The sequence below is a fragment of the Manis pentadactyla genome, chromosome 8 (genome assembly GCF_030020395.1).
Source record: "Manis pentadactyla isolate mManPen7 chromosome 8, mManPen7.hap1, whole genome shotgun sequence".
Classification (NCBI taxonomy): domain Eukaryota; kingdom Metazoa; phylum Chordata; class Mammalia; order Pholidota; family Manidae; genus Manis; species Manis pentadactyla.
Genome location: NC_080026.1, coordinates 60,606,132 through 60,663,988, shown reverse-complemented (window position 1 = coordinate 60,663,988; position 57,857 = coordinate 60,606,132). Strand labels below are relative to the sequence as shown.

At 44.9% G+C, this 57,857-nt stretch overlaps 2 protein-coding genes and 1 non-coding gene across 5 annotated transcripts; 2 read left to right on the top strand and 1 right to left on the bottom strand.

The window, feature by feature from the left end:
* Window positions 1-19,908: 19,908 nt before the first annotated feature.
* LOC118929372 (U6 spliceosomal RNA) lies at window positions 19,909-20,015 on the top strand. Its single transcript, XR_005031562.1, has one exon. It is a non-coding gene; the product is annotated as a U6 spliceosomal RNA (small nuclear RNA).
* A 1,546-nt stretch (window positions 20,016-21,561) lies between these two features.
* On the top strand, window positions 21,562-29,853 carry ZNF488 (zinc finger protein 488). Of its 3 annotated transcripts, none has more exons than XM_057505788.1 (2): window positions 21,562-21,678; window positions 27,573-29,853. In XM_057505788.1, the coding sequence occupies exon 2, from the start codon at window positions 28,431-28,433 to the stop codon at window positions 29,391-29,393; it is 963 nt and encodes a 320-aa protein (XP_057361771.1). In that variant the 5' UTR covers window positions 21,562-21,678; window positions 27,573-28,430; the 3' UTR covers window positions 29,394-29,853. The 3 variants fall into 3 exon arrangements, with proteins under 3 accessions (XP_057361771.1, XP_036775285.2, XP_057361770.1); XM_036919390.2 differs by lacking the exon at window positions 21,562-21,678 and having other exon boundaries at window positions 27,021-27,652; window positions 28,279-29,853; XM_057505787.1 differs by lacking the exon at window positions 21,562-21,678 and having other exon boundaries at window positions 27,021-27,711; window positions 28,279-29,853.
* Window positions 29,854-36,689: 6,836 nt separating this feature from the next.
* RBP3 (retinol binding protein 3) lies at window positions 36,690-48,169 on the bottom strand. Its single transcript, XM_036919394.2, has 4 exons — window positions 44,820-48,169; window positions 42,424-42,614; window positions 40,558-40,700; window positions 36,690-38,962 (listed from the first exon to the last, which is right to left on the bottom strand). Exons 1-4 carry the CDS (start codon window positions 47,931-47,933, stop codon window positions 38,526-38,528), a joined length of 3,885 nt encoding a protein of 1,294 aa, XP_036775289.2. The 5' UTR covers window positions 47,934-48,169; the 3' UTR covers window positions 36,690-38,525.
* Window positions 48,170-57,857: the final 9,688 nt, after the last annotated feature.

The following is a 57,857-nucleotide window of genomic DNA, read 5'->3' as shown; positions in this document are numbered from 1 at the left end:
ATGAAACAATATTAAGAGAACTGTGTAACCAACCCAAAAGGAACAATATCCACATTAAAGGGGTACCAGAAGAAGAGACAGAAAAAGGGATAGAAAGTGTATTTGAAGAAATAATTGCTGAAAACTTCCCCAAACTTGAGGAGGAAATAGTTGCTCAGACCACAGAAGCACTCAGAATTCCCAACAGAAGGGACCCAAGGAGGACAACACCAAGACACATAATAATTAAAATGGCAAAGATCAAGGAAAAGGAAAGAATTTTAAAGGCAGCTAGAGAGAAGAAAAAGGTTACCTACAAAGGAAAACCCATCAGGCTATCATCAGACTTCTCAACAGAAATCTTCCAGGCCAGAAGAGAATGGTGTGATATATTTAATGCAATGAAACAGAAGGGCCTTGAACCAAGAATACTGTATCCAGCATGATTATCATTTAAATATGAAGGAGGGATTAAACAATTCCCAGACAAGCAAAAGTTGAAGGAATTTGCCTCCCACAAACCACCTCTACAGGGTATGTTAGAGGGACTGCTCTAGATGGGAGCACTCTTAAGGCTAAATAGATGTCACCCAAGAAAATAAAATCACAGCAAAGAAAGTAGACCAACCAAATACTAACTAAAGGCAAACAATAAAATCAACTACTCACAAAAGCAGTCAAAGAAAACACAAAGGAGCACAGAATAAAACACCCAACATATAAAGAATGGAGGAGGAGGAATAAGAAGGGAGAGATATAAAGAATCATCAGACAGTGTTTATAATAGCTCAATAAGTGAGTTAAGTTAGACAGGAAGATATTAAAGAAGCTAACCTTGAACACTTGGAAACCACAAATCTAAAGCCTGTAATGGCAATAAGTACATATCTTTCAATAATCACCCTAAATCTAAATGGACTAGAGTAATAGAATGGATAAAAAAGCAAGACCCATCCATATACTGCCTACAAGAGACTCACCTCAAACCCAAAGACATGCACAGACTAAAAGTCAAGGGATAGAAAAAGATATTTCATGCAAACAACAAGGAGAAAAAAGCAGATGTTGCAGTACTAGTATCAGACAAAATAGACTTCAAAACAAAGAAAGTAACAAGAGATAAAGAAGGACATTACATAATGATAAGGGGATCAGTCCAACAAGAGGATATAACCATTATAAATATATATGCACCCAACACAGGAGCACCAGCATATGTGAAATAAATACTAATAGAATGAAAGGAGGAAATAGAATACAATGCACTCGTTTTAGGAGACTTCAACACGCCACTCACTCCAAAGCATAGATTCACCTAACAGAGAATAAGTAAGCACACAGAGGCACTGAACAACACACTAGAACACATGGACCTAATAGACATCTATAGAACTCTGCATCCCAAAGCAACAGGATCCACATTCTTCTCAAGTGCACATGGAACATTCTCCAGAATAGACCATATACTGGGCCACAAAAAGAGCCTCAGTAAATTCAAGAAGATTGAAATTCTACCAACCAACTTCTCAGACCACAAAGGTATAAAACTAGAAATAAATTGTACAAAGAAAGCAAAAAGGCTCACAAATGCATGGAGGCTTAACAACATGCTCCTAAATAATCAATGGATCAATGACCAAATTAAAATGGAGATCCAGCAATATATGGAAAGAAATGACAACAATAACACAAAGCCTCAACTTCTGTGGGATGCAGCAAAAGCAGTCTTAAGAGGAAAGTATATAGCAATCCAGGCATATTTAAAGAAGGAAGAACAATCCCAAATGAATAGTCTAATGTCACAATTATTGAAATTGGAAAAAGAAGAACAAATGAGGCCTAAGGTCAGCAGACGGAGGGACATAATAAAGATCAGAGAAGAAATAAATAAAATTGAGAAGAATAAAACAATAGAAAAAATCAATGAAACCAAGAGCTGGTTCTTTGAGAAAATAAACAAAATAGGTAAGCCTCTAGCCAGACTTATTAAGAGAAAAAGAGAATCAACACACATCAACAGAATCAGAAACGAGAAAGGACAAATCAAGATGAACCCCACAGAAATACAAAGAATTATTAGAGAATACTATGAAAACCTATATACTAAGAAGCTGGAAAACCTTGAAGAAATGGACAACTTCCTAGAAAAATACAACCTTTCAAGACTGACCAAGGAAGAAACAGAAATTCTTAACAGACCAATCACCAGCAATGACATTGAAGTGATAATCAAAAAACTACCCAAGACCAAAAACCCTGGGCCACATGGATTTACCTCAGAATTTTATCAGACATACAGAGAAGATATAATACCCATTATACTTAAAGTTTTCCAAAAAATAGGAGAGGAAGGAATACTCCCAAACTCATTCAATGAAGCCAATATTCACCCTAATACCAAAACCAGGCAAAGACCCCACCAAAAAAGAAAATTACAGACCAATATCCCTGATGAACATAGATGAAAAAATGCTCAACAAAATATTAGAAACTGAATTCAAAAATACATAAAAAGGATCATATACCATGACCAAGTGGGATTCATCCCAGTGATGCAAGGAGGGTACAACAGTCGAAAATCCATCAACATCATCCACCACATAAACAAAAAGAAGGACAAAAAACACAAGATCATCTCCATAGATGCTGAAAAAGCATTTGAAAATTCTACATCCATTCATGATAGAAACTTTTAACAAAATGTGTATAGAGGGCAAGTACCTCAACATAATAAAGGCCATATAAGATAAACCCACAGTTAACATCATACTGAACAGTGAGAGGCTGAAAACTTTTCCTCTGAGATCAGGAACAAGATAGGGATGCCCACTCTCCCTACTGTTATTCAACATAGTACTGGAGGTCCTAGCCACAGCAATTTGACAAAACAAAGATATACAAGGAATCCAGATTGGTAAAGAAGAAGTTAAAGTGTCACTATTTGCAGATAACATGATACTGTACATAAAAAACCCTAAAGACTCCACTCCAAAACTACTAGAACTAATATCAGAATTAAGCAAAGTTGTGGGATACAAAATTAATACAGAGAAATCTGTTGCAATCCTACACACTAACAATGAACTAGCAGAAAAAGAAATCAGGAAAACAATTCCATTCACAATGGCATCAAAAATAATAAAATACATAGGAATAAACCTAACCAAGGAAGTGAAAGACCTATACCCTGAAAACCACAGGACACTCTTAAGAGAAATAAAAGAGGACACTAACAAATGGTAACTCATCCCATGCTCTTGGCTAGGAAGAATTAATATTGTCAAAATGGCCATCCTGCCTAAAGCAGTATACAGATTCAATGCAATCCCTATCAAATTACAAAGAGCATTCTTCAACTAACTGGAACAAATAGTTCAAAAAGTCATATGGAACCACCAAAGACCCTGAATAGCCAAAGCAATTCTGAGAAGGAAGAACAAAGTGGGGGGGAATCTCACTCTCCAACTTCAAACTCTACTGCTAAAGCCACAGTAATCAAGACAATTTGGTACTGGCACAAGAACAGAGCCACAGACCAGTGGAATAGAATAGAGACTCCAGACATTAACCCAAACATATATGGTCAATTAATATACGATAAAGGAGCCATGGACATACAATGGGGAAATGACAGTCTCTTCAACAGTTGGTGCTGGCAAAACTGGACAGCTACATGTAAGAGAATGAAACTGGATCATTGTCTAACCCCATACACAAAAGTAAATTTGAAATGGATCAAAGACCTGAATGTAAGTCATGAAACCATAAAACTCTTAGGAAGAAGACACATAGGCAAACATCTCTTGGACATAAACATGAGTGACTTCTTCATGAGCATATCTCCCTGGGCAAGGGAAACAAAAGCAAAAATGAACAAGTGGGACTATATCAAGCTGAAAAGCTTCTGTACAGCAAAGGACACAATCAGTAGAACAAAAAGGCATCCTTCAGTATGGGAGAATATATTCATAAATGACAGATCCGATAAAGGGTTGACATCCAAAATATATAAAGAGCTCATGCACCTCGAGAAACAAAAAGCAAATAATCCAATTAAAAAATGGACAGAGGAGCTGAACAGACAGTTCTCCAAAGAATAAATTCAGATGGCCAACAGACACATGAAAAGATGCTCCACATCGCTTGTCATCAGAGAAATGCAAATTAAAACCACAATGAGATATCACCTCACCCCAGTAAGGATCGCCACCATTCAAAAGACAAACAAGAAATGTTGGTGAGGTTGTGGAGAAAGGGGAACCCTCCTGCACTACTGGTGGGAATGTAAATTAGTTCAACCATTGTTGAAAACAATATGGAGGTTCCTCAAAGAGCTCAAAATAGAAATACCATTTGACCCAGAAATTCCACTTGTAGGAATTTACCCTAAGAATACAGCAGCCCAGTTTGAAAAAGACAGATGCACCCCTATGTTTATCACAGTACTATTTACAATAGCCAAGAAATGGAAGCAACCTAAGTGTCCAAAAGTAGATGAATGGATAAAGAAGATGTGGTATATATACACAATGGAATATTATTCAGCCATAAGAAGAAAACAAAGCCTACCATTTGCAACAACACGGATGGAGCTAGAAGGTAGTATGCTCAGTGAAATAAGCCAGGTGGAGAAAGTCAAGTACCAAATGATTTCACCCATATGTGGAGTATAAGAACAAAAAAAAAAACTGAAGGAACAAAACAGCAGCAGAATCACAGAACCCAAGAATGGACTAACAAGTTACCAAAGGGAAAGGGACTGGGGAGGATGGGTGGGAAGGGAGGAATAAGGGTGGGCAAAAAGCAAGGGGGCCTTATGATTAGCATGTATAATGTGGGGGGGGCGCACAGGGAGGGCTGTGCAACACAGAGAAGACAAGTAAGTGATTCTATAGCATCTTACTATGCTGATGGACAGTGACTGTAATGGGGTTTGTGGAGAGGACTTGGTGAAGGAGGGAGCCTAGTAAACATAATGTTCTTCATGTAATTGTAGATTAATGATACCAAAAAAAAAATTGTGAGTTCTTGAATATTTTTCTGTACCTCCATAAGCATGTTTATAATTTTTATTTTTAATTCTCTTTCAGGAAGATTGGTGAGTTCAGTTTCATTCAGCCCTTTTTCTCAGGTTTGTTAGATTTTGGTCTGAGCCATGTTCTTTTGATGTTTCATATTTGTATGTGGTGTCCACTAGTGCCCAGAAGCTCCAGTCTCTGTAGCTGCTCAGCCCCTAGAGTGAGGTTGGGGGTCATAGTCGAGCAGAGCTGGTGCCGTTTCATGAGTTCTGCGCTGTTCATGAGGTCTGTATGTAGTCTGGTTCAGCCTTATTTCTTGTTGCTGTTTTAGGATTAGTTGTATTAATTAACTAAATTTTCATACTATTTATGGTTTTGGGAGGAGTTCTCCATCTCACCTCTCAGGCTGCCATCTTGAATCCTCTGTCTAAATTATTTTTATGCAGTCTGGAGAGTGGAAGGTCAACGTTTCTGTGTCTTTTGGGCCTTGATTGTTCTCAACTCTGAAATAATCTACATGTTACAGTGGCCCATCTTGGGGCAGCCTGCCCTTGATCCCTACAGTTCCCTTCTCTGAAACTTGCCTTGAAGTTCACATTAAAAATTGAGGTAATAAATGTCCTATGACATTGAATCAGTCTAGGCCAGTTCAGTTGAGTGCTGTTGCAGGTGTGTTCCCAAACTAAGGCCTATGGCTCAAGTTAATCAGGTATTAAATGAGATATTTCTATGGACACAAAAGAAAAATAAGGTTAATGGTTGTAGCAAATTATAAACCAACTGTCTGAGTTCTGGTTGCTGCCAATGGGAAGATTTCTAGATGTCAGTCTTAGAATACTCTCATCACCATCAGGCAGAGTGAGTGCAGGCTGTAGCAACCTTAGATTTTCCTGGTTTGTGGTTCAAATGTTTCTGGTGATCCTTGGGTGGCCCATACAGCTACTGGCAGAAGATTGTCTAAACATGGTCTGTTGTGGTGATTTTGTCAGACACATAGACAGAAATGAATGGGATGAAAAGGAGAGGGGGCCCCCCAAAAATGACTCAGTGAGTGGATCAGATAGATCCAGAGAGCCAGAAATGACTCAGAAAGTTAATCAGATGGAGCCACAGGGTCCAAGAGTGACTCAGGAAATGTCCAGGGTCTCCCCAGATCAGAAACATCAGAGGCACAGGCACAGCACAGTCCCTGTCCTCATTTCACCAATGAGAACAAGCCTAGAGGGCTAAGAGCTGTCAATCAAGGACCTCTCTGCTCTGCCAAACCCCATAAAAGAAGCCTCAGAATGCTCATTTGGGCCTGTCTCATCTTAGGCCGGCCCGCTCTGTTACTCTATGCAGAGTGCATTAAAACTTAGTTTGCTTTCTTGACTTTGGTTTCTCATCTCACTATATCTGAAATTCCCAGTGACACTGAGCCGAGTTCCTTCCTAACAATTTCTCATATGTTTATATCAAAACGTTACCTTCTGTTTGAACAGTTTCAGGAAAAAGGGCAGTTTTAGTTCTCAGTGATTTCAAGTCACAAGGTTGGGAGAAAAACCGAAAACACTAGTTTGGAGGGAAGTAGCCAGACACTGGAGGAAACTAGAAAAATTACAACAAACAGAATTAGAATCTAATGTCCTTAAAGATGCACTACTACAATAATTTTTCTTTTTAAAATCACCCTCATTTTTAATTAGAAGTAACCACATTAAGACCTGTTTGTTTGTAAAATAAAGTTTATCTTCAAAATACTTGGCCTGATTATTTACATGAGTTCATTAAGAATAGCAGTTGATCACACAGGCTCTTTTAAATGCTTTGCTGGAACTTTCATAAGGAATTTCAGATTAAACTTTTAAAGGCCTCTTGAGGCCAGGAAAGCCAGCCAAGGACTTGCCATCAGATTTCTCCTGAAAATGCCTGTAGATTTGGGTGAATTCCTCTCTCTGATGTCCCCAAGATATTCTGAGGTTTTTGTGCCTGCTGTAAAGTGACCTTCCTTACTCATCTTGTAAGGCTGCTGGGAACCTGTAAGCAAGGTACGAAGCCAATTTTTCCAAAGGGATTTATTGGTTCCATAAAGGCAACCTTAGTTCCTGAAAGCTGTCTGGTCATATCTGAGTTTATGCACATCTCTTTCAAATATGACATTCCAGTTAAAGCCTTGGTAATATAACCATTTCCAATTGTGTCCTATTTTAAGGAAAACAGATTCTTATTGAATGTATGTAAATAAATATATTGCCATAAAATATAAAAATACTGGGAGTTTGCAAATTCTGGAGGGAACAGGTAGAGAGAAGAAAAAAAAATGTTTCAGTTCTGTTTACAAAGGCAAAATTTGCCAAATTGCTGTAAATCACAAAGTCTTAACAAAAAGCTTCCTTAAGCCTGGAAAAATAAAACATTTCAAACAAATCATTAAAATTAAAATCGTCTCATTCACTTTGATTAGTTCCATGTTATTAAATCTTGTTTTGCTTGAATCCAGTTTTTCCACTAGTTCAGGAGTAAAATAACAACTGTCTATAAATGACAAAATACTTAGAAATGGCAATAATTAAAGATCTGATGAGAGTTTATAATCAATTCACAAGGAAATTTGGTTATTTCTGTAATATAAAACATTTCAATAATTATAAGTGATAATAAACGGCATATTAGATTTCTAGGAGTTCCATATAATTCCTAGAACATATTTTAATAACCTTTTTCCACACCAATAAAATCTAAGGTTTAGCATCACTTATCTGACAGTGCTTCCCATACAATTAAAGATGTCAAGTAGATAAGCCAAATTTTGTTAAATATCTCTTTTTTGTAAGAAAATATTCTGACGTGTTTGAGGGGCCCACAGGGAAATCTCAGAGTTAAGGAGAGGAAATCTCAGAAGTAACGAGAACTTCCAGAATTTGATTTGGGGAAGTTGTCAAAAATATCAAAAGTTTTGAACAAAACAGGATCATAGATCATGAAATCAATACTTATTCCTTTAATTAAAGTGACATTAAAAGATTTTAAAGGCAAATACACAAGGTTACATAGTTGTCACTAAAACCTAGCTCTTTTGATATTGATTTTGTTTTCTCAAGACGTGAAGCACAAGAAATCCTGACAAAACAATTATAAAAGTCTTTTATAGTCTTAATATTTTAAGAATAGACCAATAATTCAGGGAGACTTTGCCCTTTTAAGAAACAGAAAACGAGATTCTAATCTTGTGTGCTTCATACTAAAACTTGGTTTAATCTTAGACATCATGACCATACGTTAAGTTCCTTTTCTGAGATTCCTTTCACAGAAATCTACAATTTTCCACTCTACTTTTAGATTTTCTCCTGTTTTCCTTCTTTATCAAACTCCTTAGGGCAGATATTTTCTCTTTTCTTAACAAAACCACATTTCCATTTCTCCTACCTTTTACCTAAAGCACACATCCTAACTTTTCATGCATATTTCCCTTATTATTCCAAGTAGTCTTAATTAGAATTTAAAACCCTTAGGAACCTTAATTTTCAGTGAAAACTTAGAATTAAGCAACTGTGACCTGTACACGAGCATTCTTTAGATTGGCAGATTTATGAATACATTTCATAATTCCTAGAAACATGCTTCTTCATAGTACAATCTTTCAATAAGCACAAAATGTTTACTAACAGACACAAGTTATCTTTAATTTCTCTTTAATAAGGAATCCAAAGTAAATAAACCCATACATTGGTAATTAATGTTTCAGTATTTTGTCTTATTTGGAAATGATCTAGATATTCAAAGAATTTTACTTAACTCATTAGCATACCAAAACTTTAAGGTTTCAGGTTACCAAAAAGATTTTTGAGCTGTTTTTAGGTACACATATGTTAAGACATAAGTATTGCTAAAAAGTCCACCTAGTACATGTACTTAGTTTATGTGTTTAGAGTATTCATAAAAAGGCTTCATTAGACATCAAAGTCAGCCACTCTCACAATTTTTTCTGAAAGATTTAACAGGTAAGAAATGTATATGACTTTTAAGTAAACCTAGCCAGAATAAAAGTTTTAATTCTAATGCTTTTAATTCCAAAGACAGTCTATCTTAATTAAACCAAACTTAAATTAGCTTTAATTTACCAAAGATTATAATAACTCCTATGCCTCCATGCCAAAAAACCAAAAACCCAATTAAAAAGTGGGCAGGGACCTGAATAGACATTTTTTCAAAGAAGACATACAATTGGGCAACAAACATGAAAAGATGCTCTGCATCACTAATAATCAGGGAAATGCAAATCAAAACCACAGTGAGATGCCAAAAGAAAAACCAAAGTAAAATAAAATGAAATTTGTCAAATAACAAGTATTCAAGAAAATGTAGAGAAATTGGAACAGTTGCAATATTACTTGTGGGAATGTAGAATGGTGCAGTCAGTGCGGAAAACAGCATGGCATAGTTAAAATAGTTAAACATAGAATTTAACATGAAGCAGCAAATCCCCTCCTAGGGATATGCCCTAAAGAAGTGAAAGCAGGGACTCAAACAAATACGTGTATTCCAATGTCCATAGTAGCATCAAGCACAACAGCCCCCAAGAGGAAACAGCCCAAGTGCTCATCAACACATGAACAGAAAATGTACCATATACGTACAATGGAATATTATTCAGCCATAAAAAGGATTGAAATTCTGATACATGCTACAACATGGGTGGACCTCACAAAAGAAGCCAGACATGAAAGGCCAACTGTTGTGTGATTCCATTTATATGAAGTGTCAAGAACAGGCAAATTCATAGATACAGAAAATAGAATAGAGGTTGCCAGGAGTTGGGGAGGGATGTATGTGAAGTTATTGTTTATACAAGTTTTAGTAAACTCTGCCCTTGACAAAGTACATAAGCCATGGCTAGCTCCATGAAGAACAGTTGTGAGGGGCCCTGAGAAGGAGAAAACAAAAGACATGGAATGGCCCATCAAAAGGGGAGCATAGATCAACAGCAAGGCCTGCATAGCTCTATTCTTCTGTTCACCTGGACCAGGTGGAGGCTGTGAAGGACACAAACATGCTGCATCCAGATGGTCCTTTGAGGATGCCCCTCAGCTATCATCCTGAGAACCTCTCACCCTGCCTTTCCCAAGTTAGAGACATGCAGTGACAGATGGCCCTATCATTTGGTCCAACTTGGGACAACATTGAGGGTCAGTTGAGGCTGTCAGACCTGCATAGAAGCTCCACTTAATCCTACTTCTTCCCATTTCATTACACAGGGGTTGATGCCAAGGTGCTGGTCAATGAGCATTGTGCACAGGCTCCATGTCTGGAGTGGATGGATCTTGAAGCTCTGCTCTCTCCCCTAGGCCATCCCCTCTTCCTCCGCCTTTGTCACACATGTGGGTGCTCCCCTGGATTCTGACTCTCCATTATCTTTTCACTGGGCACACCCACTGGGACCTTACTTGACTTGCCCCAGCCTAGAATGAATGAGCAAGACTACTCATCACATGGGTGACAGATCCCGGAGAACCTCAGGAGTGCTACCAGCAGAGACATTAGACTCACATATCCCTCACCCCAAAGGGCACATGGGAAGAAAGCTGAGTCAGGAAGGCAAAGCTAGGTCAGGGGCCCCTGCGGGGCAGGGAGATCCCAGAATGTGTGATTTTGATTTTGGCTTTCCTGACGGTTCATTTTATACTCATCTTCCATGACTGCATCTGATGTACAGAGAAACTACCTACAAGCTCTCCTTCATCTTCATTGCAACTTGATGTGATAGGTATGAAGACCTGGGTTGTACAGATTGGGACACTGAGGCACAGAGAGATGAAGCAACTGGCCCAAGGCTCCCTGACTGGTGATAAGAGTTTGCCGGACTGTAGGGCTGGGGCTGTCTCCTACTCCCTTTTCCCCAAGAAGAGCAGGGAGCAGCCACAAGAGGGAGAATGTTCTCACTCTCCAAGCACTTCTCATCAAGCCGGCTCTATCTGGGTGTGTGCAGCTCCTGGCCCTGGGGCTGTGGTTGGCATGGTTTCAAGTCTTGCCTGGCCCTCCGCAGCAACACTCCAGGCACATCCCTCACTAACGGACCAGGGCTAGGAAGTGGGTGTGTAAAGGCTTTCTTAGACACCCTCAGCTTCTCCTCCCATTTGCAGAATCCAGCAGGATTTAGTCCTTCCAGCCAAAATAGCAAGTGTCAAGACTGATGGCAGTGGTGGGGGGCGGGGAGCAGAGTGCTGTGGCACAGCCTGTCCTGGAGCCTGAGTGGGATACAAGGGACTTAAGTTGCTCCCCTTCCTCTCCTTCCTTCTCCACTTTGAGAGCAAGGCCTATACTCTTCACCCTGAGCTGCTGCGAGAGCCAGCTGTGGTCCGGACGAGTGCCACCTGCCAGCATTTAAGAAGTCGAAGGAGGCGGGGGAAGAGAGGGGCAGGAGTGGGGATGGCCTGGTTCCCCACTTAAGCTGTTTCTCTGGTGCCTTTCTCATACCCCCATCTCACACTTCCTTGGGGGAGAGAGAGGGGAGTATCTTCCCACTGTCCAACATCTGGAAGCAAACTAGCTTGATTGACATTGAATAACACTTAAATAACACTTGATTGACACTTGCACCTCAGCCTCTGTTCCATCATCCTAAAATGAGGACAGAGACCCATTCCCTTAAGCTTTGGAAGGCCTAAATGGGTGGGCAAATTTCCTGGCACATAGTGCCCAATTAATATCATTACACATGCCCCGCCTGCACCCCGAGCCCTTCCCCATCCATCCCAGGGCCTCGATGTGCCTGAGCAGGCCTGACAGCAGAGACTGGGGTGTGGGCAGGGGCACTATAACATGGCAGCTGAGGGGACCCTTTGGACTCACTAGCCCTCTCTGCAAAGACTGACCAAGGAGGCTCTCAGTCCCCCACAGGACCCATTCATACCCCAACCCAAGCCCAAGGTGGGAATCACTAGACTCCTGGGCTGTGCTGAGGATCAGTGAGGCAAGAGCTGCCCAGGGCAACTCAGAGTCCCTCCCCGAGACAGTGAGGAGATACTTTTCTTCCTTGGCAGGGGAGGCTCCCAGCTCTGCTGGGTCAGCTTAGAAGCTGGTGGGCTGGGCTTGCATCCCCCAACTGGCAGTCTCCATGGAGACCAGGGGGAGTCAGGGGCAGTCCCACCTGGGATGGCATGAGGCAGCTCAGTGAGCCTGCGTCCTGTGGCCCCTCCAGCCTCTGGGCTGCTTCCTCCAGCCTCTACAAGCCGCCCCCTTTCAGGAGACTGCATATCACAGGCCTTCCCTGCTCTCCATGCAGGGATGATTTTGAGGATGACAGAAGTGGAGAGAAAGGGCTTTGGGAACCAAAGAGTCCTTCAAATACAGGGACAGTCATACCACTGTTGCCATTGAATAAGTAGTATTTATTCTCAGCCCAACACAGGAAGTGAAAATGGAAGCAAGATCATCTCTCTGGACCTGAGACCCCACCCCACTTCCTTCTGTGAGAGCCAGAAGGTGCCTAACCAACAGCCCAGCTCCCCAGGGCTCCAGACAAACAGACCAAAGTGTCCTGGAAGTGCACATAAATGCAACAGCCTCTAGAACTGTGAGAAAATAAATCTGTTTTTTCACAGCCATTTGTTTGGCCATTTATTCACATATATTGGTATACATTTCTTCAGAGTATGTTTGACTTTTGTATTTCTGCTCTATCTGTAGTTATACCTTCTTTTAAAATGTTGGGTAGTAAATCTTTGATACTAAAATTTCATGGAGTGGCTATAAGGAAAACTGTGTTTAGAAAAGCTCCTAGGGGAGATTATAATTTTTTAAAAATGAAGCACTGTTGTACTTTACAGTCAATTTCATTAGACCACTATCTAAATCAGTAGTTTCACTTTGCTTTTGATGTTATTACTATCTTTTGCTTCATTTTTCACATATTTTCCATTTATAAAATCTCCTCCACTTCATTTTCTTGGGTTTACCCATCTTACTCTTTTTCTATTGTTTTAGGTCAATTATTAGCTCATGTATTTTCACTCTTTCTTTTCTGTAAATAACCCTTTTGGGCCACAAATTTTCCTCTTGGTGTCTCACTGTACATCCTCAATTTTCACATATTGTATTGCCATTTGATTTTAAGAATATTTTAATTTTGATTTGTTTTGGTCCATAATTATTAACAGGTGTGATTTAAATTTTTTAACTATGTGCTTTTTCAAAAATTATTTTTGTCATTGATGTGAAAACTAATTGCACTGTGACCTGAGAACATGATCTTTCTGATATTATTTCTTTGAATTTTATTGAGACTTGTTTTAATATGTGACTGGATAGAGGATTCTTACAAGCCCATTAGACCAAATTTATTGAGTTGGTGAAATCTCCTATGTTTTAGGTAATACTTTTCTTTTTGACAGACGTGTAAATTTCTCAGTGTAACAGTGAATTTGACAACTTTTTCCTTATCATTTATCATTTTTACTTTCTTAGGTACATGTCAGTTTGTAATTTCTATGGTTTTCTGGAAAATGAAATCTTTCATTAGGAACTTACCCTATTTAACCCTCATATGGTTTTTCTGTGTTGAAGATTCCAGCCTTTTAGTTTGCCCAGAATCTCTGACATATCTTTCTTATTCTTTTACAGTTAACTTTTTCATATCCTATGTATTAGGTGTTTCTCCTTCATAAAGTATATATTATTAAGATGAAAAAAAAAGCAACAATGTGCCAAGTACTGTCTTTGGTAAGTCAAGTCCATTTATGTTGTGGAGGTTATGAAAATGCACCACTCAGATTTCTGATGGCAGGAAGTATAACTGTGGGGAGGATGCTCTGGGGGCCCACCACCTACCACCACCATCCATCCCATATTCACACAGAGGCAACACCCCTGCTGCCAGCCAGGAACTGAGCCCACAGGGGCACTGATGCAGGCCCAGGCCTAGAAGAGCCTAGGCTCCTCTGATGGCTCCCCATGCACATGGTTAAAATCTTCTTGGGAGATTAAAAAGATGGCGGCATGAGAGGAGAGACGGAGGCTTCCTCCTAAAACTGGATACAATTAGAAAATTTAATTGGTGCAACTAATCCTGAGAGAGCAACAGGAAAGAGGACGGCGTCAGACTGCACACACCTGGAGAAAAGAGCAGACCTCAGCGAATGGGGTATCGTACCAGAGCTGTGGCTCCGCGGGACCCGAGCCCCTCCCCCGCCCCAGCTCGCCAGCAGTTAGGAAGACAAACGGAGCAGGAAGGGAGTGGAAGGCTTGGGACTGCTGAATACCTAGCTCTGGAGATCTGTTCTGGGAGCACAAACCTACATTTCATGGTGCTTTCATGAGACTTGCATGACTACTGGGTTGGAAAGTTAATACAGGCAGAGTTCCTGGGGAGACTGGGATTCCAGCTGCTTGTGGAAAGCAGGGATCCATTTCTGGCTGCTCTGGGACAAAAACTTATACCTGTGTGCCCGGCCCACTGGCTCAGGCAGTGGAGACAGGCACAGGAGCCAGGAGGCGGGGAACAGCTCTTTCCTCCCCCCAGTACCACTCCCCTGTGACCCCTGACATTGCTTCAGGGGCTCAGCAGCTCCAGTATAGAGCTTCTGGACACTAGAGGGCGCCATATACAAACATGAAACGCCAAAGGAACCTTGTCCAGATATTAATACAACTCCCGAGAAAGATTTAAATGATATGGACCTCATGACTCTTCCTGAAAGGGAGTTCAAAATAAAAATCATCAGCATCCTAATGGAGGTACGGAAAGACATCCAAGAACTCAGGAATGAATTCAGGTCAGAGATCCAATCGTTAAAGAAAACAATGGAGGGTATTAAAAGCAGTTTGGATATGGTGGAGGAGACAATAAATGAAATAGAAACTAGAGAAGAGGAATACAAAGAATCTGAGGCACAGAGAGAAAAAAGGATCTCTAAAAATGAAAGAATATTGAGAGAACTGTGTGACCAATCCAAGCAGAACAATATTCATATTATAGGGATACCAGAAGAAGAAGAGAGAGAAAAAGGGATAGAAAGTGTCTTTGAGGAGGTAGTTGCTGAAAACTTCCCCAATCTGAGGAAGGAGATAGTATCTCAGGCCATGGAGATCCACAGATCCCCCAACACAAGGGACCCAAGGAAGACAACACCAAGACATATAGTAATTAAAATGGGAAAGATCAAGGAAAAGGACAGACTGTTAAAAGCAGCCAGAGGCAGAAATAAGATCACATACAAAGGAAAGCCCATTAGGCTAACATCAGACTTCTCAACAGAAACCTTACAGGCCAGAAGGGAGTGGCATGATGTATTTAATGCCATGAAGCAGAAGGGCCTGGAACCAAGATTACTTTATCCAGTGAGATTATCATTTAAATTTAAAGGAGGGATTAAACAATTTCCAGATAAGCAAAAGCTGAGACAGTTTACCTCCCACAAACCATCTCTGCAGTCTATTTTGGAGGGACTGCTATAGATGGAAGTGTTCCTAGGGGTGGATAGCTGTCACCAGAGGTAGGAAAATTATGGTAGGGAGGGTGGAGCAGCTGACTGCGAGGCAAACGCAAAATTAAATTGACTATCCCCAAAGCCAATCAAGGGATAGAGAAAAAGTATAGAATCTGATACCTAATATATAAAGAATAAAGGAGGAAGAAAAATGAGGAGAAATAGAAAAGAACCTTTAGATTGTGTTTGTAACAGCATACTAAGTTGAGTTAAGTTAGACTCTTAGATAGTAAGAAAAGTAACTTGGAACCTTTGGTAACCACGAAAATAAAGCCTGAAATGGCAATAAGTACATACCTATCGATAATCACCCTAAATATAAATGGACTGAATGCACCAATCAAAAGACATAGAGTCACTGAACGGATGAAAAAACAAGACCCATCTATATGCTGCTTACAAGAGACTCACCTCAAACCCAAAGACATGCACAGACTAAAAGTCAAGGGATGGAAAAAGATATTTCATGCAAACAATAGGGAGAAAAAAGCAGGTGTTGCAGTATTAGTATCAGACAAAATAGACTTCAAAACAAAGAAAGTAACAAGAGATAAAGAAGGACATTATATAATGATAAAGGGCTCAGTCCAACAAGAGGATATAACCATTCTAAATATATATGCACCCAACACAGGAGCACCAGCATATGTGAACAAATACTAACAGAACTAAAGGAGGAAATAGAATGCAATGCATTCATTTTAGGAGACTTCAACACACCATTCACTACTAAGGACAGATTGACCAGACAGAAAATAAGTAAGGACACAGAGGCACTGAACAACACATTAGAACAGATGGGCCTAATAGACATCTATAGAACTCTACACGCAAAAGCAACAGGATACACATTCTTCTCAAGTGCACATGGAACATTCTCCAGAATAGATCACATACAAGGTCACAAAAAGAGCCTCAGTAAATTCAGAAAGATTGAAATCCTACCAACCAACTTTTCAGACCAAAAAGGCATAAAACTAGAAATAAATTGTACCAAGAAAGCAAAAATGCTCACAAACACATGGAGGCTTAACAACATGCTTCTAAATAGTCAACGACCAAATTAAAATGGAGATCCAGCAATATATGGAAATAAATGACAACAACAACACAAGGCCCCAACTTCTGTGGGACGCAACGAAAGCAGTCTTAAGAAGAAAGTATATAGCAATCCAGGTATATTTAAAGAAGGAAGAACAAACCCAAATGAATAGTCTAACGTCACAGTTATCAAAATTGGAAAAAGAAGAACAAATGAGGCCTAAAGTCAGCAGAAGGAGGGACATAATAAAGATCAGAGAAGAAATAAACAAAATTGAGAAGAATAATATAATAGAAAAAATCAATGAAACCAAGAGCTGGTCCTTTGAGAAAATAAACAAAATACATAAGCCTCTAGCCAGACTTATTAAGAGAAAAAGAGAATCAACACACATCAACAGAATCAGAAATGAGAAAGGAAACATCACGATGGACCCAACAGAAATACAAAGAATTATTAGAGACTACTATGAAAACCTACATGCTAAGAAGCTGGAAAACCTTGAAGAAATGGACAACTTCCTAGAAAAATACAACCTTCCAAGACTCACTAAGGAAGAAACACAAAATCTAAACAAACCATTTACCAGCAAACAAATTGAAGTGGTAATCAAAAAACTACCCAAGAAAAAAACCCCTGGGTCAGATGGATTTACCTCAGAATTTTATCAGACATACAGAGAAGATCTAATACCCATTCTCCTTAAAGTTTTCTAAAAAATGGAAGAGGAGGGAATACAGAAAATTACAGACCAATATCCCTGATGAACGTAGATGCAAAAATAATCAATAAAATATTAGCAAACCGAATTCAAAAATATATCAAAAGGATCATACACCACGACCAAGTGGGATTCATCCCAGGGATTCAAGGATGGTACAACATTCAAAAAGCTATCAACATCATCCACCACATCAACAAAAAGAAAGACAAAAACCACATGATAATCTCCATAGATGCTGAAAAAGCATTTGACAAAATTCAACATCCATTCATGATAAAAACACTCAGCAAAATGGGTATAGAAGGCAAGTTCCTCAACATAATAAAGACTATATATGATAAACCCACAGCCAACATCATACTGAACAGCGAGAAGCTGAAAGCTTTTTCTCTGAGATCAGGGACAAGACAGGGATGCCCACTCTCCCCACTGTTATTTAACATAGTACTGGAGGTCCTAGCCACGGCAATCAGACAAAACAGAGAAATACAAGGAATCCAGATAGGTAAACAAGAAGTTAAACGGTCACTATTATCTGATGACATGATATTGTACATAAAAAAACCCTAAAGACTCCACTCCAAAACTACTAGAACTGATATCAGAATACAGCAAAGTTGCAGGATACAAAATTAACACACAGAAATCTGTGGCTTTCCTATGCACTTACAATGAGCCAATAGAAAGAGAAATCAGGAAAATAATTCCATTCACAATAGCATCAAAAAGAATAAAATACCTAGGAATAAACCTAACCAAAGAAGTGAAAGACCTATACCCTGAAAACTATAAGACACTCTTAAGAGAAGTTAAAGAGGACACTAACAAATGGAAACTCATCCCATGCTCTTGGCTAGGAAGAATTAATATTGTCAAAATGGCCATCCTGCCCAAAGCAATATACAGATTTGATGCAATCCCTATCAAATTACCATCAACATTCTTCAACGAACTGGAACAAATAGTTCAAAAATTCATATGGAAAAACCAAAGACCCCGAATAGCCAAAGCAATCCTGAGAAAGAATAATAAAGTGGCGGGAATCTCACTCCCCAACTTCAAGCTCTGCTACAAAGCCATGGTAATCAAGACAATTTGGTACTGGCACAAGAACAGAGCCACAGACCAGTGGAACAGATTAGAGACTCCAGACATTAACCCAAACATATATGGTCAATTAATATTCGATAAAGGAGCCATGGACATACAATGGGGAAATGACAGTCTCTTCAACAGATGGTGCTGGCAAAACTGGACAGCTACATGTAAGAGAATGAAACTGGATCACTGTCTAACCCCATACACAAAAGTAAATTCAAAATGGATCAAAGACCTGAATGTAAGTCATGAAACCATAAAACTCTTAGGAAAAAACATAGGCAAAAATCTCTTGGATGTGAACATTAGCGACTTCTTCATGAAAAAATCTCCCCGGGCAAGGAAAACAAAAGCAAAAATGAACAAGTAGGACTATATCAAGCTGAAAAGCTTCTGTACAGCAAAGGAGACCATCAATAGAACAAAAAGGAACCCTACACTATGGGAGAATATATTCGTCAATGACAGATCCGATAAAGGCTTGACATCCAAAATATATAAAGAGCTCACACACCTCAACAAACAAAAAGCAAATAATCCAATTAAAAAATGGGCAGAGGAGCTGAACAGACAGTTCTCCAAAGAAGAAATTCAGATGGCCAACAGACACATGAAAAGATGCTCCACATCGCTAGTTATCAGAGAAATGCAAATTAAAACCACAATGAGATATCACCTCACACCAGTAAGGATGGCCACCATCCAAAAGACAAACAACAACAAATGTTGGCGAGTTTGTGGAGAAAGGGGAACCCTCCTACACTGCTGGTGGGAATGTAAATTAGTTCAACCATTGTGGAAAGCAATATGGAGGTTCCTCAAAATGCTCAAAATAGAAATACCATTTGACCCAGGAATTCCACTTCTAGGAATTTACCCTAAGAAGGCAGCACTCCAGTTTGAAAAAGACAGATGCACCCCTATGTTTATCGCAGCACTATTTACAATAGCCAAGAAATGGAAGCAACCTAAGTGTCCATCATCAGATGAATGGATAAAGAAGATGTGGTACATATACACAATGGAATATTATTCAGCCATAAGAAGAAAACAAATCCTACCATTTGCAGCAACATGGATGGAGCTAGAGGGTATTATGCTCACTGAAATAAGCCAAGTGGAGAAAGACAAATACCAAATGATTTCACTCATCTGTGGAGTATAAGAACAGAAGAAAAACTGAAGGAACAAAACAGCAGCAGAATCACAGAACCCAAGAATGGACTAATGGTTACCAAAGGGAAAGAGACTGGGGAGAATGGGAGGGTAGCGAGGGATAAGGGCGGGGAAGAAGAAAGGGGGTATTATGATTAGCATGTATAATTTTGGGGGTGGGGGAAAGGGGAGGGCTTTGCAACACAGAAGACAAGTAGTGATTCTACAGTGTCTCGCTATACTGATGGACAGTAACTGTAATGGGGTTTGTGGGGGGGACTTGGGGTAGGGGGGAGCCTAGTAAACATAATGTTCTTAAAAAAAATAAAAATAAATAAATTAAAAAAAAATCTTCTTGGAACTCTCTACCGTGAGATGCCTCACACCCAACCCTACTTCATTCTCTCCAACCTTTAAAATAATTATCTCGTGCTCGCTTCAGCAGCACATATACTAAAATTGGAATGATACAGAGAAGATTAGCATGGCTTCTGCGCAAGGATGACAGGCAAATTCATGAAGCATATCAGGGCTTTTAGCAATAAAAAAAAATTCTCTGTATTGGTGATTGTCCCTGTGATTATCAGTATATATCTATATTGTTAAAGGTATTTACAATACTCGGTGGGTTTTTTCAACTCCTCTGCGCACCCTTGTTCTTGGAACTCCACTCCTGTCATCTTAGTTTCCTTCATCCTGAAGTACATTCTTAAGTATTTCTTTCACCAACATTGTGTGAGTGATAAACTTATTAAGCTTTGTACATCAGAATATACCTCTGCTTTGTGCTCACTGTGAGTAACAAGGCAGTGAGAAATAGGATTCTAAGTGGACAGTTCATTTCCAAGTTCATCCTGGAAGTTCTGTGATTTTACTATGGCTGTGTGTGGGCTCATGTTTGGGATATGATGTCTCATTTCCATCTTCATTAACGATCTCTCCACAGAAGTTTTGCTTTTGGAACCATTCCACAAAGCTTTAATGTATGTTCTAAATTAGCTTCCCAGAGTGTTACCATAATTTTATTCCTTTACAATCTTATCTCTGTAACAGACATTCCAAAGCCTTGAAGAAAAGCAAAGAGCCTTGTCACCTTATATCTCCATGCTCACTACCCACAAGAGCATCCAGAACGTGGAAGGAAGGAAAGGACGGAAGGGCTGGTTTCCCTTTCTTCCTCAGTGTAACTTGCTCTGCACCCTCAACTGAATTCAAGCAATGTCACCCACACACCTGGCTGCACTGCAACGATTCTGGTTACCTGGGACTCTACTCCTATCTCTCTCTCCCCTCACTATAGGCAAGAGCCCCAGGGCATTCAAGCCCTGGCATGAATGGATCCCACTCCGAAGCCATTCCCTCCAGCCCCTTGCCCCCTTCTGCCATTGCCTGTCCTATTGTCGGTGAGTAGTTAGGTTCCCTGGCACCTTAGCATTCTGTGAAGTCACAGAACTCACCATTACCTGGCACAACGCTGCTGCATTCACGAAACGGAGGAGGCTCTGGCATGGCAGAGTCACAGGGAGAGCTCCAGTGGAGTCGGGGAGCTGCGAAGAAACGGCTTGCGGGACCTCTTGGCCGAGAAGGGGCAGGGGAATCCCCAGGGCCCATAGGGTCTCCCGAGCGCCCATGGGGTCTCCAGGCGGCGCACGGAGGATCCGTCGACGCGGGGCGCGGTTCACCGGGGCTGCCATTGCAGCTGTCGCCTAGGTCCCGAAGACCCTTGAGAGGAGGAGTCGCGGCGCCCACGGGGAGTGAGCTGCGGCAAGCGCAGCCTCCGCTGTGGCCCGGGGCCTCCAGGACGTCCTCCTCAGCCCCACAGCTCGAGGCGCCAGGCAAAGGCCCCAGCCCGCTGCGTCGGCGGGCCTGGCGCGGGGCTGGGTCCGCGGGAGGGCCGGGCTGCCAGCGGCCGAGTGCAGGAGTGCGCCTGGGCGTCAGATTCAATCTGCCGCAAGCAGCCAGGTTTTCGTTGTGGCGTCTGTTCGCAGACCCGCCCCCGAAGTAGCCCTGGGTGGGGCGAGCCCGCGGCCCCGCGGCCCCGCGGCCCCGCCCCGGAGGCGGACCCGGTCCGGGAAGGCGGGGTCCGGAGGGCCTCCAGGGCTCGCTAGCCGAGTTCCCACCCAAGTCTTGTGGCGCCAGACCTGCCAGCGCCGGGGCTGCAAGCGCATCTCCCTCGCCCAGCGCGGAGGGAGAGCGAAGGTGAGACTCGCCGTCCTGGCCCCAGGACCCTGCCGCGAGGGGGCGTGGGTATCGGGATTCATCTCCCTCCTGCCAGCCTTTCCCAGGGCAGAGTTCTCAGGGCTGCCTCTGACTGACCATTTCTTTTCTTTCTTCTGCCTCCAGCTTTCTCCATCTGCGTCTCTTTTTTTTTCTCCCCGTGCCATCCCTGTCCCTGCCCTTTGCCTCAGTTTTCTGTCTCCTTGTCTCTTCGTGTTTTTCTCTTTCTCACTTTTTCTTGTCTATCTCTTTATTATCTATTTCTCCTGTCCTACCCCTTTCTCTTTTTACTTCTCTTTCCATCTCTCTGGGTCTTCCCTTCTCCCTGCTTCCCTCCTTCACCAGTAATTACGCCTCTGATTTCTTTTTCATCATCCTAGGTTGACTTTTTGGGTTGCAGTGTTCTTCATTCATTCATGCACCCATCCACTCATCCCGTGTTGCCCCCTTATTCTCACCAGAGCTTGTGCTGGTTATTAGAGTAATAATGATGTATCTGCCTCAGATCCTTTCTCCAACAGTTTGTATCCAAAGATTTGGGCAAGTAGTTTGTTCAGTGTCTGTTTTGGGAAAAGTACATAAATGATCAATTTATAAATCTCTGAGTTTTCATGCTGAGCTGAAAGAAAACACCTGGCTTTACAGACAAGGTGTTGATTGAATCCGTTCCTTGACATTTGCCTGGTAATAGGCACAGACAGCACACCAGGAAGCTAAACCCTGCAGGAACATTTAAGGGACCGCGGAGCCCATGCCATCCTCCTATGCAGTCAGTGCAAGGTTGGGGGGGTCGGATTCAGAGCTCATTTATGAGTAGACAAAAGGGAAGCCAGGGCTTTGCATGTGAACCACTTGGGTGAGAGTTGAAATAAGAATTGTACAGTTCTAAAATATATACTTGTCAATGCTGATGATGAGCAGAAATTAAGTTACATAATTACTGTTGAATGAGACAGGCATTTTACAGCAATTGTTGAGACATTTGAAATTAATGTTTTTTTGTCCATTGGGTAGGACCACCAACATGAAAATATTTCATCTTAATATGAAAGAATCCTTAGACACATAGTAAGTGAAGCAGTTTAGAAAAGCAAAACATTCATTTTTGAAGAATAAAATAGAAATATTGTCTATTAAAGCATTTTTGCTTGTTAAAAATTTAATCTTGTTAGAGACATGATTTCATTATTTAATATTTTATGACATGTACTTATGTATTCAAACACACAAATACAGATACATACTATGTATACTATGTTGTAAAAAGAAAACTTGATTATTGTGGAAGCTATTAATTACCACCTAACACTTAATGCATTGGGTTCTTACAAATAAATAATTTAATCTATCCTTTTAGTTTATTATTATTTTTAATAATAATTCAGCTTATTTTACTTTTCATTTGATGAGAAAGGAAATATTCCAGTAGATAAATCAAACAGAAAAAATGAACAAAAATTAAACATGGTGGAAAAGCATTGCAGTGGGTTTAGTGAAAGAAGTTTTTCATTTTAGCTCAAAGAACATGTTTGGCAAATTCATAGGTATGTGGAACTTTGATTTGGGAGACTATTTTCTGGATTGAAGAGTTAAGTTGTGTCTGAAGTCATTTAACCACCTACTACCAACGTATCCGAATTGCGGGGGGCAGCGGGGGGAAGTGAGCATGAAAGGGATACTCTGCAAATAATTTTGAAATGTCATGTTTGCTTTGCTTAGCAGATTTTTTTCCCCCAGAAATCCAGGAGGTAACTTTTCTTTAAAACAGATAATCACACCAATTTTTAAAATTCAGAGCTAATTCTTGAGCTGCAATGCTTTAAAATTTCTTTTTCTTCTTTAAGTAGGCAGACTCTCTCCTTCCTAATAGGTGATGCTACTGTTGGCATCAGGTAGAGTCTGGCCAATCCATCTGATAAAAGTCAGTGCATGGACTCTTCCCCTGAAGGCTGTCACTGGAATTGGTCTGCATGGTCAAGTTGTTTTAGGCCTCCAGCCAACCTCACTGTGGGCTTGTGGCTGGCTACATCCTGAGAATCCTGCATTTGGTTTTGCTTGAACACAGCAGGCATTGCTGCTGGAGGGATGTAGGCATAGTGGGACACAAAGCCTGTGGAGGCTGGCTGGGAAGCCTTCCCCTCTCCCAGCCACCAGCCAGCCTCCAGGAAAGCCTGGATAACTCTTCAATTTTAATTTTTCCAGGGTTCCAGGGCTAGGAGGATGCTTAGCAAATGTGTGTTTCCTTTCTTAGGAAAAACCCGGAACTCAGAATCCATGTGTATAAGAGGTAGAAAGAGGATTATGTTTCAGAATCTTCCAGGGTGCCTAGAAAACATCTCTACCATCTAGGAAGCCAAGTAGAGCACACAAGTAGAGGGAGGACCACCATGAGGTTGAGTCTGACTCCTTTGCTAGTGTGGTAGTTGATAAGTTGTGAGGGCTGGCTGGGAAGTATATTGATAAATTTCTGCTACCCAACATTTATTAAGCCAGATTCTCTCTAGCACTTTAGCTATATTAATCCATCTAATCTTTACAACTGCACAATGAAGTGGACACCAAAGTGGTCCTTTTTTACAGATGAAGTAACAGGCAGGGAGAGGATCAGCACCTTTCCCATGGTGACAGGATTGGTAAGAGTGGAGCCAGTTATGATTCAGGCATCTGACCTGAGAGCCTGTGCACTAAACCCCTGTGAGATGTAACCTTCAATGGTTATGTAGGACAGTTTGGTTATGGCATGAACATAAAGGTAAGAATATATGTAGGAGAATGTGGCCAGTGGTTCCCAGATGAAGGAATGCTCAGAGTCTGCAGTCAGAGCCTGGGTATGGGTATTATAGAAACATGTGCTATTAACAATGTGTGATGGAGTGAGGTGTCACCTCTCAAAATGTAGCATTTCCCATGTTGGTCAGTAGATCCCCGATTGGTGGCCCAAAAAGATTGACAGCCTGAAGGAGAAATATCTCCCAGTAGGGAAGGTCAGACACCCTGTCGACTTGGGGAGCTCAGTTTTACAAGGTTTCAAAAATCATCACTTCATGTTCCCATGATCTAAGGGCTCAGGGAAGGTTGGAGAGTCTGGGATTTAAATCAGGTTCTTTCAACAGCAAGACCTTGGGGTGGTACTGAAAGATGTCTGTGTGATTCAGAGGGTTTTCTTGCTGAGCTCAGACTGAAAAGAATGAAGAACAACAAGAAGGATCCCTTTCAGGACACACACACCTGAGTGACCAAGATGAGTAAACAGTGTCAGAAGGGAAGAGCCCAGAATGAACTGAGGCTCTTAAGGAGAGTGGTGGACAGTAAAGGGTCCCCTAATATTGCATGGAAGCACAGAGAACAAGGGCTGAATAGATCCACTCACTGCCAGGGCAGCTGGTGTCTGCAGAAGGGGAAGGAGGACAGAGAAGCTCTGCTTTTCCCAGTGATCATCTGGACAGAGAACCACCTCCAGTTGTAAAGGGGCTTGGTTGGTCCCACGAGGAAGGAGGAGTGAGGCACGGAGCACCAAGCTGCTGTGCATGTGGTCTCCTGACCCAGAACTCACTGACCAGGACATGGAGTGATCCTAGAAATGGCATCATACATCTACAGAGGTGATTTGAGAGGTCAGGGATCATGGGAGAGGTGCATGCAGCCTGGTGCTGGATGAGACTCAAAGTCTGAGGCTGACTCTGGGAGAGAGCCTGTGAGTCCCTCGGCAAGAAGAGATGGGCATTAGGCTGACAGAGCCTCACTGGGGACACGCCATGTCAGACTCACTTCATTTGTCATTTTGATCTGGTGATTGCCACAGACAGACTGAACTGAAGTTAGGTGGGATCCCAGTTTTATAGGACTTTCCTTGTATTTGCCTGAGCAACCTTAACCCAGTAGTGCTGATGCATGTGTGCACGGGGACCCTTGGGGAGGCTGGGTGGCATGCCAGAGGTCCCTGGCCAGTCCAGTACCATTGTCTCCTTCTCTTCCTCTTTCTACCCTTGTCTTCCACCTCCTTTCTTCTTCCTATATGTTCATCTCCTCCATTTCTTCCTCTTCCTCTTCCTTCCTTCCTCCTACCTCTTCCCCTTCCTCCTCCTCCTTTTTCTTCTCTTTATCTCTTCCTTTTTGTTCCTCCTCCTCATTCCATTATCAATATCATTAGTAGTATTGTTATATCATCCCCTTTACTCCTTTCTCCTCCTCATTATTATTATATCTTCATCTACTCTTATTCTTTAGTAGTAGTAGGTGCCTTCTACTCTAGCTGTTTTCATCATTATTATTAAGATTTGGATGATAGCATTGATGGAGCATGAATTTTGGTGGATATCACACAGCAATTGGCAGAATCCAGACTCCAAAAGTCTCAGAAAGCTGGACAGCTGCACCACACTTAGCAACGTGGCATTCCACAGGTTGGAGATGAGTGCACTTGGGTTGAGATATTCAACTTCCTGCATGTGGTTGCTGGGAAATTCCATGAAATAAAGTGTATGAAGCCTCTGGAATGTAGATACATATGTTGTATTAAGTCATTAAACAGTGACTTCTTTGTCAATATTGTGAAGCATGCTGGTAGCAAATGTGGTGATGAGGAAAGGGTTGTCATATCTGTGTTCAGGGCAGTCTGGAGACTAGTGACAGCAGGGCCTACACAGCTGTGTTTGGCAAAAGTTGCCTTTGCTGTGAAGGTGGCCCAGTGGGGCTGTGCGCAAAGAGATGCAGGGGTGCAGTGGACCAGGGGGACAGCAGGGCGGGCTCCTGCTCAGGCTTGAGAAGACATCATGTGGTTCTAAACTGTTATCTGAAGAACTGTCTGATAGAAATGGTGGAGGTGACGTGTGTGTAAGCCTCTGTGTGTGTGTGTGAGTATATGTGTATGTGTGTATTTGAGTGAGTGTGTATGTGTGTGACTGTGTGTGCAGGTGAAGGTGTGAGTGTTTCTGGGTGTGTATGTGTCTTTGTGTGATCTCATAGAAGCTCAGCAATAGGGCTTCAAGCAGACCGGTTATTTGAGAATAGGGGTAAAATGGCTTCATTCTAATTGGAGACATACACTGGTAGATCTGGAAAGGACTGTGGAGATAATTTAGTCCAGCAGTTGTTTATAGATGGGAAAATGAGGCTGAGAGAGGTGGACTGTTGTAGTGCCCTCTGCCCCTTTAAGAAACATTGGCAGCACAAATCTCTGGTGGCTGCAGCATCCCCTTTGAGGAACTTGTTTGGAAAGGACATTAGGAGTGGCTCAGACTGCCCTGGCGGCACACTGATTGGACTGGGTGCTCACTGCAGGGGGCAGCATGGGGCATGTGGGCAGTGTAACCAAAGCAGGCTTTGGGGCACACCCTTGGGTTTTAATCGCAGCTGTTTGGCATCCTTGCAGAGAACATCAGGCCCGGTGCTAAGCCTTTTAGAACCCATGTTGTCCTCATCTAAGAAGAGGTTGGTAACCCTTCAGGTGGAGTGAAGACAAAGAGCTGACACGCATAGTGCCTGTCAAGTCCCATGCCCCCAAGACAGAGAGAATGGGCAGGGTACCTTGGGGCTGCAGGAAAGCAAGAGGAAGGAGCTGACATGAGCCACATGGTGTTTATCTACAACAAGCCCAAAGAGGAAAGAGCTCAGCAGCCCACTTCCCAGGGTCCTCCTGGGCCCTAGGGGCAAGTACTTTCAAATGATGAAAACTCAGACCATTTAGGGTCTAGTTCATCCAGTACGGCTCTCCAGCTGAGGGGAGTGTTTGAAGATGGGCCTCCTAGTTTCAAGAAATCATTGGTGGAGCCAATTAGAAAAGGGCAGGGATGAATGCCTCCCCAGCAGGGTCGATGGCACCCTCTTCTCCTTGGTGCCACCATCACAATATGGCCCTGTTGTGTCTCCCTCCCAAGCCATGAGCAGTTTGAGGTCAAAGTGGAGGCTGGTCCACCTGAGTATGCCCAGCAGGGTGGCACAAGAGGACAGTTGACAGGTGAGCGGAGGAGAAGGAAATGGATTGATGTGTGAGGAGAACCAAATGGGGCACTTCTGGTGAGTAGAGACAGGGGAGACCTTCCCTTGCTCCAGGGGCAGGGCCAGGTGGAGAGGTGGCTGCCCCCTAGGTGTGGGACTGGTGGCCAAGCACAACCCCGAGCTGCCTATCATGCCTGTATGTTTGTTGTCCAGCTTTTACCTTCTGAACATCTGTGCTGCAGGAGTTCCTGTCTCCAGCTGCTTAAAGTGTCCTGGCACTCATGACAGTTTAGGGAAAATATTAGTATGCTGAGCAGCAAGAAATGAAAACTACCTTAAATTGGGGTGCAACATGTTGGAATTGCCCATGAAGTCAGAACTGGCCTGTGGACGCCTTGTGTGCTCTGCTAATGTAGTGGCTGCTGCTAGGATGCTGGCAGCATTGGGGGCAGCCTGAGCCTCGCCTCTGGGCAGCAGCATTGTATGCTACGCTCCTTCCTCCCTGATGGCAGCCTGCAGGGGAGAGCTGGTGGCAAAGCGCTCTGAGTCAGGGCAAGCTGCTGCCTCTGTAGGAGTCAGGGTTCTTTGGATGCAAAGAAGAGTGAAAAGTGCATGCCTCACTGACATTGCTTCCTCCCTCTGCAGAGTCCTGGGGTCCAGGTGTGGCTGGCCCATCTGTCACATTGGAGGTCTTCAATTTCATGGCTCCTCCCTGAATGAACCCTGCAGAACACCAAAACCTTGAAGACTGACAGCAGCTGGAGCTTTGTCAGCTGGCCCACACCCTGCTAGTCAACATGGCTGCTGGGAAGGGGGCTCTGTGGAGCCCTTCAGTTGAAAACACATGGCGGCTGGGTGAACCTGAGCAGGGTCAGGGCTGCAAGCTGGTGCTGCTGGAGAAAAGAAACTGCCTGGGCTCTGGAGCTGCCATGGGCAGTGGTGGCCAGGATGATGCCCATGGTGAGCTGACATTGTCAGCAACCCCAGGCATGCTCAAACTGGGAGAGCCACTGGCCCGGAAAGTGTGCTTAGAACAGGGACAGAGTGCCTTCAGGGAGGTGCCTCAGCTCAAGAAGAGGCTAGAAGATGGGCAGGAAAAGGAGAAAGAGCATGATGTCCCTGCAGGTCAGCAGCTGACTTGGGATGTCCCCAGGGACCCAGCTGGCAGCATGGTCTTTGCTGTGTGGCCCAGCCAAGGCCAAGGGGAGCAGAGAAGCGCCTTCAGCAAACCAGCCAGGTGTCCAGCAGGGAGACCTGGGCCAACAACCTCTGTCTACCAGGCAGGCAGACCTGCAGATGTCCTGGGAGAGCTGTTGGAACTGAACACGGTAGATGTTCCTTATTGGGGTCGACTTTCAAATTCCAAGGTTTTGGTGGGTCATTTCTGGAAACTCCAAACCTTGCCACAAAATGTTCCTCTCTGCAGCTCCTTCCTGGGTGTCCCCACACTATCACTAAAGCATACCAGGGCCCAAATACCCATGCCCTCCTCCTCCTCCTCCACTGCCTCTTGGGCCCTCCTGCCACCCACGTTCACTTCCCTGGGCCCATCTACCCAGAACTGGTGTGCGAAGTGCAACCTCTCCTTTCACTTGACCTCTGACCTGGTCTTCCACATGCGTTCCCACCACAAAAAGGAACATGTGGGGCCTGACCTACATTCTAAGAAGCTGAGGGAGGAGGCTGTCACATGCCCCATTTGCCATGAGTATTTCCGGGAGCGCCACCATCTCTCCCGACACATGACCTCTCACAGTTAAGAGGTGGCTGTGCACTAAACCTCTAGGTACAGCCCCCAGCATTTGGCAGTGAGGCAGAGATGGCTCACTAGGGCTTCCTTGGGAAAGACTGATCACAGTTGTCTGCAGGGCCATCTGCCTCTGAGTTCATATATGAAAAGCTTGGTCAGAATTTGAAAAAGACAGCCCTTGGCTGTGATGTGCTTTGAAGGAAATAAAGTTCTGAAATAAAACAATGTACTTTGCTAATCCAGGATGTTGGGACTACTAGGCACAAAGTGTCTCTAACAGCTTCAAGAATGCGGCCCTGTTGTGTCACCATTCCTTTTTCTCTCTACGGAGGCAAGTTCAGCACTCAGCAAAGGCTTGGGAGGCAGACAAACCTGGATTTGAATCTTGGGTCTTTCACGTACTAGCCCTGACCTTGGACAAACTGCTTTAACCATCTGAGCCCCAGATGGAGATGATGACTCCTGTGTTTTAGGGATGTTGTCAGGATTAGGTGGAAAATGGTCGGCATAGTGCCTAGCACAGTGCCATCATTGAATAAATGATATTTATTATTGTCCAGATCAGTCAGCTGTTGCTATATCACAAAATTGCAGTGTCAAACAACTGAAATCAATTTTTCTTACTTGAGGGTCAGTGGGTTGGCTTGGGTTGAGCTGTCTTGTCTGGGCTTAGGTTGTAAGCCTAAGCCGGTTGTAATACAACCTGCCGTTAGGCTGCAGGTTGTATTTAGGTTCATACTGTTTCCCTGGAACTAATTGGCTAGCCAGGTCATGCTTTTTTCATGGTTTGAAGTTCCAAGTACACAAGCACATCTCAAGTCTCTGCTTGGGTCACTTCCCTTAATATCCCCTTGGCCAAAACAAGTCAGTGGCAAGTCCAAAGTTCATGGGTGAAATGTGCACACTGCGCACCATGAAGCCATGAGGAGGGAATGTGTGTGCAATCACACCACCCTGGCATGAAGAGCTGGAACCAGTAATTCAGCAACCAACACCAGGTCCACGGTTCTCCACTTTCTGAATATATGAAAAGGGAAAAATGGAGCAACACATCCACACACATACTCCTTAGAGGTCAGGAAGTGAACATGTGTGAAAGCTTAAGACAAAACTTTGGAAGAACTGGGAGAATTCTTATCTGCTGTGTATCTCATTTCTCTTAGTAAATAATCTATTTATCTGTGTTTGTCCTGGCATAACTCAGGTCATAAACCATGATGTAATGCAGGTTGGGTTTCTTTTCGTCAGTGGGGTCTTATGGCTGGTTTCCACCTCACTTTCAGGATTTATTCATTTTACCTGCAACTTTCAACCCTCTGGTGGGGCCTGTCACAGAGCTCAGGTTTGTGGTTGGAAAGAAGCCGGTGGGGGTCTCAGTCAGCAGCCAGGAGCCACCCAAACACCCCCAAACTCCACCACTTGTCCCTCTGTCCAGGATGCCCACCATGTCCCAGTCAGTAGCATGTCACCTGGCCCACTAAGACCCATCCACCCCTCTACCTCACCCTTCTCCCCACTGCTACCCACATGTCCATCCTTCCTTCACCCATAGCCAGTCCTGTATTGATTTATCAGCCTCCCTGGGTGCCCATGTGCCAGGGTCTTGGCCAGGCCTTGCGGGTGACACAGTGAATTTGACCCATGGTCCATGTTAAGGGGGAGGTGATCAGAGTGCTGTGACAGATACTGAACAGAGGCCTGCACTGGGGTGTCAGGCACATGGGAGGAATGTGAGGAGGGGAGCACCATGCCCTCAGAGGCCTTTTGAGGAGTGTGAGTGTGAGCAGAGACTCAAAGTCCAGCAGGGCTGGTGATTCTGGCAGGGAGTGGCAGTGGGGGACCAGGGGTGGGCCAGGGTGGTGGCTGTCCTCAGGTGCCACATGGCCAATGTGAGGAGGACTGAATGGGGGAGGCGGCCCTCTGAGATGGAGACATAGGAAGGCCTTGAAGGAGAGGAGCTTGACCAGCACAAGGGAGGGCTGGCTCTGAGAGGCACTGTGAGGGGGCCTCTGGGTGCAGCAAGTATGTTGGCCTGGAGGAGAAAAGATGACTCCTGAGCCATTTTCCTCTGCATCTTGAAGGAGCCGTTGCTGCAGAGCACCTCCAGTCTCACTGGGAGGCTTGGAGGCCCCACATTTCCTGAAAGAGACAAGGACCATTCTGCAAACCAGCCCCTTCCTGGGCAGAATTTTCCCACAGAGAGGTTGTGCCCAGAGGGGGCTGAGGCTGTCACATGTGGGTCAGGAAAGGGCACCTCATGGGATTTGACTTTGAGGCTCCACACTATGCACTGACATCCCTTACATCATTTAATCTTCATGACATTCCCAGGAGGTAGGTATTTAATTCTCATTTTACTGCAGAAGAAACTAAGCTCCAAGAAGTTAACTGAATTTCCTAAAACCATGGGTTCAGGAGAAGTGGTGCAGAATAAGACCTCAGGACTGCCCGACTCTGAATTCACATCCTTCCAGCCTGCCGCACAAATGCTCAGTGTAGTGTCACATGGCATCATGGATGGTTTAAAAACTGGGGCTTGGGACCAGGCATTGACTCCCTGTCTAAAATTTCAACTTGACTTGACCCCCTTCGCATTTCCTATCACCTTTCTCTTTAGCACTTTTCACTCCTTGCACACTATGTTATTTTACTAATTTGCCTTATTTACTGAGTCTCCCATTACTAGAACATAAGCTCTGTGAGGCATTTTTGCTATTTTGTTCTCTGCTGTATCCCCAGCAACTAGAACATTGTAGGCACATAGCAGGTGTTCAACAGACGTTTGTTGAGGGAATGAATGAGATGCCTGGTTCCAGCCTTTCCCCTAATAAACCTTAAATTAACTTTTCACAAGTGTCTTGAAATCTGTCAAAGGTATGCACAGCTGTCCTCCTCTGGTTTATTGGATTGGCCTGTAACTTCTGCAAAACCACTTTGAAAGGCATAAATACATCATACTAAGCAAAATAGAAACTTAGAATGGAAAGAAATGCTGGGTTCTAGTGCATGCCCTGGCACTGCAGTGAACACTGAGGGCCACTGATGAGCTGACCTGCAAAGTGATGCAGGGAAAGTGATGGTGTCAAGGCTAGGATCCTTGAGATGTCTAGACATGTGCATCTCATCTGGCCTGTCCACACTCCTCTAGGAACCTTGCTGAGGCCACAGATGGAATCACTAGCAACGGTCACACCATTCACAAGGAAGGGAGACGTTATGAGAAAAGTCAAAGTTAATCAAATTAAATTAATTAAAGCTATGAAGAAGCACAGCAAAACATTTTCTCCCAACTCATCTTTTTAAGATGGAGTTCACACGGGGTAAAAATGGATGTAGATGCAAGTTGCTCTGCAGCCATTTAAGTTGACAAGCTCAAAGATGACTTATGAATGTTATGACTTACAGTTGATTAATGTGGCAGCTCGTATTTGTCGCCATGCTAGGCTCCCAAGTCCCCTAGGCAGTCAAATCCTGTCTCATCCCTTCTTCTCTCCTGTCCTATAGTCACTGGCGAGAAGTCACTTTTAATCATGACTTTGCCCAAGCCCTCTCTGCCACCTTCTGCACCAGCTAGAGGTCGGCTAGTAGTGGTGCCACAAAATATCACATCAGCAGGTATGAATTTTGCTCTGCAATTCTGGGGTAAGGATTGCCAGATTTCTTATATTCTTGGTATCTGATTTAATCTGCTCCAATCCTCTGTGGTTCTGCTAGGACAGGCAATCTCATTTTCAAGTTTCTCCCCTGTCTCTCAAGTTTATAGGAAGTTCCCCTATATACCCCACCTAAGCAGGTATCCTTTTAAAGCATTATGTGGTCTCCCCATGCTGTGTGGTGTTCTTGCCTCTATCCTCCTACATGCTCTATCTTTTCTCCTCCACTTCTCCTGGCATCTTGGCCTGTTGGTTTTCTGGCAATGCTGTCATTGGTCATGCAGCACAGAAGTCACTGAGACAATAATAGAAAGGCTTGGCCAACTTCTTGGAATAGGGAAGAAAAAATACTTATAGCAGCTGGAAAAAGAGCAATTTACATCTCAATAAATTATCCCCCAGGCAGCAGCCATTCTTTTGAAGATTTATAAAAGTCACCAAAATGTGCTAATAAGACTAAAATAAGATATTCTGAATTCAGATCCATTGTAATTCTCAATTTTAACCAAGATCTGCTTTTCTGTTTGTTTTTATCTGGAAGAGAAGTAAAACCTCAACAAGGCTGGGATCCTAAATTTCTACTTCTGGCCAATTCCTGAATCTTAGACCAGAGATCCTACTCAAATAGCTAGATAATTAGGTTAATGAAAGTGGGTGAAGTCCACTGGGTTTGTGGGAAGGGAAGGGAAAAGGAGAGGAGCTCCTGATACTTGGAGCTCATATGTCCTGGGTGTCCCCTTGGTGCCAGGCGGAACACAGGCCTCAAAAATGGCTATTAATCAGGACTATATGTGAAATCAGTAGCGAACAGCTTTAGTCATCTTTTTAAAACTGATGACCAAAAAGGCATGGACTTAAGGAAGCACATCAGTGGTGGTGGTGATGGGGAGAGGCAGGAACCGGCGGCTGGAGACCCATAACTCTATTATACTCCCAGCTTTGGAACAGTCTGGGTTCTGGGTCTGGCCCAGCTAACCTAACACATACTACCTATTCATCTGGGAGAGACTCCTATACAGGGGTCAAAGTCAGCAGGAGTTATCCCCAGGCAAACCTTGCATCCTTCCTCCTTGGACGGTGCTGGTGCCCCCTGGAGGCTGCAGGCCTCCCTTACACTTCAGAAAGTTTTGCACACCTTGGCTATTTGCTTAATTTTGATTTTTTTTTTTTTTTGTAGTCATGCAGGTCTAAAGATCACATAGTAATAACTGAATACCACAGAATAAGTCTTTTATTTTAAAAACGAATCATTCTCCAGTATGTTTTGATTTGTGCCATTTCCTAGGAGAGAAGAATTTTTCAGAAACCAATTTTGAATGGGGGTTGGGAAAGCAGTAAATTTGGGGAGGAGGGTTGAAGTTGTTTAATTTTCTTCTTCCTCAGCCATCCTGTGTTTTCCTGGGGTGGGAGACAGGAAGTTAGTGGCCTCTGATACCCTTGGTATTCTAAGCTGCTTGGATTAGGAGGCTATTTTCACTACCAGCCCCACTGATCATCAAGGAAGCAAGGAGTCCTTAGGCAGCTAATCCCATAGGAACCAAGAGGTATAACATGGGCACCCTCCAGTGGGGACCTAGAGGCAGGCTTCCTTGCCCATTGGTGTTATTTCAGCAGCACCCTTTCTCTTTCTGAGCCATGCCCTCTCGTTACATCAATGCTGAGGGGGTAGCCGGGGCCCTCACTGTCACACAACATGGGTGTGCAGGCAGATGCAGGGACACAGGAGGCAGGGTGAGTGAGGTGGGACAAAAGCTGGGCTCCTCCCCTCTGGTGCTCCAGCATGGTCCCCGGCCCCTGCTGTACCAAGGCCTGTGGCAAGGCTCCAGCAAGGATCCTGGTGGTGAAGATCCAGCCTCTCTGTGGGCTGGGGAGACCTCGGTAGAGGGGCGGGCAGCCTAGCCCAGCCTTTCTTGGTGTAGATTAGTGGGTGCCTTGAGGGGTTCTCAAGCAGGGGGAGACCTGAGAAGGATGTATGGCAGGGAAGTGGCCCTTGCTGCAGGCCCAGGCACAGAAATGGGGCAGGAGGCTGTGGTGGAGATTTAGGCACCTCACCAGGACCCTTAGACAAAGGAGAGGGGATGGCAGGATGGACCCAGAGCAGAATGCTATTAACTCAGATAGCTCATCTTGGGTTCTGATGATTGTATGGACCCAGGGTCGGGAGTGGGAGAGAGAGAGGTGGGAGCCAGGAGCATCTTTCCGATCTCCTCCCTGATTTCTGGAGGAAGATGTGACTTTGTATAAGATAGGGACCTGGCAACAGAAGTAGGATTTGGCCAGGCTGGGTAGGGGTGGATGGAGGTGATGAGCTCATACTGGGGCATTAAGAGTTTAAGGGCCCTGCAGTCTGTCAGAGCACAGGCTTCTAGGCAGCTGTGGGTCACCTGGCTTTGCCACCAGAAGAGAGGCCTGGTGGGATTTCATTTTCCTTTTTCCTTCTCTCCAGTCTTCTGTCTCCAAGCAGGTAATAATGCAGGAAGGCTCGCATCAAGAAGGCCGACCTTTTCCTGTGGTCTGTGCAGAACTCTAGGTTCCCCACATTAGGACCTCTTCCCAGACCAGACCTGGTGAGTCTTCATGCTTTGGTGAAAAGAGCAGGGGCTTTGGAGCCAGACACACGTGGGTTCAGATCTCGCCTGCACCACACAGTGTAATTTGTTGTATGCAAACAGTCTGTGATGGATTGAAGCAGAAAAGGATGTCTTGAGAGCTGCACCCAGTGTTGGGTGGGCAGGCTGGGGCTCAGGCTGGACAGTAGACAGGGACAAGGAGCTGCTCAGGGGACTCGCTTGCAAAGGACACCGCTGCTGCCCCTGCTGAGTAGGGGCATGGCTGTGCTGCCCTGCACACTGCATCTGGTCACTGCTGCTGCCCAGCTCCCCCAGGCCACTTGCTCCAGATTAAACAGCCTGCCCAGGAGTCTCTGGGCCTGGACAGGACCACATGCCTATACCCTACTGCCAGGGAGCTGGGAAAGTGGGCTGCCAGGGTGTCCAGCTTCATCGTGGAGAAACAATGACAGGTGACTTTGGCTGGGCACTGGCTTAACTCAATCAATCTTCACAGCCCCAAGGTGCTATTATCTCTCCCATTGTACAGCTAACAAAACTGAGGCCCAGAGATGTGAAGTAACTTGCCCAGAGTCACACAGCTAGGAAGTGGCTAGCCTAATCTTCTCACCCAGGCAAGCTCAAGTCAGAAATTGGGCTCCTAATCACCTCACTGCTTCTTAGTGAGTCTGTTTCCCCTGGGTTCATATTGAACCTCGAAGTGGGTGCAATGCTGGGTGGCCTAAAGGAGGACAAAGGTACACTCTGCTAGCTGTGTGACCTCCTGTAAATTACTGAGCTTATCTGAGTTGCAGCTGACTCCTGTGGAGGTAACAACAACTGTTCATGCACCATGAAGCTCAGAGAGAGACCTATGTATGACACCCATCCTAAAAGCTGCTCCACCCCTTCCCTGATTTAAGACCCACCAGGACTTTGGCCATCTGCAAACTCCACAGTACCTAGCCTGGCACCTGGACCAAAACAAACTGCCAAAAAATGTCTGTGGTGTAAGTCAGGGAAATCCAAATGTTATGAAACGAAACCCCGTGAAAAAATTAACTATTCAGTAAGGTATGGTTAGTGACAAAATTATGTAATTTGTTTTATCTTATTTTATTTTTGGAATAATGACTGCTGTGTTTAAAAATAATGATATATGCTTGTTATAAAGATTTAAGAAAAAGAGGAAAATATAAGAAGAAAGTTAAAGCATCACCCCTGATTCTACCACCTAGAAGGAACCATTGTTTGATTTAGGTGATCATCAGTTAGCCATATATGTGTGTGTTTGTGTGTGTGAGAGACGAGGGAGCAGGGAGGAGGGAGGAGCCCTAGAATGTAAACATATAGGGAGGGTCACATAGCTGCCTGAACATTAATAAAAAGAAAATTAAAGAAAAAGGTGGGGTCACACGGTACACAATACTACTAAATGTGGTCATGCGCTTAGTCTTACCTGAATTTAGCAGAAGGCAAAAGGCCTGGAGTGAAATGTTGCCTGCCATCAGGGCTTTCCTGTTTAGACAGGGTTGGTTCAAGGTTTTCTAGTGCAGAAACCCCTAGGTATTGGTGGTGGCCCGCTGATGTGCTCAGATGCCACAGCACTCTGGGTGCTGCGGACAGGGCTGGTGCAGTCAGTCCATGCCCGGGGGAGGTCACCTGTGGAAGCTGCACCTATGCTCACCAGATGGCAAGGCCAGGCAGCCCCAGCATTCATCCTCACTCAGACCCTTGGAGCCAGGAGCTCTGGGAGTGCTGAGTGGGGGCTGGGGTACCCTGGCCTTCCAGCCTCACCCCCAACATAACTTTTGGTGGGACCCTAGAGGTCTCTCACTTTTGGGTCCCTGGTGCCTCCAGCAGAGCATGGTTGCACTTCCAGGGCACCAGCTGGGTTCTTCTTTCCCAGGCTACCCCTGGGCTCCCCACTTTCTTGGCTCTAGAGGAGGTCTCAGGGTCTGTGCGCTGCCAGCTTGTTGCCCCGTTAGGACTCAGCTTGGTCCCCAGAGCCAGCACAGTAACAGCCTGCACTTGGATGGTCAGGGCAGGAGTCCAGACCACCACCAGGACCATGTTCCACTGGATGCTGCACAGCATCAGAGCTCACTTTGGATCCCTGGTAGAAGCTGGAGAATATGCCATGGAAGGAACATGTGACAAAAAGACAGGCTCATTGGGTAGAATTGGACTGGGGCTGGAAAAAGAGGATTCTAAGTGAGCCTCAACCTGTCTCCAAGTGTCTGGTGGCTGCCACCTGGAGGAAAACATAGATATTGTTTTCTTGGTGCCCGATATTGACGTGTGTCCGTTGTATTAACACTGCCTGCAACAGGTACCACCTAGGTGGCAGGCAGGAGGGGACGAGAATGAGTAGGATGGCTCCTGCCGCTGAGGGCTGCCCAGCATGGTAGGGACAGAAATGATCCCAGGGCAGGGTGGAAGAGGTGCTCGAACAGGGAAGAGCAGGTGCAGGGAGCAGACTGCATACCCGACTTCTAAGACCCTGTACACAAACATCTCATTCATTATCATTTTTATATTAAGTACATGCTGAAGTGATACTACTGTATGGTAGGATAAATAAATTATATTATTAAAATATACTATTAAAATTAAATTCAGCTGTTTCTTCTTTTTAAAATGGTGGCTACTAGAAATGTGAAGTGACACATGTGCTGGACATCTGTGACTCATAGCTTTATTGGTTGGAGCTGCTCTGGTTGACAGCAATAGGACCAGGGATTGGTGAATAAGAAGCATGGCTTGGGTATCTGGACTTCACTTCCCCAAAATAACTACTCTGGAGGGGTTTCCTTTGAAGGGGTGAGTTTCCTGTCCCTATGTGTGCAAAAAGAGAGAAAAGACTGGGTGGATGAGCTCCAAGAGTACCTCCAACTCTAACCAGAGCTAAGCAGGCCTGTTTGCAGCCCACTCAGGGTCTCAGGCAGGACCATGTGCTAGAGTGCCTGTGGCATGCACACCTGAGGTCCCACCCACCATGGGACTATGCCCACAGGGGCCCTCCCAGCAGCCCTGCAGGCTTGGACTTTGCCTTGCCCTCGGCAGAGTGGGCTGGAGCATCTCCTTGGCTCTAGTGAGGGCTGCTTCAGCAGGAACAGCCACATTGGGCACCACACCCACCCCTTCCCAGGGGCTGCCATCTGCAGCCACCACTGAGCGGGCCGTGGGGATGGTGATGTAAAGGTGGGTATCATCCACATGGTAGGTTTGTGGTGGGTGGCAGCCCCCACTGGTCACCTCCCCGATGACCTGTGCCCGGCCCAGCTTCTTCATGATATAAGTAAATTCCTCTGCAGCACCAGCTGTCAAGCCACTGGTCAGAATAACCACGCTCTTCTTGGAGCCATAACGTTCACCTGGAAGATAGAAGGCCCTCCAAAATGGGGAGTCAGGTCATCACCTTAGGGCACCTTCCTTCTCTATACTATCTGGATCTATAGAAAGAAGGGCTTGGGATTTAGTTCTGTGCCCTTGTGTTTATATGCAAGTCCCTTCACCTTTCTGAGCCCCAGTTTCTGCATCTGTAAAATGGAGAAAAGGATGTGCTCCCAATACTAGGCATGTAAGTGCTTGAGAGCTTCTCCTTTTCTGGTTTTCTGGAGTGCGTGCCCTTTTCTCTTCAAGTGGTGGAAAAAGGCTTGACTTTCCAGAGAAAAGGGAGTGCTTCCTCTTCATGAATAATAAGAACACTTAACCTCACCACACTGTCTTTTCACTTCAGACTTTGGGAAAAGCCAAATTTGTGACTTATTGACAACAATCCTCTAGGACAGTGATATCCAATAGAAATGCAACGTAAGCAAGAATGTGAGCCACCCATGTCATTTAAAGTTTTCTAATAGCCACATTAAACAAGTGAAAAGAAACAAATTAATTTAATAATGCTTTAACTCAGTATATCCAAAATATATTCATCTCAAAAATGTAATCAATAAATTCTTACTGAACTATTTTACATCCATTTTTTAAAAAAATAAAAAGTCTTCCAAATCTGGTTGTGCATTTTACACTTTACCTCTCAATTCAGTGAACTACATTTCGATGGGGGCTCAGTGACCGCATGTGGCATGTGGATTTCATATTGGACATCACAATTCTAGGACCCCATGATCTGCAGTCTTGAGTCTGTTTTTAACTCCTGGTCTTGAATGTCTATTTGAATTTAGAATTCATCTGGTTCTAATTTTTATTTACATTTTGAAATATTAATGAATGTATGTATTGGAAGCTCCCCCCAAATCTTTGTGTGATAAGGAAATGTACAAATGTAAGTTGTGGGGTGCTTTTCTGGTCACATGTACTCCCCACCGCTGGTCTCCCAGCCCCTTTGTTGGATGGAAGAACAGGTTCATTGGCTTTCCAGGCTGGGTAAGAGAGATGAAGACTATCACTCAGGACGGGTTGTGAGAGCCATGGCTCTATTGAGAACAGGGCCTGCACTGCTCCTCTGGCCGCTGCTCTGGGTCCAGGGAAGAAACCCTGACAGAGTCACAAACTTTCTTCAGACAAGTGTGCCAACAGGCTGCTAAGAGAATTCTGCTAATCTGTGATCCTCCAAACCTGAGCACTGGAAATCCCTCATGGGGTTTGGTGAAGGGCAGGAGGGTCCTAGTTCTGCATTTGTCCTGCAGGATGATGGTAGTAGTGATGAGAATGGGGGGCATTTTGGTTTTAGACAACCCATTGCTCAAATTTTGGTGCCTTCACTTATTAGCTGAGTGATGTTACTGACAAGATTTCTGCCCAGCTGAGACTCACTTTTCTACTCTAGAAAATGGGCATAATGTTATGTTTTTGCAGGAATTAAAGATCACATGTACAAAGTGCACAGCATAAGGCAGGGGGCTTTATGTTCTATTACTATTACTTTAACCTCAACCCAAGCTTACTTTCTCTGACTTTCCAGAAGTATCTATAATGGGAACACGAAGGGGAAGACTTCTGCACATACCAGCAAGCTGGGTGTGGGTCCAGAGCTCACTGACAGAGTCATTGGGCCGGCTGTAGATTTTGTCCAGCAGAATTGGAGGCCCTTCATCAAAAAAGTAGGAGCACAGGGCGGAGATGGAGGAGGTGGGGCCCCCAAGGTTGAACCTGAGGGGAGGAAAGTAGAGGCTATTCAACTAGAGTTCAGAATGAGGCCCAGGCCTTTGCCCTGCTGAGGGTTCTAATCCAGGCAGGCTCAGTCTAGTGCCCTTTCCTCCTCCTCCAGAATTTCCTGTTAGGCGTTTCCCAAAGTACAAGTCTCTTGAGAACAAGACTTTGGGGCTAAATTTGTTTTGAAAATACCATACACCATATCAACCTCTTCTGATCACATAATATATATTATTGTGTGATACGTACTATATACATTACATTAAGGGCTCTGATAAGTCCTGCAGTCAGGAAATTGTTGATTAATTTCCTCCACTTACTGACCACAGACTGCTCCTCTGCACCCATGCTGCCTATGAGTGGACACATTTTGGAAGCACTGTCTTCCCCCAGCTGTGTTCTCCATAATTGCACAAAACCCACTAGGCCTCTCAGTTAAGGTGTCCTAATGTGGCACTTAGTATGGCAGAGTGCTCAGAGTTGTAGAACTACATTGAGGGTGAGGGAATCTTCACTCATCCCAGGCTATATGGATTTACCCTTTTGTGCAAACTCCCTGGGCTCCTGTCTTTTCATCTGTAAACAAAAAATGTGGAGCTGGCGATGTTTTAGGAGTCTCTTCATTGATGGACTAGGATGGACGGCCTGGGTTCAGGGCCTGAGATCTCAGAATCTGAGATCCTCCAAACCTCAGGTTGGAAGGGTTTTTTTGCAAAGCACACCTGAAGGTTGGGCCACCTCCTCTTTAAAAATTGTGGGCAGCATAGTTATACAGAAAGGGACTTAACATGAGGGGTGCTTAGATGTTCACTAGAGCATTTGAAGGCCAAAATCTTCAGTGGTGCCATAGGATACCCGCTTCCAACCTCCACCAACCTCCAGTGCTAGGAACACACACATTGGAACCTTGGGAGATGTTTTATCTTCCAGGGAGGAGAACCAGCCTCCAGGGACATCTAGTGATGACTAAGAACCCTTGAAGAGTTGTGCCAGCTGATGGAGCTGGACCAAATGCTCCCTCTCATCCAATTTCAGCAGCCTCTCTCCAGCAAGGGCAAGGGGGGAGTGGCCTGTGGGGGCAGACTAGCCCTCCACATGCCTATGGAGCATGCCCAGGGCAATCCCGGGAGGCGTGGGTCTGGCTGCCCCCAGGTGGTGTTCCCTGCCCTACCCTGCCTGCAGAAGGGAGGTCACTAACTAAAAGCATCCCTCCAACAGTAATTTTGTGATGCAAAGAATTCTTGTTGCACCAACAGTGGCTGATTAGCAAATTCCTCTGGGACTCTGGCTTTCCAAGTCTCATGACCAGGGTGGTTGTGGGTTGATTTTGTATGACATAAAGCACACCTGCAGGTGACAAGTCCTGCTGTCCCAAACATGGCTGATTATCAGGATCACCTGGGATGATGACTTTCCTCTATATGGATTATGGGGCCTCGTCCCTGGAGCTTTGGATTCAGTAGGATTGGGGTGGGGCCTAGAAATCAATGTTTTTAATGTCTCTCTTCCCCCTCCATCTCCGTTAAATCCTATGGCCAGGCAAGTTTGGGGGCCACCAGAAGAGCCTAGTGATTCTCAGCCTGGAATGCACATTGGGATCATCTGAGTATCTTAGAAAAATTACCAGTGTGGGGGCCTCACATGGCCAATTAAGCCAGAATCCCCAGGGCTACCTGATCAGCAACCACTGACCCCGGCCCACTGACCTCAGCCCACTGACCTCATGTCAATAATCATGGCATCTGTGTGCACAATCTTCTTCCAGACGTGCTCCACCAGCAGCTCTGAGACCTGGGTGAGCAGCTCACAGTCTCCAAACATGTCAAACCTCAAGTAGCCAATGTTGTCCTCAAGCACATTAGTGTGGAAGGAAAACTTGATCAGGTCTTCAAAGACTTCAGGGGAAGGGATCTGAAAGATTAGGAGGTCTGGCTCAGTGTCAGGAGGGGAGTTGATTTTAAGGCTCAGGAAAGTGGGCACCATGGTTTTCCTATATCTTATGAGAAATATTCAGGGCATGGAAGGCAACTAATATCTCTGAAGGATCTTCTCAACTGTGTGTCTGGGAGGTTATGTGGGTGGTGCACCTGGAATGTGAGCCCACATGTGGTCGGCAGCCTCTTTTCCGAGAATGCTCACATATGCCAACTCCACATCCTGCTGTCCAGACTGAAAGGCCCAGATGGATCTCCTCTCCACCCCTCTGCCCCCACTGGGTATATCTTTATGTCTCTGAGCCCATCTTCCTCTCCGTCCTTGGGGCAAGGAGGTGAGACATTAACTCTCAGGCACCTGAGTCTTTACCAAGGGTCTGGCCCCATGCTGAGCTCATTGCCAACCTTACCATCACCCTCAGAGCCACCCTGTAGAGGAGACACCATTATCCCCATCTTTTCAATGAGGACACTGAAGCACAGGGGGATGAAGTAACTTCCTGAAGGTCACACAGACAGCAAGTGGTAGAGCCAAAATCTGAATCCACAACTGACTCCAAACCATGAACCCTGCCTGCCCTGGAAAGGAGTGAGCCCTGAATTTGGGATCTGAAGGCCCTGTGAGCCTAACAGAGCTGACACATACTAGGCTCCTGCAACAGGCCTGGGCATCCTCTCCAAGGCTGCTGGAAGGCCACAGGCTCCATGAGCTGGACTGAGGCCCGAAGGTTGGCAGGAGCACCTCTAAGCCCTGCTCTGTCCTCAGTTACAAGCTTTTAAGCCACAGGATTCTCTCCTCTGCAACCCCCTGGGCCTCTCTTTCCCTTTTTGTACAATGGGGGTAACAATTCTGCAGGCAATACTTTGGGTGTCCTTAGCCCAGCTCTGATGTCAGCTTCAGCTGGACCCCTGTGGACAGTGCACTGTCCCTGGCACACCCCTATCTCTTTCTGCTGTACTTCTGGACCTTCTCCAAGCTGCCTCAGAGTTGGATAGAGTTCGTGTTCCAGGGCGACCTTCAGCCACTGAAGGACAGGAGCTGCTGGCTCCAGGAAGCACTCTCACACTTGTCAGCGCCCTGCTGTGATCTTCAGGAGCAACAGCCTCACTCCTTGCCCATCAGCGGGCTTTTCCTCCTTTCTTGTCCCACTCTCCTTGCTCCCTCCCTCACTCCTGCTCCAGTGACCACTGCCCACGTAAACTGCTTCACCCAGGCCCTTGTCAGGTCCTGCTTTCCAGGAACCCCAAGACAAATGCTGCTGTGCTGAAGTGTGGCTATGCAGTAAAGTCACAGATGATAGACGGTTTGGAGAGATGCTGTAAATGCTGCTTTGATAGAACTCTCAGCTGATGGGAGCACTTGGTGAATACTATGGCCAGCCTTGGCCACTGGTATGGAGAACTTTTCCCTCATCCACCCAGAAGCAAAACTCCTCAGCCTTGATTTCTGTTTTCCATGTTCTCCAAAGCTTCCCTGCTAGCTTAACGAATTGGACCCTAAGAGCCTCTCGCTCAGACCTTCCTGTGGTGAAGACCCTCAGATCAGACTGCACATCCACCAAGGGCAGTCCCTTCAGGGTGCAGGCCTTTGCATTTAAGGAAGGGAGGAGACGGCAGTTGGTGCCTAACCAAGGAAGGCCCACCACTGTGGTTATCACCACAGCACCCCTGGCCACTCTGGGGCCTGTGTCCAGCTCCATGCTTCAGCTCTGAGGCCACTGTGAGGCCAGGACCTCTGCCTGCTTCCCTGTCTCCATCCTCCCTGCTCAGGCACACAAATGGCAAATCCTGAGGCAGGCAGGTGGTGAGAATTAACACAAACCCCGCATTTCTGGAGGAGGAAATTCAGGGACACCATGCGCTTACTGACCTCTGTCCTTAACACCTACAATGAGCAGCCATGAAAACACTCGCAAACAAGAGTGAAACTCCCTCTGTACCAGGGGTTTTCAAACTGAGTTCTGGTGGATACCAATGTACTATGGAGGTGCTCAGGGGCCCAGTGGGCAGAGGAAGTGCATGAGGTGATGGTGAGAGAAAGGAAAAGATGTGACTAGTGAGAACTTGAACAGGAAAATGAGGCTGGAAGCCCTTGTCACACCAGGCCCAGAGCCGCGGATGTGCAGGCAAATGGCCAATTCATTCCTGGGTCTGTGGCAGGCTGAGTCTCCTTGTATCTCACCTGCATGGGCACGATCCCAGGAATGCGGTCCTTGGCATCCTCGGGGATATGGGCTGTCTTCAGGTGCGGGTCCCCAGACAGCAGCTGTAGGTCAGCCCCCAGCATCTCGGCCAAGGCCCCTTCTGAGGTCACCCTTGAATAGCGGCTCTGCAGACGACTCAGTTTGGCAGCCATCGTGGCTCCCAGCTCAGGAGAGGCATAATTATCAGCTACCAGCTTCCCGGTGGTCTGCAGCACAGTGGGCACCTTGGCACGCAGGGCCACTATGTCCTGGGCTGTGGAAAGGGCCTCACTCATGGGCACAGTGATGTCAGGCTCCACCCCAGCCAGGCCCCAGGCCTCACCTGTGCTGGCACTCAGGGCCATCTGTGTGGGTATGGAAGCACACAAGGGGCTACTGCCCACCTGGTAGATGCTCACAGAAAGCGCCCCTCCAGCTGTAGGCTCCCCGATAACTGTGGCCCGCTGCAGGTCCTGCATTGTGTGAGCGAAAGCCTCAGCTGCTGACCCACTGGTGTGACTCGTTAGGATGTAGAGGTCCTTGTGGGGCCCATAGCGCTGGCCGGCCACCTGAGGCAGGGTCCACACCTCTGTGACCCTTGAGGTGGCCCTGTCAAAGATGGAGTAGAGATGTTGGCGGGGCTCTGCCTCAAAGAAGTAGGAACAGAGCAGCGGCACAGCAGAGGAGTAGCTGCCGGGGTTGTAGCGCAGGTCGACCACCAGTGCAGCCGTGCCCACCAGTCTCTGCCACACCAGCCGCGTCAGCTGTGGCCCGAGGGCCCTCACTGTCTCCAGTTCGGCCATGGCATCGAAGCGCAGGTAGCCCAGCCAACCAGGCAGCACCTCTGTCTTGAACAGGGACTCAGTGAGGTAGGCGATATCCTCTGGAGAAGGGACAGCTGGGGGTGGTGGGTATAACTCCTCAGCCACAAGCTCGCCAGGGCTATGAAACACCAGCAGACGGTGGTCCCCAGACATCTCCTGCAGGTCGGCTGTGAGCTGAGAGGCCAGGGACTCCAGGTCCACAGCTGTGCGGTAGGCCCCCTGGGCCAGCTTGGCTCGCAGCAGGCCACTGGTCTGCCCGACCACTTCTGGCCGTGCATAGTGGGCCTCTAGTAGGCGCCCTGTGCCCTCCACCAGGGCACCCAGGCTGCGGTGGAACTCCAACAATTCCTGGGCTCTATCCAGGGCTTCCTCAGCCAGCACAATGGCGTCGGGCACCACACCACCCCCCAGCCAGCCCTCCCCATGGTTGTCAATGAAGGTGAGCACGGGCACTGTGAGCGCCAGGCTGCCCCCAGGCATCTCCAGCAGGGGCACGGTGAGGGTGTGCAGCAGGCTGCCTGCGGTGATCTCGCCCACCAGCGTGGCCCAGCCCAGCGACTGCATGAGGAAGGCCAGCTCCTCAGCAGCAGTGGCAGTGCGGTGGCTGACGAGCAGGTACACCCCACGCTGAGTGCCATAGCACCCTCCTGGCAGCTCGCTGCGGCTGAAGTACTCCTGCGTGACGTTGCTGCGGCGGTCGTAGATGGTGAAGAGGTGCACAGGGCCAGCATCGGGGCCCTGGAAGTAGGACAGCAGCAGGGGCACAGCATTAGATGGCCCCCCAGGATTCTGGCGCAGGTCCATAATGAGGTGCTCTGTGTCCTGCAGGGGCTCCCACACCTGCTTCAGGATGTATGGAGCCAGTGCCCCCAGCACAGAGGCATCCACAAACCTGTCAAAGCGCAGGTAGCCCACATTGCCTGGCAGCACTGACACCTGGAACACAGAGTCCACTAGGGCCCACCGCGCATTCTCGTCCTTGGGCACTGCTGGGGCCCCCTCCAGGGGATCTTTGGTGCCAGCCTCAGGCCCAGAGGAGGTTTCTTTGGACTTCACAGTCCTCACCACAAGCCTGGGGTCCTCTGACACAGCCTGCAGACCAGCATTGAGCTTAGTGACGAGATCCTCCTCAGAGACCACCAAGGAGAAGTCCATGCTGGCCAGGTGGTGCAGCAGGGTGGGCACACAGTCCACCTGTGTGTAGTAGTCCTGCAGGGCCTCCTGCAGGCACTGGATGACTCCCGGCAGGGCACGGCGCAGAGTGAGGATGGCCAGGGCTTGCTCTAGGGCCTGCTCTGCGGTTGTTCCCACACAGGGCAGCACCCCACTGCCCTCCCATGTCTGGTCGCCCCAGCCCAGGGGGCCTAGGGACCTGGACACGGGCACAGTGAGGAAGAAGTCAGACTGGCCTATCCTCAGCTTCTGGAGGTCCAGGGCACCCCCCACAGTACGTTCACCCACCACGATGGCCCTGCGCATCTGTTTGAGGATGTAAGTGATGTCCTCAGCCACACCCCCAGTGTGGCTGCTGGTGAGGACCACCACATCCTTGTCAGGACTATACCTCCCTCCCAGAACCTGGGGCAGGGTCCAGATCTCAGTGGTCGTATTGGAGGGGCGGTTGTAGATGGTATCCACATGCAGGACTGTGTTCCCTGGGTGCAGGTAGGAGATGACATAGGGGATGCCAGAAACATGGCCCCTAGTGCAGTGCCGGAGGTCTAGCACCAAGGCAGAGGTGCCCATGAGCTTCTGCCAGATGTGGGCCACCAGGAAGCCCCCCAGCTTGCTCAGCACCTCCTCGCCTGGGATGTTGTCCACACGCAGGTAGCCCACATTGCCTTCCAGAACCTCATGGTGGATGCCTTTCTGCAGCTGGGCAAAAAGTTCCTCTTGTGTCAGATCGGTGAGTTCTGCAGCTTTCCAGGGAGCTGTAAGTGTGCTGGGCTCATAGGAGATGACCAGGCGAGGGTCGTTCAAGGAGCTCTGCACCCCAGCTGTCAGCACATAGGCCAAAGTCTGAGGGTCTGAGATGGCTAGAATCTCACGACTCTTGATGGCCTGCTCGATGGCTTCCTGCATCCCCATCAGATTCTCTGGGAAACAGTAGTTATCCAAGAGGACCTTGGCCATGTCCAGCACCAGCCTCGGCTGAAACAGGTGTGTGGGGCCAGCCAGGCCACAGAGCAGTGTCAACACGAGCAGGGCCCATTGTCTCATCATGCGTATCCAGCAGGGCGGCTGGCTTCTACACAAAAGCTCTCTTGACTGTGTGCAGGGCTGTGGCATTGCCCTGTCCCGCTGCCTCCCTCCTTTGTCCTCCTCAGCGGGCAGACAGAAGGTCTGGAGCTAAAGGCTGCAGTTGGGGTGTGGTTTCCAGCTCTGATAAGCCTTTAATCCTGTTTAATTCAAGTGCATCAGCCCTGTGGATTGGGGAGAAGGGGCTGAAATGGTTTGACCCAGAAGGTATGCTGGATCTCATCTTTCTGTACCACCTTTGTATATAATAACGTGAATACCTGATGCCGGGGTTCTTGTTCACAGTCGAAGAATGAACTTCACAAACACTCAAGGTAGGAAAGCAAGTTAGAGGCTTTTATTTAGACATAAAGAGGAAAAAATTCCTGGCTCACACCAGGAGGGGACAAGAGAGCCAGGGTGGTGCATTGTCTAGGGGATTTATAGGTGGTTGAGAGACAAAGGGCTAGGGATGCACACCTGCTAAGTGGTCCCAAAATGTTTATCTTTGAAGAGACATTAAGTTTCTTATTAGTCTTCTAGGTTATTTACAAGAAATTTACTGCTCTGATTTCCTCCTAGGATAGCAGCTTCCTGGTCTGAGAGGGTATCAATCAAGACTGCCTGCTTTGCTCCCAAGGTGGGCTGAGTTATTGTCTGTTTCATAAAGAGTATGTTAAGAAATTTACTTTTTAACTAATTGGGTTTTAAAATACCATCTTATCTTCAAGATGGCATCCTTCCTGTTTTTACTAGTTGTTTGGGGCTTGCTTGCTAAATTGCCCAGGTTGCAAATCACTTGACTAGGGCTGGAGGAAGAAAAGCAGCACCTAGGTAAAGTCAAAAAAATAAGCAGGGGGTGGGGGGAGTGGAGGGGGTGGTGGCCCGGGTGGGGGGCAGCCCAGCAGGCTAAAGCAAATCCTACAATAGATTATCTTGCTTTGTTTTTTTTCCGTAGACCCTCACCCAACTCTGTCTAAGCCCACGGTCCCTGTTATTTTAAATTCTTGACACATGCCAGGCATTGTGCTCCATGCTTTACAAGAGTCTTCACCAGAGCCTTGCAAAATAGAGTTATTAACCTGCAGGTAAACAGCATTTCCCAACTACACTGGGTGATCTCTGCCTCTGGACTTAGGTAGAACTCGCTGGAGCCTGGGTTCTACTACTCTCTAGTCTGTGGCCTGAGGGAAGCACCTTTAACTTCTTATTATGTAAATTAAGTGAAAAAATATATGTAAAGCACTTCACAGTGTCAGCAAGAAAGAAGCACTCAATTACTAATAAGTTCTGCATGTTAGATATTATCTCCATTTTATAGTTTAAGAAATAGAGGTTGGTAGCTAACTGAAGCCCACAATCCTAGGTGGGGGATGTGGGGACATCACAAAGAAGCGTGTGGGGCCACAGTTGGTTCAGACAGTACAGAGGCTGAGTCTGAGGGGGCCATCAACTTCAGGGCTTGAACTCTATTCCTGTGTCTTGCTAAATCATCTAGAAAACGAGTGGTGCCCCCAACAGCTTCCATATGATAGGAATGAAATGTCTGGACCTCAGCATTGAATGTGGTGAATAGGAGCGGTACCCACCTTCCAGACACCATAGGACAGTGATTCCAGGTTAGATGAAATTAGCTCTAAGATGAACACGGTGCCTGCCAACTTAGGGCATGGTCCACAGCCCATTGCTTGCAGGGAGAACTGAATTGTTCGATCTGGTCTCTGTGGCCCCAGGCCTCACAAACATCTAATTCATTTCCCCCACCTGCATGGAGCACACAGCCAGTCCTAGATGAACCTCTGGACTCTCGGACTCCTAGCTCCTGCTCCTTCACAGGGGTGCATCATAGGTCCTGCTTGCAACTGACTTGCCACAGATATCCAAAATTCCTGCATAGAGCCTAGAACCCCTGCTTTGGTTCCACATTCCTCTGGGGGTAGGCATTTCCCTCATTTATTGGGCAACTATGGCTCAGTGCATGGTTCATCACCAGGGACAAGAGCTGGGAGAGCGTCTGGCTCAATTCTCCTCAGTCGGCCCTGTTATTGCCCACACACACTTCCTGGGCTGTGCTGGCCGCAGGCTGATGCACACATGAGCCTCAGCAGGCAGCTGGGGGACAGTCTTGGGGACAGGGGAGCTTTCTCCGCATGATAGAGAGCCGCAGTCTGCTCTCTGGAAATCATTATCTGAAGATGTTTACTAAGTGGTTTATGAAGGCCAAAGAGGTCAATTAGCTAAAACAAACATATTTTTAGCTCATTAGGATTTGTTTAATGCCCAAGTGACATATGGTCACATCACGCCATTGTTTGTAGCCAATGAAATGAGCCTGATTTATTATAATAAGGCCTCCTTAGTTTGTTTGGGGAAGACTGGGCCTTCTGCCCCGTCTCTACTTGGGGAATAACAATTCAGAGCATGCCATCCTGGTCCTCCAAGGGCATGTTTCTGTCACCACTTGAGCCCAGGAAAAGCCTGTGGACCAGGAAGAGTAGGGTGTAAAGATGGCCAGGAATAAATCTCTCTACAAGGAAAGTGCTTCCCTGGACTTCCATTAAAATAAAGTCTCAGGATGGGATGCCTAGAGCTGTTGCTGGGCCTTGACCTGTGTGATGGCTCAGAGCCTCACAGGAGACAGAGGAAAAAGAATTGGGGTCTGTTGCAAATCAGCAGGGTTCCTAAGTTAGTGTCTGCAAGGAAAGGTGACATGTCCTCCTGTGGTGTGGCCTGAGGCCAGGGGGAAGAGATTCTGCCCCCAGAATTCTCCAAACTCTTTAGGAGTGAGGGTTATCCTAGCCACCAGTTAAGGGGGAACATAAGCAGCTGCAGCAGCGAAGGAGAGCATGTTCTAGGCAAGTCCCATAGTGAGAAAGTGCGAACCAGGAGGAATGCCCCCTCTTCCCGCCTAGTCCCTGCTAGCTGTCGGCCCGGGTGGTTGCCATTGTGATTTGGGGGATCAAGTTTTGGATTTGGGATGGAATCGGAAGCCCTGGACTCCCTCTCAATTGTACAACAGCCATGTGGGCAGAGGTGTCAAGTATGTGGGCTTAGGAGCCCCCTGTCCCCACAAAATCCTACTGCTTTCCAGGATAGAGACTTTGATTAGGTGCTTATCTGTGTCTTGGCTTCCTCAAAAGGGAATCGGATAACGTGAAAAGCCTCAGTATTGTAACAGCGTCAGTGGGTACAACAAAGAAGCTGAAGATGCAGGAGGAGTTGGTGAATGGCAGCCTGTGATCAGAACTCCGTAGGGCTGAGCAGAGATACTTAAGAGGCAGTGGTTATCCTCGGGACCCTGGGGTACCAAGTGCTTCTGAGGCCCAAACCTTCCACAGGCCTCTGTGTATCTGGAGAGTCTGCACACCTGAGATATGCCCAGAATTGGTGTTCACTCCAGAACAAACCTTATAATGACCGAGGCACCAGATTAAAAGGGAGACAAAGCACAGAAGGTGTGCTGTTGGGCTGGCCAAATGGGACACGCCTGGGCCCTGGGCAATCCAGGAAGAAGGAAATCACCTATTACATTACAGATTCACTTTCTCAAGTGGCCAAAGACTTTATCTATTTTTCCACCCACCCATCCCCTCACCCATCCATGCATTTACCTATCTATTGCTTTATGCCATTTTCACCCTCAATGACAGTGTCAAGTGATACTGCAGATATTCAGGTACTAGCTACCTAGATTCTACCACTGACATTTTATTACCCCCCCTCTATTTTTTTATCTCACCTCTGTCTCCCCAGCTCCCTCTCTAACCCTCAAGCTAACATATTTTTTTGGATACATCCTGAAAGCAAGTTGAATCTTGTCTTTATTTTACTTTAATTCTTTTTCTTTTTACTTAAAAAAAAAGAGTACAGCATACTCATTTTTACAAGTTAAATAATTCATGAATGTGTGACTAGTCTTCTTCCAAAGCCTTTTTAATCTCCCAGTCAATAATAGTGGTTTGATGTGTACCTGTTCTCACATTTCTGTGTTCATACACGGAAGCACATATGTAGGAGATCTATTGTCTATCGGTGGATGTCCATCCATCCATCCATCCATGTAGTGCCATCTCATAGTTGTATACACAATTGTTTGCATTTTGTTTTACTCACTTAAACATATACCAGAAGTAACCTTTCAAGCTACAGCATATACATTGGGTTCATATTTTTAATGGCTGCATAATAGTCCTTGATAATTTACTGATTTTTTACTCTAGTGAGAGATATTTTATTTCTGTTTTTGCTTCTACAAACAATGTTGTGATAAATGTTCTTAAGACAGGTGCTTCTTGTTTCTGTGGAATAAATTCCCAAACCTGACTGAATCAAAGAGTATGTGCATTTGTTTTTTTGTTTTCTTTCTCATAAATGACCTCATAAAATATATTTTCAGTAACTTTTAAATTATGCAATAAGTATGTATTTTGGGGGTTATTTTGCAACTTAATTGATGTGTAATTGACATACAACAAATAGCCCATATTTGAAGTGTACAATTTGGTGAGTTTTGACATGTTTATGCACCCTTGAAACTATCACCATAATCAAGATTATGTATATTTCCCTCACCCCTCAAATTTTCCTCATGCTCTGTTATCTAATCCCCCTTGATTCTCCATCTCCAAATACTGATAGGCTTTCTGTTATCACTATAGTTTCTATTTTCTATAATTTTATATAAATAGAATTATATCACATGTATTGTTTTTTGTCTGTCACTCAGCATATTGATTTTGAATTCACCTATGTTGTTGAGTGTACATTGTTTATTTCATTGCTGAGTAATATTCCATTATATAGATAGATCATAAATTGTTGTCCACTCTTGTACTTGTAGTCCTATGGGTTGCTTCCAGAATATAACTATTACAAATAAAGCTACTGTATGATTGGAGACTAAGTCTCTGTGTGGATGTGTATTTTTTTATTTGCTAGGATGGGAATGTATATTTAATGTTTTAAGAAACAATCTGTTTTCCAAAATTTAAATTTCTGCCAGCAATATATGAGACTTGCAATTCCTCCATATCAATTCCAATAATTGGTATGTATGATCAGACTTTTTAATTTTAGCCATTGTAATGTGTAGATAGTGCCTTTCCATTGTGATTTTAATTGATGACTAGTAGTGTTAAACATCTTTTTGTATGTTTCATTTATGTGTATTCTGTGGTGAAATGTCTGTTGAAATCTTTTGCCTATTTGTTGGGGCTGGGAGGAGGAAGGCTGTTGCTTGTCTTATTATTGATAAAGTAAATTATTTTTATATTCCTCATATGCCTGATAAAAATGGTTGCAAATATTTTTTCCCCATCTGTGACTTGTCCTTTCATGCCCTCAACTGTGTCTTTTGAAGATCAGACATTTTTCTTTTCTATGAATTCTAGTTTATTGATTTTTTTCTTTCATGATTCATACTTCTGGTGCCATACCTAAGAAATTTTTGCTCATCCCAATGTCACAAAGAAATGACCTTATTCTATAAGTTCTATAGTTTTAGTTTTTACATTTATAATATTTTGGATTTAATTTTTGTATATGTTATGAGGTAGGGGGTCAAAGGTTTTTTTTTTCCATGTGGCTATCCACTTGATCTATACTAATTGTTGAAAAGACATTTCTATTCCATTAACTTGCCTTGGCATTTAATGATATACGTGTGGGTCTATTTCTATACTCTGTTCTGCTGCATTCATCTGTTTGTCTGTCTTCACCAATACCACACTGTCTTAGTCATTATAGTTTATAGTATGTCTTGAAGTCATGTAGTGTAATTTCTTCAACTTATTATTCTTTATCAAAATTATTTTGACTTTTCTAGTTCTTTTGGTTATCCATATACATTTTAGATGCAGATAATTGATTCTGGATTCCAATATAACCTTAGAATCAGACAATTAATTGGGATTGAGTTGAATCTACAGATTAGTTGGGGACAATTGACCTCTTAACTATGCTGAGACTTCAAATCCATGAAAATGGTATATCTTTTTATTTACTTAGGTCTTCTCTGATTTATTTTACCAGTGTTGTATGGTTTCACAATATAGATCATGTAAGTATTTTGTTACATTTATACCTAAGTATTTCTCATTATTTTGGGGGTGCCACTGTAAATGACACTTCAAAAATTTTTTTAATTTCCAATTATTCACTGTGTATTGGTATTATATTCTGCAGCCTTGTTAAATTTATGTATTGTATGCCTTTGTAGATTTCCTGGAATTTTCTAAGGGAATATTATTCATGTCATATTTCTTTCATTCCCATCTACAGACTTCATTTCTTATTCTTGTCTTATTATACTGGTTAAGACCTCTAGGACCTTGAACCTGTTCTTAGGAGGAAACAATTCAGTCTTTCACTGTAAGTATAATGTCAGCTGTAGTTTTGTTTTTTGGCGGATACTTTTTATCAGTTTAAGAAAATTCTCTTTTTTTGCTAGTATTTTGAGAGTGTAAAATAAATCATGAATTGATGCTAATATTGTCAAATGCATCTATTGAGAAGATCTTTTTTTTCCTTCAGTTTATCAATATGGTTGATCACATAGATTGATTTTCTAATTTTTAATCAACTTTGCATTTGTGGGATAAATATTCCTTGGTCATAATGTAGTATCCTTTTTAATATGTTGTCATATTCAATTTGCTAGCATTTTGTTGAGGATTTTGTGGGCTCATGGGGGATATCCATCTGCAGTCTTTTCTTTTTGCTGTAATATCTAGGTAATGCTGACCTCATAAAATTAGTTAGGGAGTATTTATTTTTCCTCTTCTCATTCCTTAATTTTTCTATTTCATTGAACAGTTCATGGATAATTGATATTGTTTTAATTATTTGAGGAGCTAAGAAGTATTGCTCTAGGCAAAGGAGGAGGGATCATTCTATTTTCTCCTTATTCCCACATCTCAACCAAGCATTTTCAGTTTTGTGCCATTAAAGGAAAACAATAACTGAGTTCCCAGAATATACATTATTCCAATTGTTAATCACTCATAGCAGGGTGTGTTTCTAGCCCCAAAGATCACCTCATTTGCACGATGTGAACACAAAAAGGAACTGAGCAATGACAGGTGCAACTCCCACCAGCACCTACAGGGGGTGCTGTGTGCCAGGCAATGAACCTGGCAGGGTCAGGTGGCAGGGAGGTTTGAACTGAGAGTTCTGAGGTGTGTCAGGTGTTCAGAATAGTAACCAAAGTCCTATCAGCAGTGGGAACATTGCCCACAAGCTTTCTCTGCAGGATAGAAACCTCTCTGAAGTGCATGGCCATCCTGTCCCTTGCTTGCATCAAACATTTTCTGTGCAGTGGGGGGCAGAGATCCACGTTTACAGACAATGAGAGTAAGTTGTGGACAGAGCTAGCCTAGAGAGAGAGAGAGAACAGGAGCACAGGGCCTAAAGATGGTTGGGAAACACATGATTTTCACGAACAGATGAAAAAGAAATTTTGAATCTGTCGAGAATTCATGTCTAAGAAGTCATTTTTGCCAGCTAGGCAAAGCCATAAGAATAGTACCTGAGAGCCATGTCAGTTCCCTGATGCCTGGATCTGCAAGGTCTTGTGCAGTAGTATTTGTTCATGAGGGATGCCTTCATACATAGGCCGTGTTCACACCCCTTACCTAAGGTCATTTGTCCTAAGCCACCCTTCCTCCTGTTTTGTGGATGAGGAAGCTGAAGCTCAGGGAGGTTATAGAATTTGCCTAATATCCCAGAGCTGAGGAGCAACTAACTGACTGAAGGAAGGGAGGCCATTGTCACATGCTGAAGACACCGTACACACTTACCTGGGCTTTGTTTCCTATCTCTGTTTCACAGCTGCAGGCACTGCCCGTGGTGGAGCTGAGGGTGCAGGCGTCAACAGGACCTAGATCCCCTCTTGCTTAGTAATCCCAGTGAGGTTGCATCTCTGATAACTCCAGGGAAGAGTCTGCTAGATGTTAGGGTGAAGCCTGAACACAGTAAGCAGACAACACCCCCAACCTGGGAATCCAGGTGATAAGATGCGCTGATACAGGGGGGATGTGAGTGGTAGGAATGGTTAATGGGAGAAGGTCTTGGAAATCTAAGAGCAGGTCTACCTGGGAGGCCGGGGAGCAGGTAGAGGGCAGACCCTAGAGGGCCTGTGTCTTAGGGCTGGTTCAGGTCTAGGGATTAAGGCTGAACCACTGAACAGAATGCTGGCTTGATATTAAGACTGTTACAGGACAAAACATAGAGACAGGGGGCTGGGCCAGAAGGTTGTAGGAGGTAGGCCCTTACCCCATCTCTCATCCAGGGTGCCTGGTGTGGGGCTGGATCATGGAAGGTGGGGATGCTGGTGCAGGATTGTCTAAAATAAGGAGGTCCTTAAAAAGCACCCCAAAAGTCATATTTGTCCCATGTGTCTCCCTCCATCAGCACTCTGAGGAGCTTCTGTTGGCTTAGTAGAGATTCCTGCACTTGGGACACTCAAGCTATGTGGCCAGAGCCAGGCTTCAGGGAGGCTTGGCTGCAGGGGCATCTGTTCTCTGCTGGTAGGCCCAGCTCTGAGAGGGACAGCTCAGCTCTAGGTTGTAAGGGCAGCCTAATAAGGAGGAATTGGAGGAGATGCTTAGAGTCACAAGTGGATAGAGATAGAATGGCTTTTGAAGGCAGAATGGATTTGAAAAAATAATCACCTACTTCATTTGTTCCATGTTGTATCACGAACACTGTCATGTTTAATCTTTGTTTTGAAAACAGCTTTATTGAGATATAATTCATATTCAAACAATTCACCATTTAAAGTGCACAATTCTACATTTTTTAGTATATTCACTGAAATGTGCAACTATCATTACAGTCAGTATTTTTAGAACATTTTAATCACCTCAAAAAAACCCCCCCGTCTGCCTTTAGCTATTATTCCCTCCCCCTCCCCCTTCATTTCTGCCCCCTATCCCTAAGAAACCACTCATCTACTTGCTATCTCCATACATTCCCCTTTTCTGGACTTTCATATGATTGGACATAAAATAAGTGGTCTTTTCTGATGGACTTCTTTCAGCATAATGTTTTTAAGATTCATCTATGTTGTAGTATATATTAGAACTCATTCTATTTATGGCTGAATAAAATTCCATTGGATGTATATACCTACCACATTGTGTTTACCCATTCATTAGTTGATGGGCATTTGAGTTATTTTCATCTTTTGGCTATTATGAAGAATGCTGCTATTAACATTGATGTACAAGGTTTTGTACAGATGTACATTTTCATTTCTCTTGGGAATATGCTTAGGAGGGGAATTGTTGGGTCATATGGTAACTCTGTTTAACTTTTTGAGGAACTGTCAAACTATTATCCAAGGGGCTGCACCATTTTACATTCCCATCAATAATGTATGAGGTTTTTGATTTCTCTACATCCTCACCCACACTGGTTATCACCTGAGTATTTGATTCTAGCTATCCTAGTGAGTGTGAATTAGTTTTGATTTGCGTGTCCCTAATGACTATCAATGTCAACTATCTTTCATGTGCTTATTGGCCATTTGTATATCCTCCCTAGAGAAATGTCTGTTCAGATCCTTTGCCCATTTTTAAATTGGGTTGTTTTCCTTTTCATGTATTTCATTTTTATTATTAAGTGTTCTTTCTATATTCTAGATACAAGTCCCTTATCAGATATATGATTTGCAAATAGTCCCTCCTACTTAGTGGGTTGTCTCTCTTTATTTTCTTGATGGTGTCCTTTGAAGCACAAAAATTTTAATTTTTATGATGTCCAGTTTACCTAATTTTTCTCTTGTTGCTCTTGCTTTGGTGTCATATCTAAGATCCTTTGCCAAGTACAAGGTCATGAAGACTTACCTATGCTTCTTCTAAGAGTTTTATAGTGAGCTCTGTCTTGCCAATGGGTTTCAGCCCCCAGCAAGGTCGCTATGGATTCAGTGTGACCAAAGAAATGACAGTAGAACGTTTACTTGGCATGAAAGGGTTT

Coding starts and splice junctions, on each gene's coding strand:
- ZNF488 (XM_057505788.1), top strand. CDS start 28,431: ATGGCTGCTGGGAAGGGGGCTCTGTGGAGCCCTTCAGTTGAAAACACA.
- RBP3 (XM_036919394.2), bottom strand. CDS start 47,933: ATGCCACAGCCCTGCACACAGTCAAGAGAGCTTTTGTGTAGAAGCCAG. Junction 42,615..44,819: donor CTGGGATCGTGCCCATGCAG/GTGAGATACAAG, acceptor CTAATCTTTCAG/ATCCCTTCCCCTGAAGTCTT. Junction 40,701..42,423: donor GCCATGATTATTGACATGAG/GTCAGTGGGCTG, acceptor TCCTCCCCTCAG/GTTCAACCTTGGGGGCCCCA.